Below are 72,089 nucleotides of genomic sequence, written 5' to 3' on the forward strand. Positions count from 1 at the left end.
TCACAACCGATAACAGTTACGATGATGAAATCCGCGCACGGTCGTTGTCAGCCAACAGAGCCTATTTCAGCTTGCAAAGACTGTTCCGCTCGAAACGTCTCACCATAGGGTCAAAGCTCTTACTGTACAAGACTATGATCTTGCCAGTCCTCATGTATTCCTCGGAGACTTGGGTTCTTAGCAAGAAATATTGCGAACTCTTGGCCGCATTCGAGAGAAGAATCCACCGAAGAATTTTTGACCCCCTACATGAGGATGAACGATTCCGTAGCCTACATAACGACCGTCAGGTTGTGGATAAAATCAGGCTCAATAGATTACGGTAGGTGCGCCACTTAATCCTTTCCAGTCCGGAAAGTCTAAAAGGGCAATATGTATGGTAGAAAAAGAACACGAGGCAGACCCTGCCTGAGATGGTGCGATGGCGTAGGTCAGGACGCCAGACAGCTTTTAGGGATATCGAATTGGTGGACCTCGGCTTGAAACCGAGATGTCTGGAGTTCCTTATTAAGGCAGGACTAAACCGAATACCGGTTGTTGCGCCGTTGATGATGATGACCCATGATTACACCTACACATGATACATTAAAGGAAAGAACCAATCTTTGTTTATTCAGCCACGTTAACGTTCCATGAGAAAATACGCAAATCGTTATTCTGTTGTCGTTCTCGAGTTCGTCGATTTAAAGCCTGTCCGATGCTCCTTCTGTGGCTTCGAAATATCGATTTTCCGTGTAGGGTTGCAAACCCTATCCAACTCCCAACCTTGAGGATCAGTTAGTACAGTTTATCTCGCGTTTAGGTGCGGAAGACTCGCCTTCATCCTTCTCCGTCCGGTTTTGTTGGTGTTTATCTTTAATTCCTCTTTAACCTCGCTTTCCAAATCTATATCCACTTCACCAAGGCGCATGAACCAGAGCGAGAGCAAACAGATGTCATCAGTGTAGTAGATATTATTAAGGCAAAATATCATAATCGTCCACGTTCCCCGGAAAAGGCAGTATGAAAAATGTCACCGATAACAGGAAGAAAAAATACCGGTGACAAGAGACAACTCGCCTTTGACTTAAAATTCCCTTGAAATGTCACCCTGGTGTAACACGCGCCATTTTGCGATATCATAAGTCGCTCGTTTTAGGTAACCCCGAACGATGACGCGTAGGTGTGGTTGACGCGATATACTCCACCAAGTGTTAAATGACAACTATATATATGTCACTCTGATAATATATATTAGTTTGTCTGGAATGCCCCTTCTACCTAGCGCACGCCAGACTCACTTCATGTTCACATTGTCGAGAGCTTTCTCGAAATTTATGAAGACCAGGTGAAGCGAAGATCTAAACTCTACCTTCTGTTCCGTAGAGTGTTGATGCCGTGAATGCAGGAGTATGGGGAGCGGAAACCAGCCTGCTCTCTGCCGATCAAGCTTTTGAGATGTTCCCAAATTATTTGAGCTATTATCTTTTCGACGGCAGGGAGCACCCAGATGCCTCTCCAAAATTCACACTCAAAACATGGAACTTTCTTCGGAATCATAAAGATCTCCTCTTCTTCCACTCGCTGGGAAAGATTTCGGATTCCCAAGATTTCCGCTCGAGTACAAGTAGTAGATCCGCAGAAACTCCAGGTGCAGTGATAATTATCTCTGCGGGGAGACTATCTAGCCCAGCGGCTTTATTCCATTTGAGTGCATTGATGGCTGAAATGATTTCTCTTTTGCTTGGATACGATCACTAGCCATTTCATCTCGAAGAGGAAGAACCTAGCCGGATATGATACGCTTAAGGACCGTCACCTTTTCAGGTGCACGTTATCGTAAACAAGATGCCGACCGTTAACGTTCTCCAGAGGACCATCGAGAGATTTGTGGCATACTCTTCTGAAATCATTGCGTTCTGCGGCATTCTCAGCTTCCCTGATGAACGCAATACCAAATTTCCTATTGTCATGGCGTACACTACGTTCAAATTCTCCGGATTTCAGCCCCCCCTCCCCTCTTTTCGCGACGATTGAAAACCATCTTCGGACCGATGTGTAGGGCAGGGTTGCGAGTAGGCTCATCCAACTGACGAAGATTCGCTTGTCTGCTAGTCATGTGTTAGGGATAAGTAGATCTGGGGGGGGGGATGAGCTGAAGCAACAACCCGGGGATCGTCCTCCCTGCACTGGAGGAGGTGCTAATAGGACCCCAAGCCAAGCTGGAGTAACATACGTCGAAGGCCGCGTAGCCAATGGGGAGCTTGGCCTTTAGTGTGCAAACTCTGAACACCTTGCGTACCTTCAGTTTCAAATAAGACCCTTATCCGATGATTGGGCTAGCCAGGGTTTACATTGTTCCCGGACTACTCGTGGGGTCAAGACATGGACTGAATTTTAAAAATAAATAAACCGATGATAGAAGAAGAGGGGGTGATGCCAGGCGCATCATCGGAGGGCGACCTGCTGGCATCCAGCAAGGAGATAGTAGCCGTCAAGAGCAGTACACTGGATGCCAGCCGTAGCATCGCTGTGCTGAAACCAACCGCAAGGACCTCGCGGAGCAAGGGTGGCAGACGGACTAGCGGTTTCCAGCCTGGAATCCACTGCGTCAAGCTGGGTGTAGCGAGTACCAGACATAGTACTCCTAACCCGAAGCCGTCGACGTCCCTCAAAAGTAAAGACCGACAAGAACGTCGATCACTGAAAACCGACTACGCAGCGAAGGTCTACTGGTGTCCTGCCTAAGAGCCAGTACCAGAAGGCCATGCATATTCTCAGCAATATTGCTAAGAGTAAGGAAGCCTGCCAATCCTGACGTACGGCTCTATTGTATGGTGGCTTTGAGCAAAAAATACAATAGAACGAACCTTACTATGATTCAAAGAACCGCATGTGCAGGTGCTACTGAGGCTCTGCAGTTTTGCCTGGCAGATACTCTCAATGTACTCCTACATCTCCTCCCCCTAAACCTCCATACGTTGTAGCGTGCAGTGCCGTCAGACTATGTGAGTCCGGATACTGGACGCCGACGCCCTACGGGCATAGTAACATTCTAGACGAAGTACATCGGGAAATCATTCCCCACGGACTATGCCACACGCAAGCTGAACTTCACGAGAAACTTTGCTGTAGACTTTCCAAACAGGGCAAAGTGGAAGACCGGCGGCGTGTTGCAGGGTTATGACCCAGTATTCTTCGCCGAAGGATCAAAGATCAAAGATGGTCTGTGGAGTCAGCACGGGGGTTTTCTCGAATGCACACAGTGAATCCGAGTCGTATGATCTCCCAGGTTTCACCAGTGTATTCTAAGCGGAAGTACTCACGATACTGGAAGTCTTTCGATGGCTGGAGGATAACCCCAGCCCCAAGCATAACACAACCATTCTGACCGACAGCCAAACGGCTATCAAGGCCTTGTACTTAGCGACGAGGTCCTCCAGACTGGTGGGGCAGTGTTAAGACACGCTGGACAGTCTGGGCAGCACGCTCAAAGTCACCCTCCTCTCGGTTCCCGGGCATAGGAACATAGATGGGAATGACCGGATTGACGGATTGGCCAGGCTCTGCTCTGTTCTTGGCAGCCCTTTGGCGGGTACAATCAGTGTCTCACTGGCGGCTGTCAAGCGCAGAGTCTGCTCGCACTACTGAGCAGCCGCCGACCTTAGATGACGAAGGCTTACCAGCTGTGCTAAGTTAAGGAGGACTTGGCCCCCTTATAACATAGCCCGATCACGAGAGTTCCTGTGCCAGACGTGTGCAAATGATGAAGCGATCTGCACGGGGCACTGATTCATAGGAGACCATGCCGCTAGGCTCGGCATACCCGACAATTCGCATTGCAGAAGCTGTGGAGAAGGAGGAGAGGACCTTCATGCACTTTCTCTGTGATTGCCTTCCTCTAGCTATAGTCAGGCTACGGACTGGGTAAACCATTGTTTGAGGACCTAAGAGAGATTTCTAGCTGCAGGGTGGGATAGCTGCTTTCCTTCGTGAATGCTAGGGGCTGGCTCTAAAGACCCAAACCTGCTGGACTCCCTGCTCTTATAATAATAGTCACGGTCTTAGGAGTTTGTAGCATCAAAACGACTCACCACAGCGCTTCTCGGAACGGCTACTGATACCTACTTAAATGGAATGATCGCGTCATGCAATACGGTCTCAGAATCTCCATAAAACTGAATCTATGACGACCGATGAAACAGGTATAGTTACTGTCAGCGGCAGTGACCTGTCGAGAACTGAGCGATTTAAATATCTCCATTCAATGCTATCAGGCAATGGAGAAGTGGCATTCCACAACTCGTGTTTTTTGTGATCGACATATCAACGAACGTCTCAAATCTAAAATTTACCTCAATGTCGTCCGTCCAATCGCTCTCTGTGGTTCTGAGTGTTGGCTGACTATGGAGACGAAGATCTTGCGTTGGACTTCAAGATTGGTCTGAAAATCGAAGTCGATGGTAAGCGACCAAAAGGTCGACCGAAACAACGGTGGCTTGATAGGTTGGATGGGGTTTTAAAAGCCTTGAGATTGCATCCAGATCAGAGTCAAATAAATGGCGTGGACCCTAAATTATTCTATGCCAAAACGATTCGGGTATGTTTTTTGTTTGCAAATGAGTGTCATCTCCTAACGTTGACTGCACGCAGTGGAGCCTTCTTTCTGCTGCAACTAGTCCTCTTGCGGACCTTACCTTCTTTAGCTTCTATCAAAATGTTTCGGTTATCCATTGAAGAAGTTTTCCGCTTGTGTCCTCACAATTTCTTAAAACCTTTGGTCGTTCCGCGTCATTTATATTTTTCCTACTATTTTTCTTGCTCCAGAAATGGAAATTTTATACAGGGTGCCGCAGCATAACTTCCTTTTTTAAAATGCGCGCCACTCAGTTAGTTGATGTCATAGCGGAGCGCTAGTGGTCTCGTTCAAGAGGGGATACTGTAAAGTTTTGTCCCGACACGGTTCAGTCGCCATCATGCGTTGGAATAGGGAGGAGCGTGCCTTTGCCGTTGAGGTTTACTTTTCAAGCGGATGTTCGGTTATTGCAACACAGCGTGCATTTCGGAATCGCTTTAATTTAGCCCCGTTGGCTCCCGTCCCAGACCGCAAATCAATTGTTACATGGGTCATTACATTCAGACAAACTGCAAGTGCGACAAAAGGAAGAACTGGAGTCCCTCGGCCCGTTAGATCACCTGAGATCATTGAAGCAGTGAGAGCGTCAATGTTGCGATCGCCACGGCGTTCTGCGCGCAAACACGTATCTGCCCTTGGACTATCCGATCGTTCTGTGAGAAGAATTCTTCGTGATGATCTTCATTTTCATCCCTATAAGATGGCGATAGTGCAGGAACTTTCAGAACGTGACTTCAATTCTCGGATGAACGCGTGTGAGCGTCTTCTTGATGTCGTTCCCGAGGGTACTATTGTTTTTTTAGCGATGAAGCCCATTTTCATTTGTGTGGGTCGGTTAACAAACAAAACATGCGCTACTGGGCTGCCACCAACCCTCGAGAATTGCATCAAAAGCCATTGCATTCACCCAAAGTCACAATGTGGTGTGCAATTTCCTCAGCTGGAATTATTGGTCCCTGGTTTTTTGAGGAAAATCAGGTTACAGTGACAGTGAATTCGGACCGGTATGTAAACATGCTACAGAATTTTTTTTTCCCACGGCTAGAAAATTTGGATTTGGGGGACACTTGGTTCCAACAAGACGGTGCAACAGCACACACTTCAAGAGCATCGATGGCTGTTTTGAGGGAACACTTTCCAGAGCGCCTTATCTCAATTAGAGGCGATTTGGAATGGCCGGTACGCTCTCCCGATCTGTACCCTTGTGATTTTTTTCTATGGGGTTTTTTGAAATCCCGTGTTTATGTGAACCGTCCAAGAACCTTACAAGATTTGAAGACCAACATCCAAGAAGAAATTGCCAACATAACACGTGCTATGCTAACAAGAGTCATGACAAACGCCAGAAATCGGTTTACGCAATGTATGCAGAATGGGGGACGTCACCTAACAGATTTGATCTTCAAAACAATGTAAATAAAAACTTTAGACATGTACCTACATTATAAAAAATAAAGAAATACTTTCCGATGCATACAATAGTTTTTATTGAGTTTTGAAAAAAGGAAGTTATGCTGCCGCACCCTGTACTAAGGTGGGCTTCTCAGTAAGCTGTCTTCCGATCAGCAAGATAACTCTTCTACTGCCTAGCGACAACCATATGACCATACAAGCGGTCGATGTTTAACTTGGGGGGGGGGGGGGGGGGGGGGGGGGGGGGGGGTCGCAGTTCTCCAACTCTGCGAGGATTGGCGGAGGCAGCACGTAAGCGAACAAAAGTGACCATCAGATGGTGATCCCTTTTGAGATCGATGTATTGTTACGCGCATCCATGAAACAACTTTAAATCTACTGCGCAAAATGGCCAATTTTATTGCTCGTGCGTTGTCCGTCAGTTCACCTTATGGTAAGCTTTGTATTCGAACATCCCACCATTATCGTTACAGTCGTCAAGAACGTGTCTCCCCATCACATGCCCAAGCAAGGTGTTGCCAGGGCCCACCTTGGCATTCAGATTACCCGCCACGATCACAATGTCACCTTTAGGAAGCCTCCTACGAACTGCGCTTAATTGCTCGTAGAAAGTATCCTTCTTTACGATGTCAGATGTTTCCATTGGTGCATTGACCCATAGAGCTCGCCTTGTGCTAGCCGTCAGAAATAACCCAACATCGGATTAAAGACTGTTACGACTCGGTTTCCAGAGTACAAAATCACATTGTCACAAGAGGGAGAGAAGAACTCTTCAGAGTCCCACCATCTTACTTCACTTAGGCACAATGTAACCAATTTATACCGTTGAAATTCTCGGTCGAGTTGGAGAAAGTAAGCATACGGAGGATCCTCACTACCGGTACCGAGGAGCGTGTGCACATTCCAGAAACCAATCATAGTCTGTTTTCGATAGTCAAAGGTATTCGGTGTGAGATTTCCAAGGTTTTGTTGGCGTTTCGGTAGCAATAAACTTATCAGCCGGGCATCTGGGACAAAAGGGGCAAAGGCAAGACCCTTCCAAGCCAAACCTTTTATTGCTGACAATAGTGGCGACCACCGGGTTCCAAATGGGGTCCGCTGGTGATTTGGCTCTGAATAAATGCCTCAAATAGTCTACGCAGGATATTTTTTCCTGAGTTGAGTGAAACTGGAGGTTACCTATTTTTATCGGGATGTGGTTGAACTTTTTTCTTTCAGCCAGCGAATCGATTAATTGTTGAGAAAACTCGTGGGCCAGGTTTGAGGGATTTGAGGAGTTTCTTGTAAAATGCATTCAGTTCGGACCGAATAGCCCCATTGATTTTGTTGGATAGGTCTTTGATAACCTAGGAGAGGAGGCGGTAGTCAACATTGCATCTGTTTCGTAACCGGTGAAATAATTGTGTCCTCCGCTGTAGTAGTCCGTTTCTATCGCGGACTAAAAGGAAGGTTGAAAGGCACACGTGTTTGCAGTAACCAGGCTCTTTAACTGAAGCGTGTTTGTCAATTGTAGTCTCGAAGACAGAGTTGATTTTCCGGATGTATGTATCTAGCTCAACATTAGAGCGCACTGGTTAAGTCGCAGTGGAAATTCTCCCAGTTTGTCAGATTGAAGGATCTGCATTTATGCGGATGGTGGCATGAAGGTAGAATTTGCTGTAGATGCAGAGAAAGGCTGATGGCATGATGGTCGGAGAGGGCTGCCAAAGAGGAGCAATTAGTGACACATGCTGAGAGATTGGACGAGATTATAAAGCCGCCTAGGAAAGAAGATCCACGAGGAAAAGATGGCACTCCTGCGTTAATGATGTCCGCGCTAAGGAATGGGCCTGACTGAAACCAATCGAAGAGCACTTTACTGTTTTCGTTGTTAACTGGGTCGCCCCAACATGCGTGCTTCGCGTTGAGATCACCGCCGAGGATAAAGTCATCGAAATTGGTCGCGATTTCCCAGAGTTCCGCCAGAATGGGAGGTGATGATCTGTTCCGCCCGGGAAGTAGAGGGAGCCGATTAGAACTCGGAGGACGCCTCCACCCCTAGCACGAAGTCTGACTACTGCTAACAGGCAGTTTGATGCCAGTGCAGCCGATGGGATGCTATTTGCCCTAAATCCCGCTTTGGCTAGTATGGCTGTGCCTCTGCCCGCGCCGTTGCGGAAAGTAATGTAACCGGGAACATATAGTTTTACATTGGGGACATCCTCCAGTCTGGTTTCGTTTAGGAGAGCGAGGTTAGTATCGGAATCCTCGAGGAACTTGTGGAGAGCGAAACGTTTGTCGTTAGAATTGAGCGAATTAGTGTTGAGTATGAGCACCTTTATTTTGGTTGTCTAGAAAATTGTAGGGGGAATAGTAAGTACGCTTCGGGTTTGTCTTCAGGAGGGAGACGAAGATAGTTGTGATAGAAGTCAGAGATTATGTCCCACAGCGAGCAGAATGACATATTAAATAGGGACCCGGCTTCCGTGGAGAAGCCCCTGGGAATGGAAGAATGTGGGGGCGATAAAGAGCTAAAGGTTTCGAGTCTTGCCCGACCCCTGACCATTGTAGCGAAAGACGGGGTCAGTGAGGGACTGGCGGTCCAGTTGGCATGAGGCAGAGTGCTTGGCTGAGAGACATGAACAGACGAAGGTCTGTCAAGGTTGGGGAAGAACGAAGCAAGTCGGGAATGCGGGATGCTTTTGGCTCTCTTTTTGCGTTGGATTGATTCCAGCCTTCGGGGCACTTAGAGAGGTTGGCAGGGTGACCCAGTCGACACCTTTTCAGCGTTGTCTTCTACATTCGAACGGGGGCAGCCCCTGGAGGCATGTGGGCCCACGCACTTCACGCATCTAGGGTCATATCCGCAGTTTGAGGATACGTGGCTAAATTCTTGGCAATGGAAACATTTGATGACGTCTCCTTTTCTGGGTTTCTTCCAGCTAATCCGTTGATAAAGTAGGGTATTTTGTTTAGTGACTAAGTTGACATCTGCCTCAGAGTTGAGAGTCACACGGAAGAGGCTCAGATTGGTGTCATTGGCTCGTGACCACGGAGTGGAAAGCCTAGTTACGTGGACAAGCGTAATCTGCGTTAACTCCTTAATTTCCGAAGCCACGTCTTCGGGAGTGAATTCATGAGGGAAAATTCCTCTGAGGCTGAGGGTTGGCTTCCTCTCCTCTTTCAGCGTGAAGGAATGGCTTTCTAGTTTGGTGATCTTGATTAGGTGGAGTAGTTTCTTATAGATATTGGGACAAATGAGCCGAACTTTGAGCTTGTCGGCAGGTGTGTTGGTAATTTCAAATTTGGCATTTTTGTCAATGTTCTTGATGACAAATACTAGTGCCTTTGTGGTCAATCCATACAGGAAAATCGGAGGGAGAAAGCTAATTCTAGTCTGATCTTTAACTAACGGTGGGTTGGTCGTGTCGGCAGATTTCAAGGTTCCGGGACGTGCGTGCGTCGCTTCGAGATGATGCTCGTTGTCAGAGAGAAGATAAAAGCGGTTTTTGTTCGCTGGGACTTCGTTGTCTGAGATGCCCGAATCCGTTTGTTTTCGTTTGAAGGCAGACTTACCTGAAACAAGTTTGAGTTCGCCTTGGAATCCTCGGATGTAATTGACACAAGAATTTGCTTCGCTGATCCGAGCTTGTCTGGCTGGTCCCCAGGAGGGAAGCTTTGGTCGTCGTCGATGATTATGGCAGGACAGTCATCACTAATCATTTCTTCGGCCGTAACGCTCTTGTCGGCCGAATGCAGGAGTTGTGTGGTAATTTTGGAATTGCCCATTCTATGGGCGGCGATAATGTAAGCTGGTTCCGCGTCCTTTACACGATGTGGTTTCGTGTCGCTCGAGTAAGGATGAGTTCCGCACTCGCGGAGCGAGGCTTGTACCGGCTTCACTTTGTTATCGAGAAGTCACAAACTCTAACTGGCACTGTTTTACCATTAAACCGGCTAAACAACTGAATAACGATGTTTGTAAACTTGGCCACAGCGCAAAAGCCCGATCCGAACACAGGCGAGAGCAATCGGCAGAACGAACCATTCGCTTAGGGGGCACAAGCGAACCCACTTTGTGATGCTCCTTAACCTGGATCGGAAGGCTAAAGTAAGATATATGTCAAATACCGACCCCAACCCAACCCAGATAAAGATTAAGGTCTGCTATCACTCGGTTTCCTGAGTACAAAATCACATCGTAACAAGAGGGAGAGACGTAGCCTTCAGAGTCCCACCATCTTGCTTCGATTTGGCATAGTGTCCTGTTTTTATCGTTGGAATTTCTGCTTGAGTTGGAGAAAGTGAGCATACGGAAGACCCTCACTACCGATGCCGAGGAGCGTGCGCACATTCCAGAAACCAATCATAGTCCGTTTACGATAGTTAATGGTGTTCGGTGTGAGGATTCCAAGGTTTTATTGCCGTTTCGGTAGCAATAAACTTTGGAAGTTTGCAGATTGCTGGCCCACAATTTTTTATTCCTTTTAGTGACCTTGTGCGACAAGCAGAGAAGACTTTTTGTGTTAAAACACAAAGCAAAAATGGCACAAGCACAATGTTAGTTACGATCTTCGTGGTTTGTACTTTGAAGAATTCAGGATTTAAGAAAATATGCGAATAGCTTGATTACGGTGACAGCTGTGAAATTTTATCAAATAAATATGCTCACGCTGGCTAATGAATTTTGATCCTTAAAATGATTGCATGCGTTAAAAAAATGTTGAATCACCGGCAATTAATCCACGTGACGTCATGGACAAGCAGTTGCGATCTATCGCATCTTCCAACCAGAATCTATTGAATGCACAATCCAGATGCGAATCTGACAGCTGCCGATTGCGCCAACTATCTGTCAGCGAGCGGAAACCATTGTATTCGCTTATTGCCTTCGCCGGCCCTTTCGTGTATCAGAAGAAGGGAAACTGTAATGGCAGAATCGCTGGCGAGTTTTTCCCAGTTTGTTTGCAATTAAAGCGCGATTGTTGCGCGTTCTAATCGCGACATTTTGCCCGCACATTTTCCGGCCGTTGCAAGCAGTGTTTTCGTGCAATATTTCCCCAATTAGTGTCTGTTTTTGCAGTTCTCCCCGGGACTTTGACAGAACGGACAGCCGTCGCGGAGTGCAGTTTGACGACTCACGACAAAAGCCTGAAAATCCAATAAAAAGTTGAGTGAAATTCCGATTTATGAATGAAACCCGATCCGTGAGCTGCTAATAGTGTGTCAGGAGTGTTTCGGTGCAGTTTTCAGTGAGAATCGAGCGAAGTGCGATGAATATTGAATGAGGGAGTTTTCGCCCTGGCCAACCTGCCCGGACCAGCTCCCCGCCGATTCGTGAGGACGTTGATCCTTGCCGTGGACCGTCTTGTGGTGTTTTTTGTTGTGTTGCAGTGTTTTAAGCCAAAGTCCAGCCGTGAAATGGGCTCGAATGCCCGCTGCCCGCCACCTTGTTGATTGAGCTCGTGCAAATATTACTCCAAAGTTTACAATGGAGCAAAGTCTACCCGAGGAAGGTATTCAGGCGGAAAACGCTACTTCGCCAAAAGTGGATGGAGATGCGGAGCCGCAAAGTGTAGATTTGGACAAAGGGGATAGTCCTAAAATTGGGAATGATGATTCCGCTGCGGCCGAGTCTAAACACACCAGCGAAGGCCAGGATGAGGGAGAAGCGCGCCAAGGGATAAAGCGCAAGTCGGAAGATGTGCAAGCTGAGGACAGTAAAAGGATTCTATTGGAAGAGGATAGCATTCAAAAGGTAAGTAGAATCATATTTCCTACGGATCGACGTGAAACATTTGCCCGTTCTCAGGCCCAACACACTCTTCAGCCACCCTTACCTGAAGGACCTTTTCAGTCAGAAGTCGCTACGCAGCAGGCACCCGCATACTTCAATGCCACTTACCCGCAGGCTTACGAGTCGCAATCGTTTGTCCCGCCACCGGAACAACAACCATATCAGGAGCATTACGAGCAACCACGACCATACGAATCTCCCCATCCTCCTCCACCAGTTGATGATCGAAATTCGCAATCCGCCCATGAGTCCCCCGAGGCACCTTCTTACGCAAATTCCCCGTCGCAACCACCTCCCGCTTCGACAGATCCGACTGAATCTGCTAAAGAAATCTCCGAACCAATCGACATTCACGAGAAGCTTCGTGAAATGGGCGAGATCAGCGTTAAGCCCGTCTCCAAGACATCCGAGCCTGGCTCGACGCTGACAAAGTCCAATGAGGAGGAAAATGAGGTCTCGGTGGAAATCAAAAAGAAATCTGCCGACAACGATGCTGAGGTGAAACGCATCACAAATCTACGTAAAAATATCCGTGAAGTCATGGATGAGAACCAGTTGGACGCGACGACGCTTGCGGCTCAGCGCCAGGAGTCTGAGCGTCTGGCGCGAGTGCAAGTCCAGCAAAAAATCATCCGCGAACTGCAGCGACAAATGGCCGTTGAGCGGCAGAACAATCGCACACAGAATCGAGTGTTGTCCTTGCTGCAGGGACAAACCTCGATTCTGCGAGGGTCTTCCACAACCCTGGAGAGGGCGACGTCCCAAGCAGGTCAATCAAGCCAGCCCGGAACGAGTCCTTCTGATATGTACATCGTTAAAGGAGTAGCTTCCGAAGTCACGTTCAAAGGTTCCAGCTTCGTTGACGTTGATAAACTTTCTGCAGGCAATCTAACGCCGTCGGTCAGTATAGCTCCAGTGCGCAGGATGAAAAGCTTAGAGGACTCGGACATGTCCGACGAGGAGTCCATGAGTGAGGAATCAGACAAGAAAGAAGTTGTCGAAATCGTCGATAGCTCGTCAGATGATGATTGCATCGTTCTATCAGACGACGAGGAAGAAGAGGAGGAGCCAGAAGACGACCCTCACAACAGTGGACTGCACGTGAAGGATGCGTACAATATTCCTGATGAGCAAGGACGTGTTCTCATCAACATTGGTCACCCAGACAATGAGGAGGACATCTTTCTTGCTCCCCAGATTGCGCGCATCATCAAACCCCACCAAATCGGAGGCGTCCGATTCCTCTATGACAACATAATCGAATCGACAGAGCGCTTCGACACTTCCACCGGATTCGGTTGCATTTTAGCCCATTCCATGGGTCTAGGGAAAACATTGCAAGTTGTTTGTTTCTGTGATATATTTCTAAGGCACACAAACTCCAAGTCCATTCTCTGCATTCTGCCCATTAACACTCTCCAGAACTGGATGTCAGAATTCAATATGTGGCTCCCAGAGGACCCTGAAAAAAGTCCTATGAGTGCGCACGGAGAAGTACGACCAAGAAACTTCAAAATTTTCGTCCTGAACGATCAGCAGAAGACCCTCGGGGCACGGTCGAAAGTCGTCTTAGAATGGGCAAAAGTCGGAGGAGTTCTGCTTATCGGATATGAGCTGTTCCGTTTGCTGAGCTTGAAATTGGCAAACAAAAAGAAAAAGGGGAAGAAAGGCAACCCCGAGAAAGAAAAGGCCGAGACCGAGGCGCACAAACGGACTATGGAAGAAATTCACTCGGCCCTCGTCCGACCCGGACCGGATTTGGTTATTTGCGACGAGGGCCATCGGATCAAAAACTCGCACGCAAGCATTTCAGTCGCTTTGAAGCAAATTCGATCCAAACGGCGTATTGTCCTCACTGGGTATCCGCTGCAGAACAACCTACTCGAGTACTGGTGCATGGTGGACTTCGTGCGACCAAATTACTTGGGCACAAAGACAGAGTTCGCAAACATGTTTGAACGACCAATCCAAAACGGGCAATGCATTGATTCCACCCCTCAAGATATTAAGCTGATGCGTTACCGCGCTCATGTATTGCATTCCCTTCTCGTCGGTTTTGTGCAGCGAAGATCGCATATTGTTCTTCAAAATTCACTGCCACAAAAGGAAGAATACGTAATCCTAGTTCGAATGACTTCCTTCCAGCGAAAACTGTACAATACATTTATGAATGAAGTCGTGCGTACGAAAGCCGTTCCGAATCCGTTGAAAGCGTTTGCTGTTTGCTGCAAAATATGGAATCATCCCGACGTGCTCTACAACTTCTTGAAAAAGCGAGAAGCGGACTTAGATTTGGAGTTGGAGGAAGTGGAGACACCTGAGTCAAATCCGGCTACACCAGCCACTCCCGCTACTCCCACTACTCCCGCTACACCCACGACAAGTAATCGAGGCAGGAAGAAAGGAACGCCCAATAAAGCAACAAAGGGAGTGAACAAAAATGGAAAAACTATTCCAGCAGTTGAGGTTCAACCGAATCAAGCCAAAATTCCTTCTCAGGCGGTTGAGAACTCTCCTGTGAAGACTGAGCCTAAAACTGAGACCGAGTCAGTGTCACCAAAAAGTTCTAATCCCGAACCAAATGTTACTGATTCTTCTCCATTCTCTACTGGTGACCAAAGCATGCCACCGCCTGCAACTGTTCCACCACCTCCTCCTCCTGTAGTTCCTCCGACCGACCATCCCTATCCACCAGAAAACACATTTGCTCCGCCTCAACCACAAAGCTATCCCGAATCAGTACCAAATGATTTTCCTCAAGTCACAGATCCCTCACAACCGCCCCCTGAATATCCTTCTCAACCTCCTTCACATTTGCCCCCACAACTTCCACCGCATCTGCAATCTCAACCACCTCCGCCATCATATCAGAACCCGCCCTATCCAAACAACTACAACCCCTACAATCCCTACGAGTACGATAACTACTACGGGCAACAGTACGGAAATATGTACCCGCCGCCGCCGCAGCAGTATCAGAACAGCCCTTATGATCCCTCCTACATGTCCAATCCGCAAAACAATTATTGGCAAAACAATTACTATGGCTACAACAACACAAATCCAGTGAACATGGATCCTTACGGCCAAGTTGACGCAAGCTACGCAAATCTTGTCCCGAAAGCAACTGAGTCTTTCGACAATTCCAAACCCCCATCGGCCGAGGAGAAATCGTCTGAAATAGTCGACCTCGACACGAAAGAAATCAAAACAGTGGAAGCTCCAATTGTCAAGGAAGAAATCAAACTACCCGAGGATCAGGAGCTCGGATTGAAAATCAAACAGGAAAACGGAGATAGCGATGTAAAAGATGTTAAGAACGGACCGGCGGCAAAAGAGGAGAAAGATGTGAAGGAAATAAAGAAGGAAAAGGAAGAATTAAGTGAAGAATCAATCATTACAGCAACACCAGAAAAGGATAAAGAGACTTCGCGTTCCAAGGATGATGGCATTCCTTACGATTGGGCGGTGGAATTAATGAAGGGATATGTTCCTGATTTGCTTGAGAATTCTCCGAAAATGGTGATATTCTCTCAATTGCTTGAAGAAAGTGTTAAGATGGGCGACAGGATATTGGTCTTCAGTCAGAGTTTGCTGACACTCAACTTGATTGAAAGGTTTTTGCAGAGAACTTCAGTTCCCGGTTGTGATTTTAATTGGGCGAAAAATTCAACATACTTTCGTAAGTACCAAGAATTATTCATGTTTACGACATGTAGAGCGACAAACGTGCCTAAAACTTCACATTCTTTTCATATTCAAAGCTTTTGCTGAAAGACATGCATAACTGTCGTGTGAATGGTTAGAGGTTCATTTATCGTTCTGTGTGAACAAAATGCGTACATTCGCCGCATGCTTCAACATAAAATGCTGTTTTGAATTTCAGGTCTCGATGGATCAACGTCAGCGATCGAACGCGAGAAATTGATTAATGAATTCAATGCAAATCCACATATTCATCTTTTTTTGGTTTCAACACGAGCTGGATCGCTCGGGATCAATTTAGTTGGAGCCAACCGCGTGGTTGTGTTTGATGCAAGTTGGAATCCATGCCATGATACTCAAGCTGTGTGCCGAGTTTATAGGTGAGAGCTTTAGACTTTTTTAAATGGCCAACCTAGGTTGACAGGCATGCTCGTTGTCAGTGGCAGCGACATGCCGAGAACTACGTGATTTAAGTATATTAGATCAATGCTATCAGCAAATGGTGAACTGTGTTATAAAATTGATTGACGCATCAGCGCAACTTGTATGAAATGGCGTTCCCCAATTATCGTTGTAATCGACCCACAAAAGAGCGCCTCAAAACCAAAGTTTACCGCAATATCATCTGCCCTGTCGCTCGGCATGGTTCTGAGTGCTAGCCGACTATGAAAGACAATGAACCGCGGCTCATAGTAATGGAGACAAAGATGATGTGTTGGACTGCTGGCATAGCATGCCACGGTCACATCCAAACTGGGGATATCCGCTACCCATTGAGGTTGTACCGATCGTGGAAAAATTACGAGAGCCTCTCTTCAATGTTATGAACATTTAATTCGCGCTGAAAATATCTCACTTGCTGAGATCTGACGATAAACAACGAAACAACGATGGCTTAATATGCTAGACGGTGATTTGAGGGCCTTTCGACATCATCCAGGTTAGGCCTATGACCGAGCAAAATGAGGCAATCGATCAAAATGAGCCGACCTTGCTTCTAAACGGGGCAAAGGCTGAAGAAGAAGAAGAAGTTTTTGGGATTCTAAACCGACAAGTTATGTTTGACATTTTGTTCCACGTGAAGACCATGGTTATGCTGTCCCTAGTAAACAGATCCGATGTACGTCATGAGGTTTTAAGAGACTTCACTCCTCCCTTACCTTCTCAAATTCAGAGTTCAAGCGAGAGAATGTGAAAAGCTTTTAGTGTTGCTGGAATATTTCTAGGAGTCCTCGGTTTTCGGTGGACATTATTCTCCAAGACTTTGAATTTTTTTATTAAGCTGCCCCCATTGCAAGTGCATTGGATTTTTCGCGTATTTGACAAGTGGTCGTTAATGTCAGAATAGAGTTACTATGGGACCCCACAGATAAAAGAAGGGTCAACGTTCATTTTGTTTGTAAAAAAGGTTCTTTTAATGGTTTGAATATTTTTTAGATCAACTTAAATCCCTTCCTGAATTGTCAACCTAATCGCCTTGGAAGAAATGCAGAATTGGTTTTGCAATTTGGTGTACGCCACTGATCAAATTTCGAATCGCTTTCGAGGAGCCCAATTAGTGCTGTGCGCCGTTTTGATGCCACAAACTCCTAAGATCATGATTGCTGTGGTAAGGGCAACGGGAGTAGAATCCAGCCGACTCAAATCTTCAGGATAATAGGTCTCGTACTCTTCAACTAGAGATCTCCTTGATGCCCTCAAAGAATAGTTTACCTAGTGTCCGTAGCTTGGCTTCAGCTAGAGATGAGCAACCGCAAAGGAAGTGTCTGAGAGTTTCCCCTCTTCTCCGCAGCTTCGGCAATATGAACTGTAGGGTATGCCGAGTTTGGCGGTAAGAAGTGTTCATGTCCGGAAGGATATCATCGTCAAAACTATAAATCCTAAGTTGCCAGACTCACTGAATTTTTATCTCCCTTGATCTCTCTGTTGATCTTCTAACGTCAGGCTTAGTCCTGCTGAGCCCTTCTCCTTCCAACAATATCAGTTCCATGTTTTTTGATGTCTTGTTTCCTCTCTCCATGGTATGGACTATGCGTGTCTCGTGATGACAATGGGGGTTGTGCGCTTGCATCTCACACTAGCTGGTGCACCAGAAGCTCATATTCCAAACTTATCGCGCTTGGCGTGGCATTATAACTAACAACGAGGGAGGACCCAAAAGCTGCGGGAATCGGACGAGTTCATTGTCTGACCAGGTGTCCGTTACGGTCACGTCAGCGGAGTAAGTGTGCGAAGTTTTGCCGCTGTGAATGCATCGATTCACCTGGAAGAGCTTTTTTAGTAAAACAACTATTTCGCGGCTGTGAAATTTTGTTTCCTGTTAGGGAAATCGACCACGGAAAATATTGACTGCCTATGAAGGTGTTCCCTTAAATAAAACCAAACTGTGCTAGTGTTTTTCAAGTTTTAAAAGTGCAGAAATGTCAGTTGAAGATCAACCCCGTTCAGGACGCCTCTCAACGCCAAAAAGTTGACGATCCCTGTGAGATGTCTGGAATATAATGGGCGTTTAATTTAGAAGATTTTATGCGAAGATTTGCACATGAGAAGGGTTGCAGCCAAGTTTGTCCCCCTTTCTCTCATAGACGAGCAAATTTAGCATAGACTTTAGGCATGCTTTTGAGCTACAAAATCCGCTCCAAGAAGACCCTACATTTTTTCCAAGGTGTGAATGATACAGTGGATGCGACTCCAAAAAAGTCAGCAATCAAGCCAGCGAAAGACAGCTAACTCCTCCTGCCAAAACAGCTCGCCAAGGGAGGTGTTGTGCGGGCGGAGTTCGTACCGTATGGATAAGGATTATCCAGCTCGGAAAGTCTATAAGGTCAATATCTATGATAGAAAAAGAAGAAGAAAACGTGGCAGATCCTACCTCAGATGAAGTGATGACCGGACAGCTTTTAGGGATATCGAATTGGTTGACCTCGCCGCAAAACTGGGATTCTGGAGCTCCTTACTAATGCAGGCTTAGACTGGATATTGGTTGTTGCACCGTTGAGGATGATGATGATGAATGGACTGAATATATGATTTTGAATTGTGAAGGTGGCTACATTCCCGTCCGTTGCCACAAAAATTGCTTTGTTGATGAGCTTGTCCTTTGTCGAGACGAAGGGGCAATTGCTTCGAGAAATCGGAGCAACAAAACCAATGATTTGAGGCAAGTGTTTATTTCATTGGCAGCAGTCGATCTTAAAATGACTGGTAAGGTTTGCGGAAAGTATACAGTAGAATTCTTTCATAGTTCGATTCAGTGCTCTTACAGTAGAAGACCTTTCATAGTTCGATTGAGTGCTTCCAATGCGGGCTTGTGCATTCATCCCAGATGATAATTTTACTTGCTATCCAAACATTGGCCGTTGTTGAGTGCTTCGCATGTCGGTTTTTCAGTCACTTGAACGTTTACCGCCAATTTCAACACTGAATGTGCCATTCGGTATAGTTATAGCAACGTGACCGCTCAGAGGAAGCAATTCCTACAGCAATTTCAAATCCCGCACGAACAGCGGCCAAAGTCGATGATAATAAGAATATCTTCCCAACTCCACCGGACGCATCTAGGAAAAAACCACCATTTCTATATTCAATTCATCATCATCATCAACGGCGCAACAACCGGTATCCGGTCTAAGCCTGCCTTAATAAGGAACTCCAGACATCCCGGTTTTGCGCCGAGGTCCACCAATTCGATATCCCTAAAAGCTGTCTGGCGTCCTGGCCCACGCCATCGCTCCATCTTAGGCAGGGTCTGCCTCGTCTTCTTTTTCTACCATAGATATTGCCCTTATAGACTTTCCGGGTGGGGTCATCTTCATCCATACGGATTAAGTGACCCGCCCACCGTAACCTATTGAGCCGGATTTTATCCACAACCGGACGGTCATGGTATCGCTCATAGATTTCGTCATTGTGTAGGCTACGGAATCGTCCATCCTCATGTAGGGGGCCAAAAATTCTTCGGAGGATTCTTCTCTCGAACGCGGCCAAGAGTTCGCAATTTTTCTTGCTAAGAACCCAAGTTTCCGAGGTATACATGAGGACTGGCAAGATCATAGTCTTGTACAGTAAGAGCTTTGACCCTATGGTGAGACGTTTCGAGCGGAACAGTCTTTGTAAGCTGAAGTAGGCTCTGTTGGCTGACAACAACCGTGCGCGGATTTCATCATCGTAGTTGTTATCGGTTGTGATTTTCGACCCTAGATAGGAGAAATTGTCAACGGTCTCAAAGTTGTATTCCCCTATCCTTATTCTTGTTCGTGCTTGTGTTTGACCGGTGCGGTTTGATGTTGTTGGTTGATTCGTCTTCGGTGCTGACGTTGCCACCATGTATTTTTTCTTGCCTTCATTGATGTGCAGCCCAAGATCTCGCGCCGCCTGCTCGATCTGGATGAAGGCAGTTTGAACGTCTCGGGTGGTTCTCCCATGATGTCGATATCGTCAGCATAGGCCAGTAGTTGGGTGGACTTGAAGAGGATCGTACCTCTTGCATTCACCTCAGCATCACGGATCACCTTCTCGAGGGCCAGGTTAAATAGGACGCATGATAGCGCATCCCCTTGTCGTAGACCGTTGTTGATGTCGAATGGTCTTGAGAGTGATCCTGCTGCTTTTATCTGGCCTCGCACATTGGTCAGGGTCAGCCTAGTCAGTCTTATTAATTTCGTCGGGATACCGAATTCTCTCATGGCCGTGTACAGTTTTACCCTGGCTATGCTATCATAGGCGGCTTTAAAGTCGATGAACAGATGGTGCAACTGTTGACCATATTCCAACAGTTTTTCCATCGCCTGCCGCAGAGAGAAAATCTGATCTGTTGCTGATTTGCCTGGAGTGAAGCCTCTTTGGTATGGGCCAATGATGTTCTGGGCGTATGGGGCTATCCGGCCTAGCAAGATAGTGGAGAATATCTTATAGATGGTACTCAGCAACGTGATACCTCTATAATTGCTGCACTGTGTGATATCTCCCTTTTTATGTATGAGACAGATTATGCCTCGCTGCCAATCGTCAGGCATTGATTCGCTGTCCCATACCTTGAGCACAAGTTGATGAACCACTAGGTGTAACTGGTCGCCTCCATATTTAACCAATTCGGCTGTAATTCCATCGGCTCCTGGCGACTTATGATTTTTTAGCCGATGAATTGCACGGACTGTTTCTCCTAAACTTGGTGGTGGCAGTATTTGTCCGTCGTCTTCAGTTGGCGGGACCTCCAACTCGCCGATGTTCTGGTTGTTCAGTAGCTCATCAAAGTACTCAACCCATCGCTCTAATATGCCGATTCTGTCGGAAATCAGATTTCCCTCTTTGTCTCGGCAGGATGAGCATCGAGGTGTATAAGGCTTCATCCTGCTGACTTGTTGGTAAAACTTCCGCGCCTGGTGCGGTTGCTCCCTGTACTTTTCTAGTTCACAGACTTGTTGGTTCTCCCAGGCTTCCTTTTTCCGTCTGTGAAGTCGCTTCTCCGCTCGACGGAGTTCGTGATAAGTCTCTGCGCGTGCCCGCGTTCTTTGAGAATGCAACATTACTCGGTATGCGGCATTCTTCCGTTCCGTTGCTAGCTTACATTCATCGTCAAACCAGCCGTTCCGACTCCTTTTGCGGCTGGGGCCAAGTATATTTGTGGCCGTATCCATGATAACGTTCTTCAGGTGGTTGTGAAGATCATTAGTTGATGCTTCATCTCCAGGTCCTCTATTGACTGCGGTTATTGCGGCATCCATTTCCCTTTTATAGGTGTCGCGGAGGGTTGTGTTGTGGATGGCTTCAGTGTTCACTCTCACCTGTCTTGTCTATATTCAATTGCTTTCTTTAACGTATCGCAAATTTCTGAGCATTAGTCGATTCAATGTATTCAATACATCTCAATTGAAAGCGGCTTTCATTCCACCATCTGCCGTTGGCATTCCTACCTTGATTAACACTCAACTCATGTGCTCGCCTCGAAACAGGCAGAATATGACCAATTCTGAAGGAAGGTAATCATCCATTTTTTACGTTCACGCCATTAAATCAGTAGACCGCGAATCTGTTTCTGAAAGGATAGGATCTCACGTGCTCCTCTTAGGAAATTCTTGATAAATTGCATCGCCTAGGTGTCACTGATGCCATAAGCGCCCGCCCGTAGGAGGCAAATTCTTCCAGACGTAATTCAAACCCCCTCCACCTCTTTCTTGACCAAAATGTCAACAGTCAACTCTCACCAAAGCTAGGATGATATTCCACTGCCTAGTGAGATTTGAAGAAGTGCGATATCATGAAATCACGCCGTACCGTATTGTTCAATGAATAGGGCAACTAACTTTAATTTGCCTCACCGTTGCGTTAAATGCAACGCTCCTCCACGGTCCGACCAAATGCCTAGAAAAGACAAGAGGCAAATCGCAGTTACTTCAGGCTCACGTGCGTCAGGGCTTGACCTCAAAACCTACTAAATCAACACCTCAATCCAACCGCCAAACCTAGCCCTCCAACCAAACTCACCCAAATAATCAACCATTCAATGAAGCAAATTCGTCCACCCACCTGCGTCTTCAAACTCAAGATAGTCGCACGCTCCAACAATATGTTAACCTCTCAACTTTACTTCTTTCCTCCCCACCAACAATTACTTATCCGCCCCTATGGAGAAAAGGCTAGCCCTCATTTCTGCCAGATGTAGCAATAACTGCTAACGCAATATTGCTCAACGTCAACTAAATCATAAGTAAGCACAAGAGGCATGATCTAGTCGGCTTCCTTAATACACACACACCCAACATTCTCCTTTGTAAAAAAACCAATCTGAATCCTAGCGTAAATTTTCCATCTCAAACTATGACACAGACCACACGGGCGGACAAGGCGGAGGAACCGTTAACAGTCGTGTCAATCATCAACGAATTGAATTTTCCTCGGTAGCCTATACTGTACTAACCAATCCCTAGATCCAGACATAACTAAATTAGCATAACACCTCAAATCCCGAACAAACGAGTCTTCCAAACGCCGTGGTGCAACACCTCCATGAACACAAATGGCAGTATGTAGGTTAGCCAACTGGTCCTCCGAAAACTCACACCATTTCATTGCAACATTTCTCAATCATACATTGGCCTTTTCCTCATGAGTAACAATCTATAAAGCCAATCCAACCTTATAGCACCATAAGGTCGCCAGCAATGATGATGTAGTCATCAGCAAGCACGTTACAAGTCTTTTCATCGAGAAATGGCCAGGTCGAACACAGGTGTATAAGTGAATAGTAAGATCGGCTGATATAAGGGTGAACTTGATCAGCCGTTCATCAAATCGTTCGACTACTTTAATGGCATCACGGAAACCCTTTGAGATAGCAATGCCAACACCGTATTGAGTGTGTGGGCTATCAAAATATGTTTGGCATCAGACCAGTGCAGATATTAATGCGCCTTTTCCGAAGGACTTTTGCGAGTTTCTTCGTCTTCCCAGTTAGGGTGCCAACATTTAGCGTGCAGACGCGTATTTTTTTTGCTTGGACTAACTTACGTCCTGACCCCGTCCATGCCTCAAGAACCCCTGCTGGGTCGACTGAGGTGGACACCTTAGCATTTTTCCTAGGCTTGTTACTCGATCCGATCATGTTGTTTCTAACGAGACTGGATGCATTTTCTTGGTCGGCCTGTTACCAAGAGTGATCAGGTAGGATTTAGCATAGTGGTGTAAGTCCAACTATACTTTATTTATCTTTTTCCCTGATCTCAACATTTTCTTTTAGTTTTATTGAGGATAGTGCAAAGTACGTTGCCTTAAGCCCTCCTCCTTTAGCTGGGGTTGGGACCAGCATACTATGTTAATAGTTAGTTAATCTTCTCCAGATACTCAGTCAGTATTAGTAAGGTGGCGTTTTTGTTATGTGTCATGCAAAATGGGATAACAAAATTTGGAGCAACGTTGTAAATAAAGAATCCGCGGTTTCCTATGAGGTGGGACAGTCATCTTAGAATAGGGAAGATAATATGCAAGAAAGCTGTGCGAAAATTGTGCTTGAGCACCTGACAATTGAACAAAATTGTTTACTTCAAAAGACATGCTAATGGTCATACCGGTTGAAATCTTCCAGCGCTACTACCAAGACTGAGAACAACACCTCTGCAGACGTATAACTATTCAAGCGAACTATTTTGAAGGGGAAAATATTATTGTTCAAAAAGGAAAAAATATGGGTAACAAGTTTGGAAAATAAAAAATCCGTCTGATTATTTTTCTATAATTTCTCCATCGTTCCGCTTGAAGAACCTTCTTGGTATCTTTCTCTATATCGTCCTACCATCTTAGATCTTAGACCACTGAGGAAGGGAGCAACTGGCTCCCGAAATATCGATTTATGCGGTCAAATATACTAGGGTTGTCCCTAATTAAAAAAACAATTTGCTTTTTCATTCCAACACTCGGGAGAATCAAAAAGTTCGACACCAAAAACCACTCGTACTAAAGTTATTTTTTTCCTTCCAATCTGTTTTATTATAATTATTATCTTTTCTCATCTCATTGTCCTTTTTAACGTTTAAGTTCACCTCTACTCCTGAATTTCCCGGAGGGGCGCCAATGTACCTAGAAGTTGGGTCGTTAATCCGTCCTGGCCTTTATCAACTCGTTTGAGCCTTTGATATTCGTATACACCTAAGTGCAGCTCCATCAAAGTTCCATTGGGAGCGCCTCTTTATTAACAGTTGCTGAAGGATAGTATCTAACAAAGATGCCGTTTGTCGCTGTTTTCCTTCGTTTGATTGCGCCTCCCAGGTCACGTGCGTGCACTATCTAACTGCCTATTTGTGAATTCTATCACGCTAGAAACACCAATCCGCCAGAAATAAAACGCATGAGTTTTAGACAAAAGGAAGACGCTCCAGAAAACAATTACCTTCCCGAATTGAATAGCAAAATGGGTTAATTTGGTAGGATCTCATCTGATCAAATTTACCAGGTGTACAGGCTTAAATCCGCTGTTTTTTTTCAAGAGAAACACGTTTTTTTAATAGGAACCAAAGAAAACTTTATTCAAAATGCCCTTCCTATCTACAAATTTTTTCCACCTCTCGGGTAATTTATGGATACCATGCCAATAAAATTGTTGATCTTTCGAGGCAAACCCCGCCATCAAGTCATTTTCGGACGTTTGCGTAAAAATCGGAGTGCTGCCCAGCGAGCGAGTGGCCCATCGATGAAAACATGATAGTCGGATGGGGCCAGATCTGGTGAATAAGCGGGGTGGGGTAGTATCTCCCAGTTGAGCGTTTCTAAGTAGTTTCGAACTTTTGTCGACGTGTACGACGGAGCATTATCATGGAGGAAAATCGGTGGTGGTGGTGATAACGGTAGGCATCGGTAGTTTTACCAGGTTTCAACAGTTCATAGTAGACAATACGCCGCTGATCTCATCAAATGCACAGCATCGTCTTCCGTTCGAAACGATTTGGTCTTGCAGAAGATGTCGCCGGTTGGTCGGCATCAACCCACGACTTTTTTCGTTTAAGATTCTCAAAATAAATCCATTTTTTGTCGCCAGTCACAATCCGTTGTAAAAACATCTTTTTTTTGTGTCTGGCAAGCAAAATTTCGCATGTGTTTTGGCGTCGCTTCATCTGCCTATCGTTCAATTCATTCGGCACCGATTTTCCGATCTTCTGAACCTTACCTGCACGTAGATGCATGGAAACGGTTTGTTGAAAGACACCTAATTGCTTGGCGAGCATTTTCTACCTCCAATTCGTGGTCCTTAACTTTCCCGGGTCGATTTTCACGCTTCTTGTCGCTGAGATGGAAATCGCCATCTTTGAACCGACAGAACCAGTCTCGGCACGTTGTTTCCGATAGAGCACTGTCGCCGTAGGTCTCCACAAACATTCGATGCAATTCAGCGGCTGATTTCTTCAAAGAAGCAAAAAAGCAGAGCCTCCAGCAAATGCTTCTTTCCGGGAGCAAAGCTGGACATGATTATTGAAGTGAAAAACTATGTTTTTGCATGAAATTACTGATGATATGCACTGACAATTGTTGACAAATGTCGAACTAAAAAAAAATATGGCGTGCTGATAGCAGTTTGACACGCTCATTGACGCCATCTGCGAGCAAACAGCGGTATATATTCAGTTTACTTGTGCATTAGTAAATATTTTGGAAAATGTCGGAGATGATTTCTTCCTAATTAGTCTGGTCCGTCAGGATTCTCATTTTCAAAGCTAATTTGTGGTTGTACTTGACTATTTTATTATATTTCACTTTAGATATGGTCAAAAGAAACCATGCTTCGTCTATCGTATCGTCATGGACAATTGTCTCGAAAAGAAAATCTACGACCGTCAGATTAACAAGCAAGGAATGTCAGATCGCGTTGTTGATGAATGCAACCCAGATGCACATCTTTCCATGAAGGAAGTCACAAACTTGTGCTACGACAACGAAGAAGATGGCGAAGTGAAAGATTTCACTGAATGCAAAGATAAATATTTGGATGTTATCATGCAAAAGATTATCGAATTGCACAGTGATTTGTTGTCAAAGGAACCGTTTCATCACGAAAGCTTGCTCGTTGATAGAAAGGAGAAGAAACTATCTCAAGCAGAAAAGCGTCTCGCTCAGAGAGGCTATGAAATGGAGAAAAGAGCTGCGGCCAAGCCAGCTTATGTGTATCATTCTATGGGTACACAGTATCGTATTATGAAGACGCCGGATGGATCAATCGTTCACAGGCCTGTGGCTTCGGTAAGTTTGGATTGATAATGGTTAGAGGATTTCGAAAGTGAGAGAATTTTTATTAAAAGGTTCGACCTATGCAAGCTGAGGGAGGAGATAAAGGTCATATCACAAGGCCTGGCGGCGTCCGACCTACGCGATGGATTCCAGCTGAAGTATGGCAGCGTCAAGGGATGACGGCTCAAGAAATGACTTTGCCGTTGGGTAAGTATTATCTAATAAATTTGTTATGATTTGAACGAGGAGTTGCTTCCAAAAGCCAGCCAGCAAATATTAAAATTTTATAAAAAAATATTCTGAATGACTTCAGATGTCGTGATACCAACCAGTTCCGGTGATAAGTCCAACATTGTCCTTAAGGCAGGACAAAAGGTAATGGTCCTGAAATCGCCAAAAGGAATTTACATGCAACTGGAGACAGGCAAGATCATTGCTATCCGGACATCTTTTAAAATGGGCCAAAACCAAAACAAAGAAAAAACAGAGGAAACTGATGCTGGTTCATCGAATCTCCCGAATCCTGACGATTTACTTGCGAAACCAGTGCTAAAAGGGGAACAGAGCTCCACGTCACCGGGACAACAGAATGCCAACAGCATTGGTGCTGCGAATATGAGTAGCGGTATGATGCCTGGTAAGAAAGTTAATTTGATTATAACTTTTATGTGCTACGATAAGATTTTTGGTTGTTAAGTAATTGTTTCTGTTACTGTTGTCTGAGGAAATTAAGTAGAAGTTAAGTGAGATTCACAATCTGAATATTTGCTTCGCAGGTAAACAACAACCTTTCCCGATGGAAGTCAATCGAAGTGGAAAGATGAACGGTCCGCAACTATCTCAAGCATCATTCAAAACACACAGCTTGCTTCAAAACAGGAACTTCTCGCCACATCATAACACAAATAATTCGAAAAACTTCAACGTACAAAATCTGATTGAAGGAAAGAGCTCGAGTGGTCAACAAAACGCTAATATCTTTTCACATGCAAAAGGTGCAGATATGATGCTTCCAGAGAATAATCGGTCCCTCAGCTCTCCTACGTCAACTATCAGTAAGGCAAGTCTTTACAATGCAGCAACCAAAGCGAATTATCCTCGCAGTAACTACTCCTACACCAATGCTTTGAAACAAGCACAAACGCATGGCAGCCAGCAATCATTATTGGCCAATGTTAAACCTCAAATGCATGAGAACAAAATGTGGGAACATAATAAAAGCCAGAGCAGCAAAAATACTGAGCCTAATTTACCCACCATTACAATCGACGACGACATTGATCCACCTTTGAGGGAGAAAGTGATTTACAAGCCGAACCTAATTGAGCGAAAAATGAAGCATCAGAACCCCAGATCACCAGCTACCGCGGGTGTTGCAGCAAATTATTCCAAACAAGCGCATGGTAAAAATGCAATCCCACAAACTCAATCCCCTGGGGGTAACTTCAAAGGTGCAGATAATCTACGGCAATTGCAGAACGTAAAACCCTACAACCGCCAGTATACAGAACAAAGAAATGGTTCTACATCAAATAAAGCACCCGTTGAAGATCATCCACAGCCTAAATCAATGTCGAATGCTTCTCCTAATCCACATGATGCTAAAAATATGGGAGGACGGGGAAAAATGCCGTCTATTCGCAACATCCCGGCACCGTTTCCATCTGTATGCATGCCAGGTAGTAGCAAGGCTACTACATCATCTCAATCCAATGTGCACAATTCTACAGCTCCCAACTACAGCCAGTCAAGTATGCCACCGTCTTCCCAAGATAATGGAGGAACTCACTCGGCACAAACGTATAGTAGTGGTGAGTTGATTTTTACTTTTTGAGAATTTTAAAATAGCATATCAGCTAATTTGCCAGGATCAGAATTTTGTGTCTCATATTATGAAGGAATGTTTTAAGAAATGGTCATCCATGTTACGGTATACACCTATCAGCTCGAAACTGAACTCGTCATACAAAAACTCACCCATTCGAGTTGCCTTTGTCGGCAAATGTTACAAACCGTCCGTAGGTTATCGGGTATAGATAAGATTATCTCTGTAGCATGAAGCGCCAATTAGAGTCTGGTAACAGCTGGGGAATTCGTCCCAGCGGTTACCAGACGAAGTGCGCGTGATCGAAGGAGATGTTTTTATCCACCCTCGGACAGTAAACAGTATCGAATCATCTCTAATTTGGAAGCGTCTCCAATGGAGCTGAAATCCAGCGATGGAATCAGGGCAGAACGAACTTGATTGAAATGAAGACCTATTATAATTGAACATTGTCAGGTATTAATGAAACGCCGGTGTTGACATTTTGCTCATTTGCCATATATGCCAGAAAAAGGCTCGTTTTTGTCAAGGGAAATTTTCTTTTTTAGTTTTTTCTTAAGAATGTACACATTTTTATTCGGTGCGTAGTATGTGGGTAGATAGGTATCAGTGGTGGCATCGAGAAACCCAATCGGCGTTGTGGTGCACCGTTTTGATGCTACAAACTCCTAAGATCATTACTGCCGTGATAAGAGCAAGATGAGTGAAGTCCAGCTGGCTCAGATCTTCAGAACCAGCCCGTAGCAATCACGAAGGATAGCAGCTCTTACTCTACAATCTTCATGAGGTCCGTAGCTTGGCGCGTCTGGTACGAAACTTCTTGCGATCAGCTCTTGTTATAGGCTGACCAATTCCTCCTTGACTCCTTGCGGCACCATCTAAAATTAGCGGCTGCCAAATATTGTGAGTAGATGCCGCTCCCGACAGTTGCCAGCAGGAAGCAGACTGTGCTCATCGAGGGATTGCCAAGAGCAAAGTCAATTTGGGCCAGTCCATCAGGCAGGCCATTCATTTCCCTCTATGCCCCTATGATCGGAAACCCAGACGAGGATGATCTTGAGTGTGCCACCCGGACTGTTCAATCCGTCCCTATAGGCTTTTAATATCGCCATTTGAAATTTGGGTATCCTTCTCTTGATGATGAATAGCATCAGCTCCGCTTTGGTAGGAATTATGCCGTGCCCGTAACTTGCAGCCCAGAGGCACACTTTTCTCGTCATTTCACTCATAACGGAGGATATTTCCCTCAACCAATATCACTAAGACGTCGCCTAGTTGATTTGAAATTAAAGAAACTTACTGTAATGGTGTCTGTGAGAAGTACAGGCAACTTCTTTAATATAACTTTAATATTCAAAGGTCAAGATACCTTCGTTAGATAACTTCTATTATGCGGAAGAATCAATGAACACCTCCCGGCAAGCTGGAAACAATAACTTCCTCAGAATCATCATCGTCATCACCGTCATCTCGCACCTGTCCAGAATACGTAGAATTTCGTCCATCACTATCAACAAGAGTACCGGACAGATGGTGCCACCATGAAGCGTGCCTCGAGGCGTGAAGCTATAAGGCTTTGAGCAAGTGACTACCTCCCAGATCAAACAGGATTATCCTAGTTCTTACCGTGGATGCAATCCAATTCGTAAGATACCTCTTAAATCCTGTTCTGTTTAGAACTTTCATGATGGTTTTGGTACTAATGTTATTAAATGCTCCTTCTATATCCAGGAAAGCAGGAAGAGTATATAGTTTGTACCGCTCCAGGTAGGTGTGTTGAGACTTGGAGAAGAGTGTTATCTTCATTATCGTCTTCAAATGTGGATGTCCAGGTTGCGCTCTGGGGTGTTCAATGCAAAAGAGGTAGGGCTGATTGGTTGAAAGTCCTTGGCGGAGTCATGAGCACGCTTGCTCGTTTTTGGTACCAAAACCACGTGCGTACATTCAAGAAAGAGTAAGTAAGTAAGTAATTGACAATCTCACACGACTGGGGCTGCATATCCTCTAAGCAAGGCTCTGACTCACAGTCCTCCTCGCTGTTGAGAAGTATGTCTAAACTAGTAGCTCCAGTAGATTCACTGGTGCTTTCAATGTTCTAACAATAGTCCAGCCAGGAAGCGGTCCTTCCTGGCAGTCTTCATGGCCGATTTGTACCTCTTCAGGCAGTCTTTGTATGGCTGCCTATATTTGTGTCTATAGCAGATATTAAAGACCTCTGTGGTCAACTTCTTGAGGCTAAACAGCTCTTCATTCTTCCACGGTAGCAATGTCTTCTTGCAGGGCACTAAGGCGGTTTCAAATTACTTTGGCAGAGCTTTGACTTTTGAACGCCTACCGAACACGGCATTCTCTGATACTTTCTAGTGGCAATAGCACTCAAGTGTAATTCCTACAATTCCTGCTCGTAGTTTTCGGAATAACAATGATGTCTCGATAAGGGGTGGCAAATGATAAGCCTAAGAGCAGATTATCCATAATTAATTGAAAATTGTCCGTTTCCCAGTTACCTTCGAATGACAAGCGTTGATATACTAAGGTCCTATGATGTCAATTGTTATTGTTTTTTATGCATATGGTTTTTTCAATGATAAAAAACCGTAACTAAACGGATGAAGAGAGGAGTAGTAGGATCACCATCAAATACTTTGCAATCACATTTTAAGTTTGTTAATGTGGTTAAGGAAAATTACTCTCCCAGTCGATGCTAGTCGCTTCAGATTATGTAGACTGTAGCACTTAAGAGTTGAACTTGGGCAGAACTTCGTCGCGTGATTCCCCAGTCAATATTGGATGCTATTTGTGGTTTACACTATTTGTTAGAGGAACTTTTTATATTGTTCTTGATCTTATGGCTCATCGTCTCTTTCCTTCCTTATCCTACTTACTTATATATGCTTATCATAACCGCTTGCAGTCTTCACTTTGCAGCCCTGTTAACAGCTATTAGTTTGTCCGGAATATTCCTCCTGTGTGGAGCATTCCAGGTCCCTGGTAACGCTATCGAACGCTTTGTCAAAATTGGTTCAAAGCATGTAAAGAAGAGATTTCAACTCCTCAAATTTCTTGGTAATGATGGAAAGGATCTTGGTGTTGTCGATACAGGAAGATCCAGAGGGGGAACTACCCTGATCTCTGCCGATCGAGCATTCTAAGTGTTTTCTATTATATTCCAAAATGATTTTAGGTTATAACTTTGGCGGAACCGGGAAGCATACAAATACTCCTCTCCTCAGAATCTTGGCGATCATCCCTCACCGGGAAAGATCACATATTTCCAGGATTTATGGGCTAGGACAAGTAGTAACTCTTCAGAGACCGCACTCGTTGCACGAAAAAGTTCCGCAAGAAGACCGTCAAGATCGATGACTTTACTTTTTACTCTCTCCCGTTTAGAGTAGCAGTGCGCATGTTACAGTGGACTGCCGTTTCATACTCAAGAGGTGGCATTTCACCAGATGTCATATGATTCAGAATCGTGGTGAAGCGTTCCCTCCATTTCTGCCGCTACTCGTCGTCATGAGAGCCTACCGGTAACGTCCCTCGTAGAACCATCGAAACCGGCTTACGACCACCTGCAAGTCCTTAGCTCCCTGCGTTTATTGATTCGCCTTCACATGATCATATTCAACCAAGTCTGGTTCTTTTGAAACAAGGCCGCCTATTTCGCCAAAGATAAATGGTGGCCAGGTGATCATCAATATTCTCGGGCGGGTTGTTTAGACTTTGTTCCTCCTCACTGCTGTTTGGTAGCCCGGCGGCGAAAACGCCCTGTATTGAATTTAGGGAACCGACGCTCATGTTCTCTGCGAGAAAGTGCAGTAGCGACATCTGACCTTATGGTAGGCGCTAATGATTGAACCGGAAACGTCAAGAGACCACGACATTGGTAGTTGCCAGGAATGGTCCAACACCAAATTCACGTTTACTATCACTGGGCCATCCAGAGTAAAAAAGCACAATGCGCAAGACGGAGAGAAACACTCTCTAGAGTCGCAACATCTTAGAGAGAGAGAGTTTCAGGTGAAGCCAGTGTATAATATCACAGCAACATTTTCAACCACTCTATCGAGGTAGGCCCCTCCTGGTGAGGTATAACGCGTCAATCACTCCTACATGCATGGAATCCGATTTATTGAAATGCGCTGCAATTTCTTGCTGGTCTTCTCGAGGCGTCCTCCCCTTCTATTGCCGCATACTGTTCTGCGTCAAGTACTGTAGGAGCGATGCGCTTGTCGGCCATCTTGGGGTAGTAACTTCCACTGCCGTCTCTCCTTAATGTGCGATCTATCTATTGCCACTTATGCCCTCCGATCACAATGTTACGCCTATGCGCCGACCAGATTGTTTGTTCAAAATAGTATTAGGCCACTGTATCGCAATGACACGTCGCAGACAAAAATTTCGAGCTTTGTGTAACAGTGTGGGCCACTTTCAATGTGCTACTTTCATATAGCAACACAGAAACAACGTTAGGACAGAACAGATTGAGTTCGATCTTTTTGTTGAGATAACTGCATTTCAAGATTTTAGATAAGGCAGCGAAAAGTGGATCCAGTGGCATCGAGCGACATCGAGTTTGATGTCACCGTCAGCAGAAACCACGCTTCCTAGATGTATCAATTGGTCGACGCCTGTTCTGCTCATGAATGCAAATAAGGAGAGTGCGATCATCCGTCAGACTGAGAACCTTGGTCTTATTGGAATTTATCTTCAGTCCAACTTTACTTGCCCCTTTTTCCAAATCCAGAGCCATTTGTCTAAGGTCTATGACCCCATGAAAGAGCAAGCAGATGTCATCAACGTAGTTGAGTGTTTGAGGAAAGATGTCATAGCCCATTGAACTCCTCACTGATAACAAGAAGAAATAATATCGGTGGCAAGATGCAACCTTGAAGGACTTCGCTTTGGCCCATAAATTCCTGTGAGGCTTTACCTCGGTGAAGCAGGTGACATTCTGCACTGTCATATCTGAAGAATAGGTGCATCGAAAATGTGAACTTAGGCGCACTGTTCCAAAATGATCCGTAGGGTCTGCTCTCTGTCGATCTTTTGTGATGTTCTTTGATACATTCCAGGATTATTATAGTTATTATCTCTGCGACGGGGAGCATGCATATACCCCTCCAATTCCTTCTTTGGAATCTTAGCGATCATCCCTCTCTTTCACTGTCTGGGAAAGTTCTCGGATTCCCAAGATTTCCGTACGAGTGGAAGTAGCAGGCCTGCAGAAACTGTAGGTGTAGGCTAAATGGGTAACTCTGCGGGGAGATCATCAATCCTGTTCCTCAAAGCAGAAGAGAATAGTTTGTTCTTCAATGCATTCAAAAGATGTAGACCCGATGTACTCCCTTTGAATGCAGTGGTGGAATGGATGATGTGGCGTTCCACAACTGGTGTTCTTTGTGATCGGCATATCAACGAACGTCTCAAATCTATAACTTACGGCGATTTCCTCCGTCCTGTCGCTTTCTATGGTTCTGAGTGTTGGCCGATTATAAAAGACAATGAACGGCGTCTTGCGATAATGGAGACGAAAATGTTGAGTTGGACTAGTGGCGTGATACGTTCTTATCACATTCGAAATGAGAATATCCAAGATCGATATAGGGTTGCACCGTTCGTGAAAAATTTGCGAGGGAGGCGTCTTCGATGATATGGTCACGTAATTCGCGCCAACGAGAGTTCACTTGTCAAGATTGGTCTGAACATCGAAGTCGATGGTAAACGACCAAAAGACACGCCGAAACAACGGTGGCTTGATACGCTGGATGGGAATTTAAAAGCCTCGAGATTGCATCCAGATCGGGCATTTGATAGAGCCACATCGCGAAACCGATCACTAGAGGCCGACCCAGCTTTTGAACGGGCTTGCCTAAAGCCGCCTTCTGTTTGGCGTTCTGCCACCTCTAGAATTCTTCCCTTTTGTTTTTCGGTTCCTTCAGATAATTTTTTTTCATCTTTTTGTTGTGTCGTTTTATAATCCCCTCCAGGGGTTTTCTAGACGGCCAGAAGTTTCCTTTATGTTGTCCTTCTGTTGTTTTGCTAGTTCTTCCATCTTTTCTCCGCATTGGTTCATAATTTCCTTAATCTTGTCTCGCGAGTCGTTGTTCCTTTTGCCGCCATTTTATAGCTTTATCCAATTTTCTTTACGCCGTGGCATATTTTTCAGAATCTTTTCGTTACTTTGTTCCTGCCATTTCATAGATTTCTCCTGTTTTTCTGCCGGTTTTCCATACGAACCATGATGTTGTCATTTATCGCGTACGTTCTTCCACTATCAAATCTTCAAATGTGTCCATTCCGGTTTCGGTAATTCCATCGCTGTCATCAAATATTAAGTAACATTTGCTACAATCTTGATTGATGCCACATATTACATATTTCTCATAGTGCTTTTCGTAGTCAGACGAATAGCCCCTGCTGCTTTTTAGTACGGGGTTCGCAACTTTTCATTAGTTGATTTCAGATGGACCTGCCCGTTTTTGTAGAAAGTATTGTGGCGCGGCAGGATTCTTAACAGCCAGTGTGGCCGAGATTCGGGCGACGTTGGACGCTCAGCGTTCGGGCGCCAGATCGCGAGCTCGCTCACGGTGTGCAACTCGAAAAGGGCGTTCGGGTAGCAGGTCGTCGGGACAGTCCACGGACCGAGGGATTTGCTGGTACCACCGCAGATTCGGCGATAAAGCCACCAAATGTACTATCCCTTGCAAATTCACGCCTGCCGCAAAAAACTAGGTCCGCGGGGGGTCCTGGCGACGGCCACCCAGAGCGCAGCGCCACGTCGCCTAACAATTTACGACCCTCTCAGCAGGCACAACTACCTCATCGATACTGGTGCGGAGGTTTCGGTTCTTCCCGTACCTCGGCAACATCAACTTTTTCCACAACCGCTCAAACTTGCGGCAGCAAATTCCTCCCGCATAAACACATACGGGTATAGGCAAGTGGACGTTTCATCCTGGCGGATGTCAGCTTCCCCATATTAGGCGCAGACTTCTTGTGTCACTATGGATTGCTGGTGGACTTGCAAAATAAGTCCCTTATAGACCCCACAAACAACCTTAATTCGTCCGCACAAATGGTATCTCATCCAGGTAATAATCTTTCCGTCCTTTTAGAAGACATTTCCGACTCTCGTGTTTGGGCACTTCTCCAAAAGTTCAGCCAGATTACTACCGAGTGTAGTCTCTCCAAACCAGTGAAGCACAATGTACAGCACCACATTATCACTACTGGTTCCCCGATCTTCTCGAAAGTGCGTCCTCTACCATCCCAGAAACTGGCTATTGCACGGAAAGAGTTTGAACAACTCGTTCAACAGGGTATCTGCAGGCCCGCAAACAGCTGTTGGTCTTCCCCACTGCATATGTTCCCTAAGCCAAACGGCGAATGGCGCCCATGTGGGGATTACAGAAGGCTAAATGCACACGACTTTGCGCATCACCTCGCGAATTGCCGCATCTTTTCGACCTTGGACTTAACCAAGGCTTATCACCAAATCCCAGTAGCTCCTGAAGACATTCCAAAGACGGCAGTATGCAAGCCCTTTGGACTCTTCGAGTTCACCCGAATGACTTTCAGATTGTGCAATGCGGCGCAAACCTTTCAAAGGTTCATTCACTCAGTCCTGCGAAACCTCGACTTCTGGAATCCTGCCGCGCCACATCACTCCGCCCCCAGATGAAACCTAGGAGTTTCGGCGACTAATCCCGGAACTTCGTTCACCGTCAGTCCACAAAGCGGACACGACACTGCTTCGGGGCGGACACGGGACAGAGAGACCACCTTTTTGTGTCCACCGATCTCAAGCTGGAAGAAATGTTCTCCCCGCTCGAGAACGCGGTACGGGCCCTCATATGGAGGCTGCAGCGTCCTGACCAGAACGTGCATGCACGTGTCCAGTTCCTTGGGCGAACAGGCAAGTGTGGACGAGTGTCGGGTGGGTGGTGTGGTTTTTATGCGTCGGAGATTGTCCCTCAGCAGACGCACCAGCAACATTCGAAATAAATTTCGAATGCTGCGAATCCTGCCGCGCCACAGTATAACTGAGAAAAAGATGAAGAATTTTCTTTTTTTGGCTACAATTTTCTTTATTAAACAAATACCGTATTTCGGGAATCACTTTTGTCTTTGTCACACTCTTTTTTTGTCACTTCTCAGGGAGGGAAAATTGATTCCCGCAATATATTTGTTTAATAAAGAGAATTGTGATCAACAAAGGAATTCCTTCTTTTTTTTTCTTTTCTAGGTTACCAAACTCACGGGATGACTAATTTCAGTTAACTGCATCAAAGTCAAATCTTGAAAAAAAATGTTAAATGTGCAATTTCATAATTTCTTTGATAGCTAGTAAATTCATATCTTTATCTCATTCCAGTACAAAATATGCAACAAAATCCAGATAACGCGGAATACCCAGCAATGGGTAAATCTTCAAACCAACGTAAATCTGAAGGTGGAAATTCCAAGGGCGAAACCGACAATATGTTAGCAAACGAGAAACATCAAACTCAATCGCCACCAACATCGGCATCTCAAGCTCAGCAGCAATCACAACTGCATGCATCTCAATCATCAACTCCCACATCCAATCCCACTGTCCCGCACACAAACACCGATCCACAATACTCCAACTATAGTCAATCGCCACAAAACTCCAACCCGTACAATCCTGGTTCTAATGACCCTTCATTCAACTACCCCCGGTCAGAAGTCTCACCCTACCAACAACCCTATTCTGATATGTACGCTTCCGGCCCGCCTAACCCCTACGGCTACCCTCCAGCTCAACATCATCCACCGCCACAGGGAAGTTACCCTTACGGTGCATATTACGACCATCAAATGTACGGAAACTCAAGCACACAAAATTACAGTGGCAGTGGTTCTAGTACTAACCCACCTCCCGCTGCTCCCCCTCAGCACGGTCAATACCATTATCCCAATTATCAGGCACCTCCCTCCACCCCATCCCAATCATCCGATCCATATAATTCTTACTACAATTACCCACCATACTCCTCGCAAGCGGGTCAGTGGCAACAGTAGGGAAAAACGAGGCTATTGGAGTGAATAGATGAAATCAAAAATTGAAAGAAAAATGTCATCATCATTAGCGGATTGAATTGCTATGAAGGAGGACATATTCCGAAGAGGTAAAATTTAAGTCAGTATTTTATGGCTAACACTAGGATTAAGTGAATTTGTTCAGATTTCCAAAAAACAAGAAATTAATGTTATTGAGTAGTGATTTAGAGAAGTAAGGTAAATGTGAAAGAGAGAGGAATGCGAACAGTAGTCAAGGCAAGAGCTATTCAAAACTTCGTTACAATAGTGGTCGGTGCTGAACCAATCTCGGTCAGCACGTCTCCTGCAACAATACATTTCCAGGATCGTTGGCGACTGACTGATCGTTTCCGCCGATCCGTGCACAATATTCGTCATCAAAACAGTCTCCTCCCCCATCTTCACGGGAAGGTTCATCATATCGCTGGTTAGTAATGTTACTAAAGTATCCCGATCCCCGGAACCAATTCATTTCCACGGCATTGTGCATTGACTGGCGGAACCCTGAAACATAAGCGAGACTTCTCACAGATCTATTTAGAGCGAATCGTACCGCATAGTAAAAGTACCCAAAACCGTAAATATATTCTGGTGTTTTATCAATAGAACCGCATGCTAATAGTAACTAACTCTACAAAGAAATCTCCCCTAACTGAATTTTAAAGGATACAACTCTGGATCGTGGTATTGGACAATTAGCGCCAAATCTTGTTGTCAGTATGAACTCATCCAAGCGTCCGCGCACCATTCAACTCACACTTTCATGACTCAGAAAGAATAGACTAATTTCACCCACGAACCGACAATATATATTTAGTGAAAAAGACTGTTCGACGTAATTACATAAAGTTTTTATTAATTAAAAGGATAACTGTCTGCAAATACCATAAAGTTAATGTTGTAAATTAATTTTCATATGAACTATTTTAAGGTGTCTTTATTCAATGCTGGTTTTAGTTAAGTACATCTTTACAAACTGTGATTGTTTTTTGAAATTTTTTTAATTTTCGAGGAGTACTTTTAAGTGAAAACTAACGGAAATAATTATTAAAATTATATTCGATGACATGTGTGCGTTGGAGTCGTATACGCATGCATGCACATGCTTTAGACTTCCCATTATTTTATTGGAACAATTTATATACATACATACACGCCCCTAAACTCATTCTAGCTACAATATTGATTATATGCAAATCAAGCATGCAATTTAATTGCAGTTCCTCTAGAACACACACTACGCAAGTCTTAGTTGTTCTTTAGTGTATTTTAACATGAACTATTTAAGAAACTACAATCTAGACGTTTAGTACTATTTAGAGAAAATAAAGAAGAAATTTCATTAGAATCGATGTGTAAATTCAATTTAGTGTCAAATAAAAAACTAATTAAATGAATAAATAATGCATTTATCTAAATGTGACTATTTGATTTTTTTCTTTATTGAATTGGGCGACGGAGACTACAGGCATCTATATTTATCGCCATCGCCAGAGAGCTAGCCTGGAACCGTTTGTTACATTACTTCGGGCTAGTCCCCGAACTCTCCCGCCTTGCGGAGCCTTCAAATCAGGGAATTCCTTTCACCAACGGGAGGGGAGAGGAGGAAGGGAACTGCCAGTTCAAGAAACGGTCGAGATCTATCTTCTTAGCAATGAGAAGGACCCGAACGTAATGATCAACACGGTTCCACCTGTCAGCACTCGTCAGCATCTCTTCCACAATGTTGTCTGGAGAGAGATCCCCTGTGTTTAAATAGAGCTGCTGATGAATCCCATCCCACCTTCCACAAGAAAAGCAAATCGGAATACCGGAAGCTCGCGCTTCGGGTATAAAGGTTTTGTGTTCATCTTATGTAAGAAACTTCAACGCTCATTTTTCTATTCCCTCATAGCTACAAATCCAACATATTCCTTCATCATTCATTCATTCATTCTTTTCCAAACTACAAGATATACGTACATATTACAGCCATAGATATTATCCTCAACCTAAACACACAAACTGCCTATTTCCGAATACTGTACATATATGTGCAAGTATATAAAATGATCGTATCCATATTTCCGATTTACTTCGTGTACAAAAGCATACATAACACATCGTTCAATAAGTCCCGGGACTAGCGTAGAAATGGCGCTAATAATGCCATTTATATACCAAGGTTCAGAAGTACCAACCTTCAGATAAGATGTGTCAAAATTTGATGTAATTCGAAACATAACCAAGAAAGCTATAGTGGTTAAACTGACGCTACCTTTGCAATCGTGAAAAAATGAACCAAAACGAGTTTCGTGTGTTGATAAATCATTGTTTTCTAATGGGGAAAAACACTCTCCAAGCTCAGCAATGGCTTGAAAAACGTTATCCGGACTCTACTCCGTCGAAAACAACCATTTGTCGGTGGTTTTCGATGTGAAACACGGTCGTGCTGATACAAATGATGCGGAACGTTCGGGTCGGCCAAATGAGGGAGTAACTCCCGAAAACACCAAGCAAGTATTGAAAATCGTGATGGGTGACCGCAAAATAAAAGTGCGCGAGATAGCTAAGATGGTGAACATATCAACTGGTAGTGCATTTACTATTTTGCACCAAAAATTGGCTATGAAAAAGGTTTTTTCCAAATGGCTGCCGCGTTTGCTCACAATGGAACAAAAGCAACAACGTATCAATGATTCGGAGAGTTGTTTAGCACTGTTTACTCGCAATAAACAGGATTTTTTGCGTCGATATGTGACAGTGGACGAAACATGGATTCACCATTTCACTCCGGAGTCAAGTCGGCAGTCAGCTGAATGGCGTACGACCGGTAAAAGCCGCCCGAAGCGTCCAAAAACACAACAGTCGGCCGGCAAATTGATGGCGTCCGTATTCTGGGATGCAAATGGTATAATTTTCATTGACTACCTCGAAAAAGGAAAAACTATCAATAGCGACTACTACATGGTGTTATTGGATCGTTTAAAGGTTGAAATAGCGAAAAAACGACCACACATGAAGAAGAAGAAAGTCGTCTTTCATCAAGACAACGCACCGTGCCAAAAGTCAATCAAAACGATGACCAATTCAACGAATTAGGCTTCCAACTGCTTCCTCATCCTCCGTACTCGACGGATCTGGCCCCCAGCGTCTGCTGGCTCTTTGCGGATCTCAAAAAGATGCTCCAGGGAAAAAGATGTGGCTCAAATGAGGAGGTGATCGCTGCTACTGAGGCTCATTTTGAGTCAAAAGACAAATCGTTCTGTTCTACAAACATGGCATTGAAAAGTTAGAGAAGCGTTGGAATGATTGTATAATCCTTGAAGGAGATTATGTTGATGAATAATAAAGAATTTTGCCGATAAAATGTTGTTTTCATAGTTAGTCCCGGGACTTATTGAACGATGTGTTATGTACACATGTAGTATGTATATTAGATACGGCTTGTTTAAAGTACAAATCTATCTATCTGAATTAGACACTACCCGTAAATTGGTTGGCGAAAAAGAAATGTCGTATTTGTGATCGAAATTTTACGCTTTATTTAACACATTAGAATTATCCGATTTAAGTCAAATATGCATCGTTTTATTCATAAACTTGTTGCCATTTAGAAGGCGGCTTTTATCCCCCCCCCCCTTTTAAAATCACCAATCCTTATTTGCAAAAAACTCAGCCAGTTTCCACAAGCCTCTTTTGAGGCCAAGCACCAAGAACGTTTTGCATGGACCGGAAGAGATGTTAATCACTTAGACATCCCATCCGAGCTCCCGTAGCTCCTGCCGGGTCATCAAAGATGTGTCAGGCCGAGCGTTGTCCTGGTGGAATACAACACTATTCCTATTGACCAATTCTGGCGCTTCTGGTCCGCTTCAAACGATCGAGTTGCTCACAGTAGAGGACGGAATTGAGGGCCTGGCCATACTTGAGCAGCTCATAGTGGATAATTCCCTTCCAATCCCACAAAACACACAGCAAAACCGTCCTGGCCGTCAATCCGGGCTTGGCGATGGTTTGGGCCGGTTCGCCGCGCTTCGACTACGATCTTTTCCACTTTAGGTTGTCGTACGTGATCCACTCTTCATCACCAGTCACCATCCATGGATCGAATTTGTTCCATTTCAGCAGTACATCGCAGGCGTTAATTCGGTCCAAGAGATTTTTTTGTGTCAACTCGTGTGGCACCTAAACATCCAGCTTTTTTTTGGAATCCCATCTTCTGCATATGATTCCAAACGGTTTTATGGTCTATACTCACTTTCTGGCCAATCGAGCGAATGATCACAGGCCGGTCTACTTGGATTATTTCGACGATTTTATCGGTTTCTACGATGATTGGCCTACCAGCACGGGGTGTATCTTCGATATCCACTACACCAGAACGAAATCGATCGAACCAACGCTGTGCTGTGCGAATCGTTACAGCATCGGGGCCATAAACTTCACAAATTTTATCGGCCACCTTTGTTGCATTTTTACCTCTCAGGTAATAAAAACATAAAATATGACGAATTTCTTGTTTAATAATAATCGTTGGCGCAACAATCCATGTTGGATCAGGGCCTTGAAGTGTGTTAGAGCACTTCATTCAAGACCGTAACGGTACACTAGGAGGCAATGTGGTCAGCATTGCGCTCGCCCGAGATTATTACCCTGATTTGACTCAGGTACTCATTCACAGCTGAGTCGACTGGTGTCCGACGTCAAATCACGATACAAATTCCACTGCCACCAGTAATATTTGAACCGCGACCTTCCGTACGACAGCCTTGCGCTCTAACCACTCAGCTATCCGGACACAATTTCTTGTTTGCTGGACTCTATCTTTGACGCGCTATAACTTGAGACTGAAAAGTACGATCACAACAAAAAGACACTTGTAGCACAGAATGTCGTCTTCAAATCGCCGTATAGAATGACCCGATGCGATAGGTACAACACAAGATCTGTTTAAATGTCGCCATCTATTGACAAAATACGACATTTCTTTTTCCCCAAACCAATACTATATACACACACGTCTGTTTGGAATAATTGATATTCATATACGAATGACTAAAAAACTGAAACAAAATAATTCTTTGCGACCCGATACATAAGAACTCATTTCGTTGTGGTATTGACGAATTGATATGTGATGATGATGTCATGCAGATTGTAGAGTGCACGAAATTCACAAAAAATTGTGGAATTTCACCCCCTATAACTTTGTTAATAACAGTTGAATTTTCTTCAAACTTGAGCAACTTGTGCATTATATTCTTCATTACACCTATGCCAAATTTTATACTTCTTTTATACAATAGGGGGGGGGGGGGGGAGGGGGGGGGGGTTGCCGGGTAAATTTCTAAAATGTTAAAATATACTATTATTAACTTTATTTGTGCAGATATCGGAACCGTATGTATTTTGAGGCCTAGATTTAGTAGAGATGCACCACTGTGATTTTTTTCAGATTTTTTGGTTGGATAGATTCTGAGAACGAGACCGGTTACACTTTTTGGGTGTCATATTTTGAGCCCTCATTCTCCTATTTTTCACCCAATATCAAATATGGAACCAGTTTCGAAAAGTACTAATTGAAGCCTTTCGTTTGATACCCCATATGACTACATTCTGTGAAAAAAACTTTTGCAGCCTCCTTTCACATGCATGGGGAGCCCCCCCTTAAATTTAACACAAAATGGCGCCAGTGGCTGCATGTAAAGGGAACAACAGATCACATACTCTTACCAATTTTCGTGACAATCGGTCCAGCTGTTTCCGAATAAATCGGGTGTGACAGACAGACAGACAGACGGACAGACTTCGACTCGATTCTAATAAGGTTTTGTTTCACACAAAACCTTGAAAAGTGTGATGGGCGTCGTCCACAACTCCATTGCAAAACATACTAATCCGGAGAGCGCGCCTTTCCAATCTTGTTCAGGTAAGACTGAAAACCTCCATGCCCACTTAAAAATTGGATAAGGAAATAGTCAGTCTTACCATGCTTCCGATTCAGCCATGCACCTAAGTTGCCGATGAGCCGCGCAGTCCATCTGCCTCTAGTTCCATTTTGCCAAGAGAGCTGCCACTCGTCTGCGCTTGACGCTCTTTAGCAAGAAGCGCAACGGGGATCACTCCCGCGATCACCATCACGGCCGGTTCAGAGACAGTGCGGTACGCAGACGCTTCCCGCAAAGCTCCCCGTCTCTGTACTTGCGCATGACGTTTACGATATACCTCCTTGCCCAGAGCGTCCGCTCATACCTCTGCGTCGTAGAGCAAGGCAGACTACGTTGAACTCACCAGGAGACGTTGCCTGCTGGACGTAAAACCCCCAATGTTTGCCATTAGCCTACTTAAAGCCAAAACTTCAGCTGCAACCTTGTTCGCTGCTGCTTTGATTTGCCCAAAAAAGCTCATCTTTGAGTCAAGAGTCAACCCGAGGTATTTTACCGCTGGTTTTGACTCGATTATCGACTCGCCGAACGATATGGGACGCAGGGTCGGAATTCTCTTTTTAGTTAGGATGATTACTTCGGTTTTTTCCAGTGCAGGGTTAAAACCATGAGTAGTCATTCATTCGCTTACCCGTCGCATCAATATGCCAAGTCTGCTTTGCGCCTGTTCAACAGTTCGTCCAGTAACAAGCACCGCGACATCATCTGCACAGCTGACAAGGTGCGACTCATCTGGCATGCCGAGACTAAGTTTGGCCCTGCTGCTTTTGCACAATGACGAAATCTATGAGCGATACCATGACCGTCCGGTTATGGATAAAATCCGGCTCAATAGGTTACGGTGGGCGGGTCACTTAATCCATGTGGATGAGAATGATCCCACCCGGGAAGTCTATAAGGGCAATATCTATGGTAGAAAAAGAAGACGAGGCAGACCCTGCCTAAGATGGAGCGATGGCGTAGGCCAGGACGCCAGACAGCTTTTAGGGATATCGAATTGGTGGACCGCAGCGCAAAACCGGGATGTCTGGAGTTCCTTATTAAGGCAGGCCTAGACCGGACACCGGTTGTTGCGCCGTTGATGATGATGAAGTCCGGCCCTAGGATGGATCCCTGTGCTCCCTCGACGTGACCTCCATCCTCCTCTGACTCTCTAGTGTTTCATAGAGCAGGGGCGGTCTCTCACATAGTCCCTTAATATCCGTAAGAGATAGTTTGGCACGTGGAAAGTATTGTCTAGTGCGCCTAGAATATCTTTCCTTCTTACAAAATTAAAGGCGTTTTTGACGGCAAGCGTTACGAGGAGCACCACCCGTCGAGTTCGTTGGCTAAGTGCCTCCGCTCGTCGAACAGGATCCACGACTTGCATGACATCATCAATTGTGGATCTCCCTGCTCTAAAAGCAAACTGCCTGGGAGATAAATCTCCGGCAGCGCGTATCGCTTCAGCGAGTCTACTTTTGATGAGCTTTTCGAGCACTTTTTCTAGCAGTGTCAAGCATACATAGTGGACGGTATGATGACGGTGGCGGTGGTCAAAGGGAAATATAGGTCCCAGGGTGGAACGTGAATTGGTACCCACGATGGAGCATAAAACCTGGGAAACGCCTGCTGAACTAACATCAGAAGAAGGATACCTTCAATGAGGCAGTAGAACGAACCCTCGAAGCCTGTCCCAGATATCAAAATCATGCCTGGGAATTTTAACAGTCAAGTAGGGATGGAGCCCGTATTCAGGTGATACGTTGGCTCCTATACCTTACGTAAAAATAGAAATGGATGCCGCAATAACCGCAGTCAACAGAGATCCTTGAGATGGAGCATCAACAAATGATCTTCACAATCACCTGAAGAACGTTCGCCCCAGCCGCCAAAGGGGTCGGAACGGCTGGTTCGACGATGAATGTAAGCTAGCAACGGAACGGAAAAATGCCACATACCGAATAATGTTGCATTCTTAAAGAACGCGGGCACACGAGACTTATCACGAACTCCGTCGATCGGAGAAGCGACTTCACAGACAGAAAAGGAAGCCTGGGAGAACCAACAAGTGTGTGAACTAGAAAAGTACAGGGAGCAACCGCACCAGGCGCGCACGTATTACCAACAAGTCAGCAGGATGAAGCGATACACACTTCGATGCTAATCCTGTCGAGACAAAGAGGGGAATCCGATTTCCGACAGAATGGGCATATTGGAGCGATGGGTTGATTACTTTGATGAACTGCTAAGCAACCAAAACATCGACGAGTTGGAGGTCCCGCCAACTGAAGACGACGGACAAATACTGTCATCATCAAGTATCGAAGTAACAGTCCGCGCAATTCATCGGTTTAAAAATCATAAGTCGCCAGAAGCCGATGGAATTACAGCCGAATTGGTTAAATATGGAGGCAACTAATTATACCAAGCGGTTTATCAACTTATACTCAAGGTGTGGGGCACCGAATCAATGCCTGACGACTGGCAATGATGCATTACTTGTCCCATACATAAAAAGGAAAATATCACCTCGTGAGGCAATTATAGAGGTATTACGTTACTGAGTACCATCTATAAGATATTCTACGCCCAGAACTTCATTGGCCCATACCAAAGAGGCTTCGCTCCAGACAAATTAGCAATAGATCAAATTTTCTTTCTGCGGTAAGCGATGGAAAAACTGTTGGAATATGAACATCAGTTGCACCTCGATGCAAGGGGATAAAGTCCAAAGCTTTGGTCCTCGAGTAAGGAAGCAAAGGAAGTAGCGCAAGAGAACGAAGTCTGTTAGAGGCTTTAGCCCAGGTGGATTTAATTTTGGCCAATGAAAGTGATGCAAGCATCTTTCGCAAAGGCGGGTATTCCTCACTCGTTGACCTGATCTTTGTCAGCTCTGCACTGGTACTTGGTATGTCCTAGCACGTTACCGAGGACAGCGATCATCAGGCAATCATCTTTGATTTGCGGAGGGATGCACAGGTCAGGGAAATAGGATACCTAAAGCTGAGAAGGACATCAGGCTGGTCTAAAAAAGCACGAGAAAAGCTTCTTGGAAATGTGGCTAGGCCAACCTGCTAAGGCAGGCGGTCCCACGGAGAGAGCTCTCCATGTCACACAATGCATCGCCAAGGCATATGACGCATCCATGCCTAGGGGGTGCTGATTCCCCAGTAGAAGACCCAACTGCGGAACAGTGGACTTACCAGTGTTCGATCAGCTTGCCACTAAGCCAGACGGATAACTCAGAGGGTGGTAGGAATGAATGATCAGAGACAAAAGAAACATGCTTACAAGGTATCCCGCATTTATTTCCTCCCATTGGAACATTATACGAAAGTGCCTGGCCATAATTGGTGTTCCCACCTATCTCGCAGTTATTGTCGATAGCTAGCTGTAAGAACGGACGCTCTGTTGTGACACCGATAATGAACCCAAGGAGTACATTGTCTCCGCGGGTGTCCCACAGGGTTCCACACTGAAAAACGTCATGACCAATTATATACTTAACTTTCCGGTTCCGGAGGTTATGCCGATGATGTTGCATTGGTCGTAGTCGTAAAGCATCTAGAAGATGCTAAGTTACACTCTTGCGAAGCAATCAGTTAAGGCCTGGTTGGAGAGCGCCGGGCTGGTACTTGCACAGAAAAAACGGAAGCGGTTTTCATCATTCCCTCCGAATTAGATATCACTTCCAAGCCGACCATCAAATACTTGTTAGCTTTTAAACAATAGATGTTTTGACAAATATAATGCCGAACGTGGGAGGCGACGGTATACTTGTAGGCTACTTACTGCCAGGGTGGTGAGATCGATCCTGCTATATGGGAAAAAGAATTTTGCAAATCATGTAATGCTCATAAACTCAGTGTGGTCTATAGGTGGACAGCCTTAAGGATGTGTGTTGTGCCTTCAGAGCCGTCTCAGATGAGGCTTCATTCGTCATCTCCGGAATGATCCCAATTAACATCTTGCCAGGTGAGGTGATGAGTATATATAATCTGAAATCAGTCTCTCCTTTGTCGCAGACGAAGAATGTCGAAAGGGAGAAATCTGTAAATAGATGGCAAGAGCATAGGGACCACTCGGGAAAGGGCCGGTGGACACACAGGCTACCATTAAGGAGTGGCTGGGGAGACAACATGGGGAGATTAATTATAATCTTACCCAGTTTCTGACGGGGCATGCGGGATATCGTCAGCACCTCTACAGGTTCAGGGACTGCCCGAGAATCCAGAGCACATATTCTTCCACTCTCCGAGATTCAGGGACGAGAAGAGAAACCTAGAGGAAACTTTAAGTGGAGCACTGATATCAAAAAGTGTGGTGAGGAGAATGCTAACATTGTAGGAGGATTGGGATACGAACAATAGAATGACTGCATCAATCCAGGGCAAACTGCGAAAAGCGGATGAGGTGAGGAGGGCGCCGTTACGAACGTCGCGCATAGAAGATAGCCGAAATAACTAAAGCAACTGAAGAGCGCAAAACACCGAAAATGCTGTTTCATATATACCCATATAACTAATTTTAAAATTTTTCTATTGTTCCAAAACCGTTAAAAACATGTTTTGAACCATATTTCCGTTCAAATTTAGTAAAAGATTATTTTTTGGCGGTTGAACATCTCAACTTCGCTTGAATATGCCACAGAAGCAGTAGAATTGAGTTCATTTGAGAGAAGGATATTCTGCGGACTAAGTGGCATATACTATACATACTAACCCCCTGAATCTTTTTACACCCTCAACCAACGGTGAGATATTTTTACTATCAATACTGTGACCAAGTTTTTAAGTCCGAGTATTTGCATGGAAATCCTAATTATTATTATATATCGGTTTTCTGTCTGTCTGTTTGTCTGTCCGTCACACGCATTTTTCTTAGAGACGATTATAGCGGTTGATACCAAATTTGGTAGAAAGGGGGGAATTGTGAACGCTCACACATACAGTGAGTTATATCCTTTTACGTTGAATGTAAGGGAGGGGGTCCCCATACATGCAAAAGGGGGGTGTACAATTTTTTTTTAACAAATGTAGTCATGTGGGGTATCAAATTAAAGGTCTCAGTTAGTACTTTCCGAAGCCGGTCTTAATTTTGACATTTGTTGGAAAGGTCGGAAGTGCGGGGGGCTGAAAGTGATCATTTCTTTAAGGGGGCCATTCTCAGAAACTAAAGAACCGAAAAATCTGAAAAAAATCAGCAGGCTGCCACTATATGGTGCCTGGGCTACGAAATACCGATATAATACCGATATCTGTTCAAATAAAGTTAATAATAGTATATTACTATAATTTTTTGTAATTGGCTGGAAATACCTCCTTAAGTTCATCTTAGCACGACGAAACTTTGCAGTGATGTAGCATATAATGTAGACCATGATCTTACCAAGTGGTGGAAATCGCACTATTACTAACAAAGTTATAATACGTTAAAGTAGTTGCTACTTGAAAATTGAATGCTATAAATGTCAATATCACCCGTAAGTGGATACTCTCACATAATACAGGGTGCGGCAGCATAACTTCCTTTTTTCAAAACTCAATAAAAACTATTGTATGCATCGGAAAGTGATCAAAGGGTAGTATAGGGCGAAACGTGGATTGGTACCCACGATGGAGCATAAAACCTGGGAAATGCCTGCTGAACCAACACCAACAGCTCTACTACCAAACCCTATCTCCACCTCCACGTGGTGACCGCTGGGAGCTCTTTCTTGACGAAAAGCTGCAGACGGAGAAGGATGAAGGCGAGTCTCCCGCGCCTAAAAACGGGACAAATTGTACCAACTGGTCCTCCAGGTTGGGGGTTGGGTAGGGCTGACAACCCTACACGAAAAAAAAAAACCTGTTACGAAGCCACTACAGGAGCCTCGGATAGGACGGACAAAGGAACAACGATTTGCGCATTTTCTCATGGAACGTGCGCTCCCTGTACAGAGATGAAGCTGATGAGCAGCTAGCCCATACCCTGTCCCAATATAGGGCTGATGTAACAGCGTTGCAAGAGATGCGATGGACAGGGACCGGTTTCCTGGAGAAGAGCCACTACATCATATATTATAGCGGTCATCCAGTAAACCATGTGCTCGGAGTAGGTTTCTTAGTCAGCCAAAAAATGAAACCTTCTGTTATCGGTTTTGAAAGCATAAGCGAACGGCTATGCACTCTGCGCTTGCGAGGCAAGTTTAGAAATATAAGCCTCATAAACGTTCACGCCCCTACAGAGGAGACTGCAGAGTCGGAGAAGGATACCTTCTACGAGGCAGTAGAAAGAACTCTCGAAGCCTGTCCCAGATATGATATCAAAATCATACTTGGGGATTTTAACAGCCAAGTAGGGAAGGAGCCAGTATTCAGGCGATACGTTGGCTCCCATAGCTTACACGAAAAAACAAATGATAACGGACTGCGGACTATTCAATTAGCAGGGTCACACGAAATGGTTGTTAGAAGTACCTGGTTTGCGCGGAAAGCGGTCCACAAACATACGTGGGCCTCTCCAGACGGGACCACTTTCAACCAAATTGACCACGTGTTGATCGAACGACGCCACCTCTCAGCCTTGATGAATGTAAGAACATATAGGGGGGCCAATATAGACTCGGATCACTATCTCGTTGGCATGGTGCTCCGAGCTCGAATAACAATACCACCTAGAATCCCCTCTGACAATCAGGTGAGAGTGAACACTGAAGCCATCCACAACACAACCCTCCGCGACACCTATAAGAGGGAAATGGATGCCGCAATAACCGCAGTCAACAGAGGACCTGGAGATGAAGCATCAACAAATGATCTTCACAATCACCTGAAGAACGTTATCATGGATACGGCCACAAACATACTTGGCCCCAGCCGCAAAAGGAGTCGGAACGACTGGTTTGACGATGAATGTAAGCTAGCAACGGAACGAAAGAATGCCGCATACCGAGTAATGTTGCATCCTCAAAGAACGCGGGCACGCGCAGAGACTTATCACGAACTCCGTCGAGCGGAGAAGCGACTTCACAGACGGAAAAAGGAAGCCAGGGAGAACCAACAAGTCTGTGAACTAGAAAAGTACAGGGAACAACCGCACCAGGCGCGCAAGTTTTACCAGCAAGTCAGCAGGATGAAGTCTTATACACCTCGATGCTCATCCTGCCGAGGCAAAGAGGGAAATCTGATTTCCGACAGAATGGGCATATTAGAGCGATGGGTTGAGTACTTTGATGAGCTACTGAACAACCAGAACATCGGCGCGTTGGAGGTCCCGCCAACTGAAGACGACGGACAAATACTGCCACCACCAAGTTTAGGAGAAACAGTCCGTGCAATTCATCGGCTAAAAAATCATAAGTCGCCAGGACCCGATGGAATTACAGCCGAATTGGTTAAATATGGAGGCGACCAGTTACACCAAGTGATTCATCAACTCGTGCTCAAGGTATGGGACAGCGAATCAATGCCTGACGATTGGCAACGAGCCATAATCTGTCTCATACATAAAAAGGGAGATATCACACAGTGCAGCAATTATAGAGGTATCACGTTGCTGAGTACCATCTATAAGATATTCTCCACTATCTTGCTAGGCCGGATAGCCCCATACGCCCAGAACATCATTGGCCCATACCAGACAAATCAGCAACAGATCAGATTTTCTCGCTGCGGCAGGCGATGGAAAAACTGTTGGAATATGGACAACAGTTGCACCATCTGTTCATCGACTTTAAAGCCGCCTATGACAGCATAGCCAGGGTAAAACTGTACACGGCCATGAGAGAATTCGGTATCCCGACGAAGTTAATAAGACTGACTAGGCTGACCCTGACCAATGTGCGAGGCCAGATAAAAGCAGCAGGATCACTCTCAAGACCATTCGACATCAACAACGGTCTACGACAAGGGGATGCGCTATCATGCGTCCTCTTTAACTTGGCCCTCGAGAAAGTGATCCGTGATGCTGAGGTGAATGCAAGAGGTACGATCCTCTTCAAGTCCACCCAACTACTGGCCTATGCTGACGATATCGACATCATGGGAAGAACCACCCGAGACGTACAAACTGCCTTCATCCAGATCGAGCAGGCGGCGCGAGATCTTGGGCTGCACATCAATGAAGGCAAGACAAAATATATGGTGGCAACGTCAGCACCGAAGACCAATCAACCAACAACATCAAACCGCACTGGTCAAACACAAACACGAACAAGAATAAGGATAGGAGAATACAACTTTGAGATCCTTGACAATTTCTCCTATCTAGGGTCGAAAATCACAACCGATAACAACTACGATGATGAAATCCGCGCACGGTTGTTGTCAGCCAACAGAGCCTATTTCAGCTTACAAAGACTGTTCCGCTCGAAACGTCTCACCATAGGGTCAAAGCTCTTACTATACAAGACTATGATCTTGCCAGTCCTCATGTATTCCTCGGAAACTTGGGTTCTTAGCAAGAAAAATTGCGAACTGTTGGCCGCGTTCGAGAGAAGAATCCTCCGAAGAAAGTTTGGTCCCCTACATGAGGATGGACGATTCCGTAGCCTAGACAATGACGAAATCTGTGAGCGATACCATGACCGTCCGGTTGTGGATAAAATCCGGCTCAATAGGTTACGGTGGGCGGGTCACTTAATCCGTAAGGATGAAGATGATCCCACCCGGAAAGTCTATAAGGGCAATATCTATGGTAGGAAAAGAAGACAAGGCAGATCCTGCCTAAGATGGAGCGATGGCGTAGGTCAGGACGCCAGATAGCTTTTGGCGATATCGAATTGGTGGACCTCGGCGCAAAACCGGGATGTCTGGAGTTCCTTATTAAGGCAGGCCTAGACCGGATACCGGTTGTTGCGCCGTTGATGATGATGATGATGATTCCAAAAGTTATTTACTTACAGGAGTTCAAAAGTGATTCATAATTCATGAAGACTGGTTCAGATTCAAGCTCATTTTTTCGTATGAAATTAACCAAAACAATTCCTGTTTCAATTTATGAACAAGTGCAAATTACACTTTTTACACTATACATGTGATTTGTATGGACATTCTTTTTTCTTACATCTAGTTGGCAGGTCTTGATTATCATGAAACTTCATCCTGAACAATTTCGTTTATTGGTCTAGCTTCATTTTTTTAAATTTTTGATAATGTTGGCCAAATATTGTTTCCAACTGGCACATCAGCTGCGCGGCTACATTTTTTATTGCTTGAAGGTTGCTTGTTGGTTGTAAGAAGTTGGTTTGCAGGTCGCATCCTGAAAGCAAGAAGATCTAATTGGTCTTTAGGAGGGACTTGCATTTTAGCTGCGTCTTTCTTGTATTCATTTTCAGGCGCTTACGATCGCCAAGTCAATGCCATGAAATATCATCCGAAGTGCCTATTTTCTTGAACGAATGTAAAGTCGTTCGCAGTTGATCCAATAAATCCACCCCACCCATGGATATATTTTTGTTAGTAATTTCTGGCCTCTTGTCCTCCTTTTCACTCCATCTTTTCGCTTTATTTGGTTCACCGATCCCGATAAAATCGGATGGGGGGACCACGGGTTTTTTATCTAACCACTTGACTCCCACCACTTCTTTGTTTTCATCAGTGACAGCCTCACTGAATCCCCTTCATAAACGACTTATCTTCTGTAAATGGAGGTCCAAATCTTCGTCAGCTATGTTAATATTCTTATTTTTTAACAAAATCAGAAGATGGTATCTAGAAAAATAGTTATCATAATATAATTCGTATTTCTTCCCATTCGCTATTCGCCTTTGTGAAAGAGCGTACACAACGGCACTGGACGCGCCCAGATGATATTTGGTGGAAGCATCTAATTCTGTAGATTGCCCTTGGTAAATGATAAAATCATATGAATAGCCAGACTTTCCGCATAAAAAGAAGATTTTTATCCCCCATGGGCAAGGCTTGCTTTTTAAGGTTTTGTGTAAAATCGATTCACTGTCTGTCTGTCGGCCTATCTGTTTGTCCGCCACACACATTTTTCTCAAAGACGGTTATAGCGATTAACACCAAATTTGGTAGAAACTAGAAACTACCCAACCGAAAAATCTGAAAAAAATCAGAAGGCTGCTACTATATGGTGCCTGGGTTCCGAAATACCTTCCGTACCGATAACTGTTCAAATAAAGTTAATAATAGTATCTTACTATAATTTTTAATAATTGGTTGCAAAACCCCCCTTAAGTTCATCCTAGCACGACGAAATTTTGCAGTGATGCAGACTATAATATAGAACATGAGCCTACCTACTAGTTTAGTGGAAATCGCACTATTACTAACAAAGTTATAATACGTCAAAGTTGTTGCTTCTTTGCAAATTCAAGGCTATGAATGTCAATATCACCCGAAAGTGGATACTCTCACATAATATATGCATATATTACGTACTACGTACTAAGAAGTACCCAAAACCTTTCATACCTGAAGCGTCCAGCGTCCAGCTTCAGGTTATCCGACTTGTTATATATTGAAATGCGTTAATTTTTCCACGGAAAGGAACTATTTGCTCGTCAATGCATAATTGACGTTCTAGTGGTACCGTTAGACATCTTTGCCTTATAGAATCATACAAAGGTCTTACTTTATGGAACCTGTCTGGCTGGCATTTCCTTACAATTTACGAAGTGAATGTGCGTTCTGAGTTGGCAAAATTGATCTCTTTTCAAAAATGTTTATTCCAATATAAATCCAAGCGAGGAAATTTGAGATTTCTACAGATAACATGGAGACCTATTAACTGTTTGAGTTCAGCGGCGTTTGTAGGTTTGAAACAAGGTGTTTCCTGTTGTACAGCATACAAATTTGTATAATAAGCTACACAGTCAAAAAATTCGTCTGAAAGATATGGACTAAAATAGTGTAAGGGATTTTCCAATGATATATTTCCAAGATCAGCAGTCACTCCATCTTCAGGTGTGCCTTCAGATGCAGGACGGTTTTCCATGTCCTCATGCTTCCAACCCACATCTAATACTGTTCTCCTCTCAACTTTCTGTTCCTTCAACTTTTTTTTGTTTTTTTCCGCTTCTTGAAAATAATGGAGAGATGTGAGCTTATCTCCTTAAATACAATTGGTTGAACATTTAACTCGGTGGTCATTGCTTTGGAATGCCATTGCTGTGATCGTCCAGTAACTTGCGTTGGAAGTAGGAAGCTTGGTTGAACCTATTCGATGGTTCCCTCTTCTTGAAAAACCTCATCATATTGAGGCTCGGCTACTTCAATATTATTCTTTTTCAGAAAATCGGAGCCTGCACGGAGGGCATTATTGGTGATAGCTTCATCTACCATGATATGCTGATCTCCAATGACTTCTTCCCCAAAACTCATAATATGCACTTCTATCACATCATTTGCCATAAAGGGGCAAATGATGTCGAGAAATGGGCAAGGGTTTTTGACGCATGGACGGCGTCAGGACGTAAGCAAGTTAGTCCGCACACAACGAACAAAACAAATACGTGTCTGCACGCTAAATGTTGGTACCCTAACTGGAAAGACCGAGGAACTCGCAAGAGCCCTTCGGAAAAGGCGCATTGATATCTGCGCTCTGCAAGAAACCCGATGGTCTGGTGCCAAAAGCTGCGACATTGAACGCGAACGCGATAAAAATGGCTATAAACTTCTCTATTTTGGTAACCCACACACTCAATATGGTGTTGGCATTGCCATCTCAGAGGGTTTCCGTGATGCCATTAAAGAAGTCGAACGATTTGATGATCGGCTGATGAAGCTTGCCATTATATTAGCTGATCGCACTATTCACTTCTTCACCGCGTATGCACCACATACAGGTCGACCTAATGCCGAGAAAGATGCCTTCTGGCAACTTCTCGATGAAAAGAGTTGTCACGTGCCTGCTGACGATTACATAATCATTGCCGGCGGCCTTAATGGTCATGTGGGTGAAAAGGCAGACAGTAACAGGTGCCATGGCGGAAAGGGGTTCGGTGCGCGCAATGAAGGTGGCGAGCGTATAATCGATTTTGCGGACACCTATGACCTTGTACTTATGAATACATGGTTCATCAAACGATTGTCTCACTTTCCCACATTTTATAGTGGGAACAGTAAAACGCAAATCGACTATATTCTCATAAGACGCCAACATTTTATCACTGTCACCGATTGCAAAGTCGTTCCCTATGAGACCATCGCACCTCAACATCGGCCGTTGATTGCCGTCTTGCGAATTAAGCCACCGATAAAACAGCGTGAGGAACGCACTGGCCCTCCGCGCATTAAATGGTGGCGATTTGGTGAGAAGAAAGAAGAAACGGTCTCACTCATACGATTGCCGACCATCACGAATGTGGAAAAATCATGGAACCAAATGAAAGACACGATCCACAAAGCGCCTCTGCAACCCTCGGGGTCACCAAGCCGGGTAAGCGGTACATCAACCGAGATACTTGGCTTTGGAATGATGATGTTGAAATGAAGGTCCGTGAAAAGAAACGCCTCTACCACAAATTTCTCGACGATAAAACGGCTGCTAATTGGCAAATTTATAAGAATGCCAACCGGGAAGCAAAGAAAGCGGTGGCTGTCACCCGAGCGAACCATTTCAAAAATCTTTACGACAAACTGGACACTCGGGATGGCAAGAGAGATCTGTATCGACTTGCCAAAAGCCGTAATGAACGCACACAGGATATCGAACACTTCTGTTGCGTTAATGACAAGAACGGTACTTTGCTTACTGATCGTCGAGCCGCGACGACGATTTCAACTGAAGAATTTGCTCATCTTCCACTTCCACAATCATTGCCGACATTTGGAGCAGTTCCACCTGTCAGCGCAACTGAAGTCGAGGAGGCAATAAAACAAATGAAATCTGGGAAAACAACAGGACCTGACGACATCGCATCTGAACTCTGGAAAGCGAAGACCTGGGACCCAACACTGTGGCTCAGTGAATTCTTTAACCGGGTTATTCAGGAAGGAAGAACACCATCTGACTGGTAAGAAAGTACCACTGTTCCAATATGGAAAAAGAAAAGTAGTCCAGCAGAATGTTCAAATTACCGTCCGATCCGGTTACTTTCCCATACCATGAAGATTTTTGAATGCTTTCTTGACAACCGTATTCGCGAAATCGTTGAAATAACCGTGAATCAAGCCGGATTTGTCAAGAACTGCGGAACTACTGACGCAATACACGCTGCGCGGTTACTCATGGAGAAACACCGTGAGAAGCATCGCCCTCTTTACATTGCCTTTCTGGATCTAAAGAAAGCGTTTGACCGTGCACCACACGAACTCATCTGGTATGCTTTACGACAACACTTCGTACCAGAAGAACTCGTGCGCTGGGTTCAATTGCTCTACCACGATCCGAAAAGTAAAGTTCGAAGTATGGCGGGTGTATCAAAACCGCTTCGTGTCTCTGTTGGTGTTCATCAAGGAAGCGCCCTCTGACCACTCCTCTTTGTCCTTGTTATGGACACCGTCACACGGGATATCCAACGTCCAGCGCCCTACACACTGCTTTATGCAGATGATGTTTTCCTAGCATCTGATAGCAAAAATGATCTCGAGCAAATTGTTCAAAAATGGAATGATCGCCTCATGCAACACGGTCTCAGATTAAATTTAAATATAACTGAATTTTTGACGACCAATCCCCATGAAACAGGCACAATCACTGCCAGCGGCAGTGATCTGCCCAGAACTGAGCGATTTAAATACCTCGGGTCAACGCTATCAGCCAATGGAGAGCTGCGTTATGAAATTGCTTCACGCATTAACGCAACCTGGATGAAGTGGCGTTCCACAACTTGTGTCCTTTGTGATCGACGTATCAACGAACGTCTCAAATCTAAAATTTACCGCAATGTCGTCCGTCCAGTCGCTCTCTATGGTTCTGAGTGTTGGCCGACCATAAAGGACAATGAACGGCGTCTTGCGATAATGGGGACGAAGATGCTATGTTGGACTAGTGGCGTCACACGTTTAGATCACATCCGAAATGAGGATATTCGCGATCGTTATGGGGTTGCGCCGATCGTGGAAAAGTTGCGAGAGAGGCGTCACGCAATTCGTGCAAACGGAAATTCAATTGCCAAGATTAGTCTGAACATCGAAGTCGATGGTAAACGATCAAAAGGCAGACTTAAGCAACGGTGGTTTGATACGCTGGATGGGGATTTGAAAGCCTCGAAATTGCACCCAGATCAGGCATTCGATAGAGCCAAATGGCGAAGCCGATCACGACGAGCCGACCCCGCTTGTGAACGGGACAAAGGCTGAAGAAAAAGAAGATTTGCCGTAAAGGGGCAGGACACAGCGGTGTTCGTTGTTAAACCAATTAGAGTAGTCAGTGCTGCCACAAGATTAACGTAAAAAAAAATCGAAAAACAAATTTAAAAAATATTTCAAAACCTGGGTTGTATACAACCCATACGGACTGGAAGGGTTAAGTACGAGTGTTTCAACGGAAATCCTAATTTCTTACATGAAAATTTTGTTTGATTTTTTTACCTTGTATTGGGTTCTCTACATCAATAATGGATCTTATCTGTTCATATTCAAAAGTTAGAACTTAACGTAGAGTCAATGATTGTCATCTAGTACTCAAGCAATTAAACCCGCACCCTTCATAACGAAGATTAATGTTTATCAGAGGAGCTTGTTAAAATGTCATTCACTGTTCCTTCCGTGTGTTTGGATACTACACTGTGAATGCTATGTACCATAGTGACGGCATATCCCCTCAATATCATTATTTTAAATACTTCACCGGAATCAGAATGAACAATAAAGAAATGCCATTCAGTAGTGCAGCATTTCTATCTATACTTGTTGTATTCGGGCGATGTTGTTGGCAGGAAGATACAATAATCCTTCTTCAAAGACGGTTCAATTTTCACACTATCGTTTTCGTATCCTCCAAAGAACATCATGTGGATCACTATCTGTTAACTAGTTTGAAGTCGCCAGTTATGTTTATTGAAGATTCATCCAACATAAATTTGAATCTTTTGCCGAACAGGGAGAATTTATTCGTTTTTATCATCAGCGACGATCCAGATTTATTGACGAAGTATGAGCCTGATAACCTTGATGTCATCCAAAGTGCAAAGACTATTCTTTGGTTTCGAGGAAAAGTGGAAAATTCCCAAAACCATGTGTTATTCTACTTCGAGTTCATGTGGAAACTAGGAATCCTCAACGTAGTAGCAATGTTTTCACTGGATTGCAGGTGTGGAGAAATACTGACCTTCACCCCATTTCCAATCTTCAAAATTGACGAGTTGACTCCTGAGCAGGACTTTTTCCCAGATAAATTAAAGGATCTACATGGCTTCCCGATAACAACCATCATCAAAACCGATGAGCCCCGAGTTTTCAGATACAAGGACCGACATGGACATCAAAGAATCGGAGGATATGCAAGTAAAATTTTCATGTCCTTTTTGCAGAAGCATAACGCAACGCTGAATGAATATTTAATACCAAATGATACATATGTTCGTGCAAAGAATCTGATAAATCTGGTACACAAGGAAAAGGTCACAATTTCAATGCATCCATATCGCCAGACTGGATCAAATGTTGATGGTAGTTACCCAGTCCGCATGGTAAAGATGTGTGTAATGTACCCAGCACCTGCTGAAGTGCGAGCTGACAAATATTTACTTTATTCGTTTTCATCAAACGTATGGGCAATATTAGGTTTTACTGCAGCATATATTGTGTTGACCAATTTTTGGCTTGGTAGAGTTATCAGAGGTCATTTCCAAGTTGACATGTTGTTCTTGGATAGTTTCAGGGCTTTGATGTTTCAATCTTATATCATCTGGACGATCAGGAAACTGTGGAAATATCGAATGGTCCGACTTAGTATTGTTCTTTTCTCCTTTTTCTTCGCAAATGCATATCAGTCTTTACTGGCTGGTATTCTCACGACGAGGGTCTTTGAACGTCCTGTGTCTACTAAAGCTGAAATGATAACAGCTGGACTAGGAATTTACAACATAGATTTCGAGTTTGGATTTTATGAGGGGGCAATTACACCTCCAGAATTTAAAAATCTCTTCATTCTTGTAGATACGGAAACATATAATCGCCATCGAAATATTTTGAATACCACCTTTGCATATACCACTCCAGATGAGAAAGCGCTTTTCCTTATGCAACAACAAAAATTCTTGGAACGACCGCTATTTTTGTTTTCTACTGTTTGTGTGGAGACAAGTCTGTCAGCTTTCCTTATGCCCCGGAACTCACCATTTAAGGATGCTTTCAACACAGTTTTGCTGCAATGTTACCAGAGTGGGCTCTATTTCAAATGGAACACGGATGCATTCAGAGAAGCTGTTGAAGCTGGAATTTTGGAGAGAAAAAGGACTATCGGAAGGGTCCTAACACCATTGAGTTTATCCCATCTTCAATTGGCTTGGACTGTATTGTTTTATGGACTCTTAAGTGGATGTGTATCTTTTTTTATTGAAATTTCATTAAAGTCACCAGCGAAATTGATAGTTTTGTTGCGCAAACTTCGTTATAAGTGGCGCAAAATGGTTTTCTAAAATTTCAGATAAAAGTTTGTGTGGAATAGCTAGAACATCACTCAGTTTGTACGTATTTTTAGGTAAGATGAATAAATAAGTGATGTAACCTGCTGCACTGCTGCAGATATGTATTATAATGACAATCTCATTTCTTGTCTTCTTCGTCATTCCTTTCGTTTTCTGCATTGTAATCTGTCAACCACATCTACCTGCTGTCAACGTTAAATAGTTCGAGCATTTAAAAAAGATTTAAAAGATATTTTTACTTGGATTTTAATAAATTATTATTATTTACCCCAAAAATCGTTATATGCCGGAAACAATTTAAACTGTTAATAGTCTGTAGCTTTACTGCTTTTCTTGGTGACGTTCCTCTTCCTTTTCTACTTCAGGCTTTGTCTCGTTCGGTACCGGGGTCAGCTCATCTCTATCGATCACGCGATTTTCCTCGGTCATAGAGTCAAGAGAACCTCAAAACACCAGCTAGCGGAGCAATGCAATGCAGTTTCGTCCCAAGTATTGATCGTTTCCCGTCGACTTCGATTTTCAGATCAATCTTGGCAAGTCAGTTCTCATTAGCACGAATTACGTGTTCATACCATAGAGACGCCTCTTCGGTGTTTATCCAGGATCAGCGCATTTATATACATATATACATTTCGAATCTGATCATGGTCCAACACAATTTTTTCGCCTCCATTACTGTGAAGCGCCGTTCATTGCTTTTGATAGTCAATCAACACTCAGAACCATACAGCGCGAGAGAGTGGGCGACACTGTCATCAATTTTGAATTTGAGACGTGAGGTGACCATTAAAAAACCCATTTTTGGAACGCCTCATCAAGGGATGTATTCTGATGGAATAGGAACCTAGTCACAATGCGAACAGAGGTGCGAAAACTCTTCAACCGGGCAAAAAAAAATCGGGGACTGGCCGAGATACAGAAATGCACTGACTGCGTATAGCAACGCGATCAGGGAAACAAAACGGAAAAGCCTTAGGGAATTCTGTGAAGGGGTCGAACAAACCACAGAAACAGCCAGCTTAAACAAAGCTTTAGTCGAAGGCCGGGTAATATCTTCTGTCTGTCTAAAAAAGGAGGATGGGACATTTACCGAGAATGAGGAGGACAGAGTACACCTGCTTCTCTGAACTCTGTTCCCGGGGTTCTATCCCACGGCGGAAGGCGACAACATTGTGCCAAACGTCCCAACAACGAAGAAGAGTGGAAGAAAGGAGAAGTGGAAACTAGCAAAAGAGATATGCTCGGAAGCTAGGGTAAGATGGGCAGTTGGACCTGGTGTAGATGGCATCTTCCTAGCACTACTACAGAGAGGTTTAGAAATCATTTTAGAATCTGTTCGAAAAGTGATAAGGGGCGGCATGGCCCTAGGATATACAAGAAGGGCATGGGGGTGGGCAAAAGTGGTCTTTATTCCGAAAGCGGGTAAAAAGGATCCTTTTCACCCTACATTTTTCAGACGAATTTGCCTAACACAGTTCGTACTCAAAACGGTGGAGAAGATCATAGACAACTATATTAGAACTAATGTTATAATGCGTAATGTCCTACATCGGTGGCAACACGCTTACTGGTCACGACGGTCAACCGAAACTGCTCTGTACCAGCTGACGAATATATTACGCGATGCCATAGAAACAAAAGAAATAGCATTGTCAACACGGCATGACTGCGAATTATATTGAGCGTAAATCTGTCCATACATTGGGTCCGTCCGACGTCAAGTGGAAGGGGACTTAGGGCCCCGCAATTCTTAAAAAAATATATGTTCAGGTCTAGCCAAGCTTTGGCTTAAATGACACATATCTCCGCCTACAAGATGGTCGTCCTTTTTCCGAGGGGCCGGGCCAGTTCCATAATCGGATTCCCCGAAAACATCTCTGCGCCCGATCCGTTTTTTTGAAGATTATTGAGTTTGTAATTTATGGCCATTCATCGATCATTCTTCTCTTTTGGTGATTACGAAGAAGTGTATCTTTTCCAAGACTAGTCTGATGTTTGCCAAGAGATTTCCAGATGGACTCATGACCGTATGATTGACTCCCTTTCTACGCGCCAATATTATAATATTAAGCTTATATGCGTTGATAGCTGCTTTCCGTTTCATCTCCAAATGGGTTGGGGGATAATGCTCTAGCCATCAATAGGCTTTCAGTATCGCCAGTACTTCTGCTTCGAATACACTAGCGAAACCTGGGAGACCATACGATTCGGATTCACTGTGTGTATTCGAGAAAACCCCCGCACCGACCCCACAGACCATCTTTAATCCATCGGTGAAGAATACTGTGTCATAGCCTTGCAACACGCCGCCGGTCTTCCACTCTGTCGTGGCATAGTTGGCGGGAATGCCCAGATTTTCCGAGGTACTTCGTCTAGGCTGTTAAGTTCGCCGTAGGGCTCCGCTGTCCACGATCCGGACTCACGTAGTGCGACTGCATTGCACGTTATAACGAATTTAATGTGGAGGCCTAGGGGGAGGAGATGCAGGAGTACATTGAGAGCCCTGGAAGCACCTGCGCACACGGTTCTTTGAATCCTATTAAGTTTCGTTCTATTGTACTTTTTGCTCAAAGCTTGCCACCATACATATGGTGAATAGCATCAGTTCTGAGGCCCACAGGCACACCTTTGCAACGCTCCTTCCATAATGCCGCTCATAATTAACGGAAACATTCGTGACACTAATATCACCAAGTCATCGGCATACGCCACTACCTTCACCCCGCGCTTGTCCAATATTCGCAAAATTTTGTTCATTACTATTAACCAGAGCACCGAGGAGATAGCGCCACCCTGGGGCGTGCCTTTGTTCATAGCTTTAGGGGTTGCCTCCCAGATCTGACTGGATTATCATGGTTCTTAGCGTGGATATAATCCAATGCGTAAAGAACCCTCCAATTACCTCGCAGAGAGCGGTTTCTGTGGATTTGATTTTAAGGTAGTCATGCTCGGACTTAGAGAAAGGCGTTCTCTCCATAATCGTCCTTAAGTGGATGTGCAGGACGCACTCTAGGGTCTTCAACACGAGTCCTTCGCGGACTCATGGCCGCGCCTGCGCGCTTTCGGTATGAAAACCACTCGTGCGCATCTCCAAGACTGTGGTATGTATCCGAAAGAGATAAAGCTCCAATAAAAGTCAGTGTATCCGGATAGCTGAGTGGTTAGAGCACAAGGCTGTCGTACGGAAGGTCGCGGTTCAAATCTAGCTGGCGGCAGTGGGGTTTGTATTGTGATTTGACGTCGGATACCAGTCGACTCAGCTTTGAATAAGTACCTGAGTCAAATCAGGGTAATAATCTCGGGCGGGCGTAAAGCTGACCACATTGCCTCCAACAGTGTTCTTTAGTGTACCGTTAAGGTCTTGAATGAAGTGCTCTAACACAGTTCAAGGCACAACCCTTTCCTGGTGCTTCTATAGCATGACTGGCATTATGCCATCTGGATCCGGAGCTTCATATGAGGAGAAGTGGTTTATAGTCCAGCCGATCTTATCTTCAGTAATTACCGATTTGATAGTTTCGCACGACTGGGGTAGCAGCAAACCCTCCAAGCAAGGCTTTGATTCAGAGTCCTCCCCGCTGGCGGGAAAGTGCATCTGAACTAGCAGCTCCAAGATTTCACCAGAAGATTCCTTCCAGGAGACTTCTGAGTTTTTAAGAAAGGATGGGTTATCATGTTTCTTGGACAGAATCTGAAGGGTTTGAGACCTCTGTGGCGAGATGTAGACTGAAAGGTATTCAACTGTGTTCTGAGAAAGATCTCTGGTCAGACACTCTAGAGTTCTCCACCGTAAGAATCCCATTGTCGGTTAGTAGGGTGATATCAAGGACCTCCTCCCAACCGTCACAGTTCTCCGAGCTGAAGAAATGGAAGGTTGGTGTACTGCCCCTGTTACACACCGATAGATTTGTATTAATAATAAAATCAAAGAATGACTCACCTCTTTTGTTGATTTCCGAACTGCCCCAAAGCGTATGCCTTGAAACGTCGTAGTCTATCAAGAGGTTGGTCTTCTTTGTAGCTGTGGTGCTCGTCAAGTGTTGTGGTTGTTCTGACGGAGCTGATCGGTCGTAAGCTGAGGAAATGTACACGCTCTCTGCCCCGTCTGAAGTCTATTTAGGGGTTCGGTCGCCTCAAATCCAGAGCTCCTGTGTTAATGCAATGTCGACGTCTTCCTCTTTGAGGAAGACAAACAGATTAACCGAGTCGCACTTCGAGTGCTCCACATTTATCTGCATTACCCTCAGCATGAACAGCTTGGTTCGTCAGCCCCCGTCGGACTGTCGATCCTTATTTCCTCCAATAGCTCATTGGCGGCATCGATTGGATCCAAGTCGTCGTCCGGTTTTGTAGAGCGGAACACTTTCATCTTTGCTTTCCTGCGTTCATCCTCCTTGATAACTATCCGGTCATCCATTCGAATCCTGGGGTTTTGAATTGATTGGGAATCTCGTCCCAGGGGATTGGGGGTAAATTTAGAATAGTTTCGAGTGTCGCGGTCGGCGTACTACTCGTTGCTCCGGTAATTCTTAGACAACCGACCTTCTGAATCTGCGTCAGCAGTTTCCTGTTTCCGTCAGTCAGTCTCGGTCACCAAAATGGATTTTTTTTATGGATGTATAAATCAAATGAATCCGTTTTAGGTGAAAGTCCTCAGGTCTTACCCAATCTACAGCAAGCTGATGGATTGGCCAGGCGGGGCTCTCCTCTAGGCAGTCCTTCGGCGGGTACAGTTGGTGCCTCGCTGGCGGCTGTCAAGGTCGGAGTCTGCTCATACTACTTCGCAGCAGTGGGTCTTAGATGGCGAAGGCCTACCAGCTGCGCCAAATCAAGGAGGATTTGGCCCGCTTATAACATAGCCCGATCACGAGAGTCCCTGTGCCAGACGCGTGCAAATGCATTCAATATTACGGCGGTCTATACGATACACTGGTCCATGGGGGACCATGCCGCCAAGATCAGCATGTCCTATAATTGGCATTGCCGAATCTGCGGAGAAGGGGGTGATTGTCCAGCTTTAGCTAGAGTCAGGCTAAAAATACTGAGTAAATCATTCTTTGGGGACCTTACAAAGATTTCTAGCTGTAGGGTGGGGGAGCTGCTTTCCTTCGTGAATGTTACAAGCTGATTCTGAAGATCCGAGCCGCTCCGTGACAGCAGTCACGATTTTAGGAGTTTGTAGCATCGAAACGGCGACCACAGCGCTAATTGGGCTTTTCAGAGCGGCGACTGATACCTACCTACCTACTTACCTATCACAGTCTTCACTGTTTATACCAGATGAATTTCCGCCCCTGCAAAGGTGGATACCGTGTAGCTGCCCCACCTGAATATAAGTTGCCTAGTCTTCCTAGGATCCACCGTGAGTCCATTATGAAGGTACCAACTGTGAATTACATGCAGAGTTGTATTTAAGCGATCCCATACTGTGCACTCAAACCTGTCGATAATTATTACGGCTAGATCGTCCGCAAATGCTTATGCGAACACCTTAGTGTTCTCCAGGAGGTCCATAACTAGGAGCCATTACCACGGAGAGAGAACCCCTCCCTGTGGGCAGACACCCTGCCTCTTTCTCCACTCTTGCATGTGAAGGACCTACCTGATTAACAGCGGATCGATTCCATGCTGTCTTGCCGCATTACAAATCGCCGCGAATGAGGCATCATTGAAGGCGCCTTCGATGTCCTAAGGCGTATTTTTGATCGGACATTGCTTTCCCAATTTGCGCCGTTAGCTCATGGAGTGCTGCCTCCGTGGATTTGCCTTTCTGGTGGACATATATTGCCTGGCCACCTAGGGATATATGTATCCCTTATCAACAGATTTACTAGTCTTTCCAGTCCCTTTAGCTGAAAGGAAGTTAGACTGATCGGCCCTTTGCGTTTGTTTAGAGGGTTTCCCTGGTTTGGGAATAAATAATACCTTCAAATCACGCCAGTTAATTGGAATATAAGCGTGTGCTAGGCATGAACGATATAAATTCCGAATGTGTAGAAGCCAGGCATCCATTCCCTCTATTACGAAAGCAGGAACAATTTGTATCTATGGAACGAGTTAAATGTCTATTTCACTTGTTCTAGTGAAACTACTTTGCATGCCAGAGTCCAATCTTCCGGTGGAGGGTTGTATGTATCTGTCGGGCCCGAGATGAGATTTGGATGGATGGATGCTTCCTGGGAAGTGCACTTCGAGCAAATGGTTTGCCGTTTCTTCATCGTTTTTTGTGGACCTCCCGTATTGTAAGGCTAGATAGCCCAACTGTTAGCTACGTTCTTTAATAAGGATCCCCTTTAGCCTCAAGAGAGTTGGTCTTTTCGTAAAAGCGTCTCCATGATGATCGTTTGGCCGACCTTATGCTCTTGTTTAGAGCTTTTTGAACCTCTTTGTATCGAATACAGCTAGCAGCTGAATTAGACTTTATAGCTCGCAGTACCCTCGTCGTGTTCCTCTGTTTCGCGAAATCCGCGTTCCGCCGTGGCGTTTTACCCTTATTTGGCACCATGAGTGAACAGCTCTCTTCGAAAACTTCTCTCATACTGGCTGTGATTATTTGGGTTGTTTTCTCAATTCCAGCAATGGATTTGATGCGTCTCCCAGGGATCGTATCTCGGGCGTTCTGTTTTGTTTTGTACGTCGCCCAATCTGACCGTCGTGGATTCCGAAGTGGAGTGGGTGGAGGTGAATCCATGCTCATTACGAAATCAATGGGTCTGTGATCCGACAGCGTGATATCATTTGTTACTCTCCACTTTCCGTGAAGAGCCGCAATGTAAGGGGATGCTACCGTGATGTCGATGACCTCTTGCCTGACCACGTTGAAGAATGTGGGTTCCTTCCCCAAATTGAGGGCCTGCAATTCGGCTCCTACCAGATACTCCAGTAGTCTCTATCCTCTCGCGCCACCATATACGGTTCGCTTTAACATCACATCCTGCTGTTATTCCCTGGCTTGATACTATTTCAACTGATGAACTTAGTCGGCGTACTGGCCTGTCATCTGTAAGCGATGTGATCGAAAGGTGGAAATCGGAATGAATAAATTACATATCATATTAAGGAGAGGTGACATTTAAATTGCGGGCTACGCCATGCAGTGGAACCCACTCCTCCAAGAAGGTCGATGAGTGGGTCGTACCAAGAACACTAGACGAGTAGTCCGGGCATCTCGGAAAGCACTGGGGGAGTTGAAGCACATTTCGGGTAGTTGCGAGCCATAGCTTGTGGAGAATCATCCATGCAGGGAAAGGTCATTCATGAAAAAAAAATTATTGATGCTAAAAGTGTTTCCTATGAATGTATCATGGAAGTAGCGAACTACTTAATGCAGGACCATGTCGAGGGGCCAGAACCGAACTTATTTTTCATATAAACAAAAAGTTTGTTCATTGAATTTATTATTTATTTTCTAATCAAAATAGTTATACAGAAGACCACAGTAGGAGAGGAGCGACGGGCATGAGTCCCTATTCTTCCTTGCACACGACTAGAAACCAGCACATATTACTTGAGAGTAAGGTGTTAAGTTAGAATTTGATTTCGAGTTAATGATTGTTATCTTCTACTCAAGCAATTAAACCCTCACCTTTTATTGGGAAAATTAATGGTTACCCGAGGAGCTTGTTAAAATATCATTGACTATTTCTTCCGTGTATGAATACTAGACTGTGTTTGCTATGCAGATGTAAGTATGTATTACAACGACGGCATATCCCGTCACTACCACTATTTTCAATAGCTCACCAGAATCAACATGTATAATAAAAACATGCCATTCAGTATTGCAGCAATCCTGTTATCGATACTTGTTGTATTCGGGCGATGTTGTTGGCAGGAAGATACAATAATCCTTCTCCAAAGACGGTTCAATTTTCACACCATCGTTTTTGTATCCTCCAAAGGCCATCATGTGGATCAATATCTGTTAACTAGTCTGAAGTCGCCAGTTATGTTTATTGAAGATTCATCTAACATAAATTTGAATCTTTTTCCAAACAGGAATAATTTATTCGTTTTTATCATTAGCGACGATTCAGATTTATTGACGAAGTATGAGCCTGATAACCTTGATGTCATCCAAAGTGCAAAGACTATTCTGTGGTTTTGTGACAAAGTGGAAAATACCCAAGGTCGTGTGTTATTCTACTTCGAGTTCATGTGGAAACTGGGAATCCTTAATGTTGTAGCAATGGTTTCACTGGACGGCGGACGTGGAGAAATACTCACTTTCACACCATTTCCAGTCTTCAAAATTTACGAGTTGACTCCTGAGCAGGATTTCTTTCCAGACAAGTTGAAGGATCTACATGGTTTTCCTATAACGACCATCATTAAAACCGATGAGCCCCGAGTTTTCAGATACAAGGACCGTCATGGAAACCAAAGAATCGGAGGATACGCAAGTAAAATTTTCATGTCCTTTTTGGAGAAGCATAACGCAACACTGAATGAGTACCTGATACCGAATGACACATACGTTCACGCAGAGAATCTGATAAATCTGGTACACAAGGAAGAGATCACAATTTCAATGCATCCATATCGTCAGAATGGATCAAATGTTGACGGAAGCTATCCGGCCCGTATGATAAAGATTTGTATAATGTACCCAGCTCCTGCTGAAGTGCCAGCTGACAAATATCTACTTTATTCATTTTCATCAAGCGTGTGGACAATATTAGGTTTTACTGCAGCGTATATTGTGTTGACCAATCTTTGGCTTGGTAGAGTTATCAGAGGTCATTTGCGAGTTGACATGTTGTTATTGGATAGTTTTAGGGCTTTGATGTCCCAATCTGACATCATCTGGACGATCAGGAAACTGTGGAAATATCGAATGATCCGACTTAGTATTGTTCTCTTCTCCTTTTTCATCTCAAATGCATATCAGTCTTTACTGGCTGGTATTCTCACGACGAGGGTCTTTGAACGTCCTGTGTCTACTAAAGCTGAAATGATAACAGCTGGACTAGGAATTTACATCATAGATTTCGAGTTTGGATTTTATGAGCGGGGAATGACACCCCAGGAATTTAAAAACCTATTCATTCCAGTAGATACGGAAACATATAATCGCCATCGGAATGTTTTGAACACCACCTACGCCTATAATACTCCTGATGAGAAAGCACTTTTCCTTATGCAACAACAAAAGTTCTTGGACCGACCGTTATTTATATTTTCTAATGTTTGCCTAGAGGCAGGTCTTTTAGGTTTCCTAATGCCCCGGAACTCACCTTTTAAGGATGCATTCAACAGAGTATTGCTGCAATGTTACCAGAGTGGGCTCTATTTTAAATGGAATACGGATGCATTCACAGAAGCTGTTGAAGCTGGAATATTGGTAAGGAAAAGGATTTTTACAAGGCTCCTGAAACCTTTGAGTTTATCCCACCTTCAATTGACTTGGACTATATTATTTTATGGACTCTTGAGTGGGTGTGTGTGTTTTCTTATTGAGATTTCGTTATAGCCGTCTGCGAAATTGAGGGATTGGTTGTCCAAACTTCGATATATGATAAATGGCGTAAAATGATTTTTTTAAATTCAAACCAAAGATTTGTATGGAATCCGTAGTTTAGAATATCGCAAATTTTGTAGGAAAGTTAAGATAAGGTGAATAAACAAGTAAACTCATTTGCCGCACTGTTGTATGTCTTACAATAACAATTTCATTTTGCGGTCTGGACATCGTATAAAGGCAGTTTCATGATTTTTTCAAATTTTTCGGTTGAGTAATTTCTGAGAATGGGTACGTTAAAGAAATCATCACTACCAACCCCTCCGACTCCTCACCTTTCCAACAAATGTCAAAACTAATACCAGCATCAAAAAGTACCAATCAAGCTCTTTCATTTGATACCCAACATGACTACATTCAAATTTACACCCTCCTTTGTCAACGTAGAGAAATGACACTCACTGCATGGCTGGGCGTTCACAGTTCCCACGTTCTCACCAAATTGCCAATTGGTATAGCTGTCTTTGAGAACAGCGCGTGTGACAGACACACAGACAGGCAGGTAGACAGACAGACGAACATTTGCCTCCCCAGTCTCCTGTCAGGCCGCCAGCTGCTTGTATAGCCATTGGATACAGCGGCAGAGGCGAATTCACGATGGCCCGCCACATCACTTCGCTCCAAGTTTAGTGAAGTAAACCGACCACGTGATCCCGCCAATGAGGGTCACCATGCGAATTTAACACTTCGCTGGCGCTTTTTTGAAGCGGCCGCCGGTACGCCGAAGGGTTTCAGCTTCAACAAGGAGATCCACTTAGGCCCGCCTCGGATGCCGAGCTTGAACAAGTGCTCGTCTCGTTCCAGAACACTAAAGCGGCCCTCGTATGGCGGTAGTAGCGGCCTCCGAAGAGCGTCCACCCTCACCACGATCAAAAGTAAACTAGCTTTTGCCAAAGCGCGAAAGTAAGGGGCTTGTGGTCCGTGAACACGGTGAACGGCCTGCCCTTAAGGGAGAAACGGAAGTACCTTATAGCGAGGTACTATACCTGGCGAATAATTCACGATAGTGGGCGCTGTAGTTGCGTTGAGCTGGGTTGAGCTGTTTTGAAAAGAAGATCAACGGCTGCCAGATTTGGTTCACCCGTTGGTGAAGAGTAGTGCTATCGTTGTATCTGAGGCATCGACGAACACTGGTGGGGGTGCATCTGACCGAGGAAATTCTAGCAGTGTTGTGTCAACAAGCTGTTGTTTGACCGACTCAAACGCATGGCCTTCTTTAACCTCGTGGGAGTCTTTAGTTTTGGACTCAGACAAGTAGGCGTTAAGGATCGCTTGCTGATGAGTGACCTTGGGCAAGAAACGACAATAGAAGTTAAACATGCTCAAGAACTTTCACAGATCCTTCACTGTGGCTGGTAGGGGAAAATTCTTTATCGTCTCAATATTGTCTGGGTCAGATTGGATATCGTCAAGGGTTATTAAGTGGCCGAGAAATTTTACCTGCCTCTGGAGAAATCTGCACTTTTCAACGTTTAGGACAAGTCTAGCCTCAAGAAGACGTTGAAAAATGCATTGGAGATGTTCCAAGTGTTCAGATTCTGAAGTAGAAGCGACCAAAACTTCATCCATGTATACGAAACAAAAGTACAAGTTTTGCAACACAGTGTGGATGAATCTCTGGAATGTCTGCGCAGCGTTGCACGAGCCGAAACCCATTCTGGTGAACTCGAAAAGTCCGTTTTCGGAATGTCTTCGGGAGCTGCAGGTATTTGGTGGTATGCTTTGGCTAGATCCAAGGTTGTAAAAATACGTAGTTTGTAAGCGAGTGCGCAAAATCATGGATGAGTGGAATGGAATATCGGCCTGGAACTGTTTGAGCATTCAGACGCCTATAATGTCCACATGACCGTCATTCGCCATTTGACTTAGGGACCAAATGAAGAGGAGAGGACCAACAGCTATTGGATGGTCTGCAGATACCCTGTTTCATCAAGTTTTCGAACTCTTTCTTTCCAACAGCAAACTTCTGGGGTGAAAGTGGACTCACCTTTGAGAAGCTTGGAGAGCCAGTAGTATTGATATGGTGCCACACATCGTGCTTAACCGGCTTAGAGAATTACTACGTCATTTTGGCAGGTAGAAATCTTCGGTGACGTTTGTAATGAGGTTGTGGGATCTATCAACGCCTGGATCTGTAATTCCACCAGCAGGCCATATTGACGCAGCGAGTCTGGACCTAATATGGGGATGCTAATGTCCGTCAGAATGAAATGCCATGAAAACGTGCGGCGCACTCCGAGACACGTCCACCTGCCTATAACCATAGGTGCGGATGGGAGATGAGTTCACGGCCGTCAGACGTAAATTTTGCAGAAATAGAGTGTTCGGACGGTGTGCAGGGGAATCGACACCTCAGCGCCCATGTCGGTCAGGACTGGTCTCACCAGGATACCAGTCGACTCAGCTGTGAATGAGGACCTGAGTCAAATCAGGGTAATAATCTTGGGCGAGCGCAATGCTGACCACATTGCCTTCTACAGTGTACTGTAGTGTACCGTCCATATTTAGTACAGTATCGCAGAAGACGGTTCAACCACATTGACCACGTGTTGATTGAACGCCACCACCTCTCAGCTTTGATTAATGTCAGAACATATAGGGGGGCAATAAGCTAGCAACGTAACGGAGGAATGCTGCATACTGGACAATGCTGCACACTGAACGAAAGTGGGCAGGCTATTTCGAACTAAGTCGAGTGGAGAAGTGCCTTCATAGACAGAAAAAGTTTCTGTTCCAATATCTGATGGTTGTAAGGTAAGCCTCTTTTGGATTATCTGCGTTTCGCAATCAAATGATCGCAGAAGAATTTATTAAAGAGTTCGGAGTTTTTTCTTGACAACTAATTACCTTAGAAAAATTTTGATATGTTCCTTCGTGAGTTGCAGGATTATGCTAGCTATTACCTTTGTGACGGTCTCGGAATCCCAAGATTTTCGTACGAGTGGAAGTAGCAGATCTATAGTAACTGCAAGTATAGCGATAAATAGCTTTGCGGGGAGACCGTCAAGCC

The 72,089-nt window shown here is 44.6% G+C and overlaps 1 protein-coding gene across 1 annotated transcript; it reads left to right on the forward strand.

The window, feature by feature from the left end:
• The first annotated feature begins 10,913 nt into the window (after positions 1 to 10,913).
• LOC119656430 lies at positions 10,914 to 38,505 on the forward strand. The gene is made up of 8 exons (XM_038062800.1): positions 10,914 to 11,765; positions 11,820 to 15,486; positions 15,691 to 15,889; positions 25,754 to 26,231; positions 26,291 to 26,426; positions 26,533 to 26,856; positions 26,996 to 28,030; positions 36,422 to 38,505. Exons 1-8 carry the CDS (start codon positions 11,499 to 11,501, stop codon positions 37,090 to 37,092), a joined length of 6,777 nt encoding a protein of 2,258 aa, XP_037918728.1. The 5' UTR covers positions 10,914 to 11,498; the 3' UTR covers positions 37,093 to 38,505.
• Positions 38,506 to 72,089: the final 33,584 nt, after the last annotated feature.

This window comes from Hermetia illucens, chromosome 1 (genome assembly GCF_905115235.1).
Source record: "Hermetia illucens chromosome 1, iHerIll2.2.curated.20191125, whole genome shotgun sequence".
NCBI classification, from domain to species: Eukaryota; Metazoa; Arthropoda; class Insecta; order Diptera; family Stratiomyidae; genus Hermetia; species Hermetia illucens.

What these genes read in the sequence shown, in the direction of transcription:
- LOC119656430 (XM_038062800.1), top strand. Translation starts at nt 11,499, where the DNA reads ATGGAGCAAAGTCTACCCGAGGAAGGTATTCAGGCGGAAAACGCTACT. An exon ending in GAAAAATTCAACATACTTTC is followed by an intron (nt 15,487 to 15,690) that starts GTAAGTACCAAG and finishes TTTGAATTTCAG; the next exon opens with GTCTCGATGGATCAACGTCA. An exon ending in GAGTAGCGGTATGATGCCTG is followed by an intron (nt 26,857 to 26,995) that starts GTAAGAAAGTTA and finishes TTTGCTTCGCAG; the next exon opens with GTAAACAACAACCTTTCCCG.